Here is a 63710-nt window from a genome sequence, read left to right as displayed (position 1 = left end):
TCTCTCTCTCTCTCTCTCTCTCTCTCTCTCAAACTCCATCTCTCTATCATTACTGTATCAGCTGAGTGAAGAAACATTACAGGAGCTTTTAGAGAAAGCTGGGAAGCTATGATATATTCCCAGCTACAAAAATATCTAGCTAGAGTGGCTTAGATGAAGGTGTGGTGCGTGCCAGTAATAGAGATCAAGAGAAGCAAATTTAAGAACAGTTTTGGTAGAGCTGCTAGTACTTGGTCATGGATTAGATATAAGGGACTGAACTGTCAAGACAAATGAATAAAATGGATATATTAACACATGCTGAGTTAAACAGTCACAGAGCAGCTGGAATGTGTTTGACCCTGTGGTAGAAGCTAAGAGAGCAGAGATGAAAACAGTCCCTGCCTTCAAGGAGTTTACAGCAGAGGGGCCCTTAACATTCAGAAAAGAAACGAATAAAGGAACAACAACAACAGCAAGACCAGGGCGCTTCCCTGGTGGCGCAGTGGTTAAGAATCCACCTGCCAATGTAGGAGACACAAGCCCTGGTCGGGGAAGATCCCACGTGCCCACATGCCGCGGAGCAACTAACCCTGTGCGCCACAACTACTGAGCCCGCGCTCTAGAGCCCGTGCTCCCCAACAAGAGAAGCCACCGCAATGAGAAGCCCGTGCACCGCAACGAAGAGAAGCCCCCGTTCGCCACAGCTAGAGAAAGGCCGCGCGCAGCAACAAAGACCCAGCACAGCCAAAAATAAATAAATACATACATTTTTAAAAACCAAAACAATGGGCTTCCCTGGTGGCGCAGTGGTTGAGAGTCTGCCTGCCGATGCAAGGGACACGGGTTCATGCCCCGGTCCGGGAAGATCCCACATGCCGCGGAGCGCCTGGGCCCGTGAGCCATGGCCGCTGCGCCTGCGCGTCCCGAGCCTGTGCTCCGCAACGCGAGAGGCCAAAACAGTAAGAGGCCCGCGTACCGCAAAAAAAAAAAAAAAAAAAAAAAAAAAAAGCAAAACCAAGGAGAAGACGGACTTTCTCCCTCAGGAGTCAAGAGCTGAAACCAGGAAGGGAAGAGGGGCAGCCAGAGCCTTCCAATGGGTGCTCTGGGGCTCCAGTAGCCAAAGGTGTGATAGGGAAGCAGCTGGAATAAGTGGAGTAGCTTAGCAACCAACCCAGAGAGGCAGGATGGTTGACACCCAAACTTGTAGCAAGTGGCTTTTCCCTGGGACTCTAAGAAGGGAGAATTCGGGGAAGAGGTGAGAGGAAGCAGGGCCAGGTCCAGCCTAGCCCAGCTCAGCCCAGCCTTCCATCAAGTGAATAAACACCAGCTCATTCCAGGATTCCCCAGGTTTCTTGCAAATCTGTAACTTCCTCAAAGTTAGTTATTTTTGTTATTCCTTGTTTCCATGCAGCTTAACTAGTAAAATGAATAGGGTTTAAGCAACGAAAGGAGGAAGTGCCACGGGGGGTTGGCTACTTATTTAAAAGCTGGCCTGGGGAGCTGAGAACAGCCCCAGAAGAGGTAGCGGGGGTGGGGTGGGCTGGGCTGGCTGTGAATGGACAGCACCCAGGGAACCTGTGGGGAGAGAGGAAAACGGGTCCATCCCAGCGGAGGTGTGAACGCTGGCTGGGGCGTGGGTGGGGCGTGAGAGCTCAGACCCAGACTGCTCAGCTAGCCCCTCAGGGCATACTTGGGCTTTCTCAAACCACTTTGCTTTGTAGTCTGAGGTGCAGCACTGAGTGCTGGGGGAAGGGCGAAGAGGGAAGGGGGAAGGGTGGGAAGCAGCTCTGCCCCCTCCCTCCAGGCTCCCACCGTTCGCTCGGCTGCCTCTTCCATCACTGTTACACTCATTGTGTGCTCTCTGTAGGTCTCCCCACCAGACCGTGAGCGTCCCGGGAGCAGGCACTGTGTCCGATTCACCTCTTTCTGCCTCACAATGTGGCCCAGCGTGGGGCCTGACACTTGGAAGTTTCTCAAAGAGTTACTTGTTGAATGAATGAACAAATGAATGCTTTCTCCAAACCACACTGAGCTTCTAGATGGGGTTACAAAGAAGGAAATTACCCACTTACCCTGTGCCGCCAGGATTCAAGGAGGTAGTGAGCCCCGAATGTTTGGTTTCTGTGTTTACATGTATTTTCCTGGGGATATGATTCTGTATCGTTCATCTCAAAGGGGTGTGTGTCCCCCCAGAAGGATAAGACGAATCACTTGAGAATGTAGTCCAAGACGGAGATTTGATATAAATTTTCTCCGCATCGATTTCCCTGAACCAAATTACTTTTTCTTCCCAACACTACTGTTTTCTTCCTGTATATAGTCTCTTGGCGTTTATTTTGTAATGTCACAATCTCCCGTTCATCTGAGGAAATCGTAATAAGATGCTGACAGGGTTCAGGACACACAACCCCAAAATATGGCACCTTGGCATATTAAATATTTTAAGCTGAAGGAATTTTAAAAAGTGGCAGGAGCAGGAGGGTCACTCTGTGACCTCCCTGCCCTTCTTCCCTGAAACAGGTCATAAAACTCCCGTGCGGAAAGTACCCTCCCTGTACCAGGAGGACGGAGGACTTTCTTGTCACCAGGGACAGGGAATTTGGGACCGAGGCTGTATAAACAAACTGCGTTAAACTAACCCTTATCTTCCTAGTTACTTCTTCACCATTTACTACTCCTAGCCCAAACCCCTTTGTGTTGTTAATTCTTCACACATTTATTATTTATTTGTCTAAGAGATATAAAATCTTCCTGCTCTGGTCACTTCTTCAGGTCTTCATTCTCTTGTGAAGAATTTAATAAAAATTTAATAAAAGTTGTATGCTGTTCTCTTGTTAATCTGTCTTTGTCAGTTTAATTTTCATACCCAGCCAGGAGCCCTAAGAAGGAAACTTTTTCCTCCTCTCCACTGCCTCAGCCAAGGCCCCCTTATTCATTTCTCCCACACTCCTGGCTCCTTTGTTCCTGGTTTTGCAGGTGGGAAGACAGCGTGGAGCGGGCGTGGGGCTCGTTGGAAGCCGGGGCAGAGGCAGAACCCCGAAGAGACCTGCAGAGTTACCCTGTTACCTAATCCAATTCTCCGCGCACTTTCAGCCATCTCCCCTCCCTCTGCATAACAATGGAAGGAAAGAGGAAGTGGGAAAGAATAAGGTCATCTAATTGAGTTAGAAGGGTAATTACCAGGACCCTGGAGCAGAGGTAAAGTAGCTTCCAGAAAGAAGGGCTAAAGACAGCCCACAAAGATGAAGAGTGGGGAAATTAGTAACAAATATTCACTTGTGCGGGGGAAGCAAAAAAGTAAAAAACCTCAGAGCTGAATTGCACAGGCACTGGGACCGGGGAAAGGTGAGGTAGGCAGCCAGGTCTGAGCCGAGGCAGGATCGGGAGAGGAAGAGAGAAAGCTACAAGCCAGGCCATGGCCTAGTATTGAGTATCGGTGTCGCAAGGGAAGGATGAGTCAGTGCCACCAGATTCAAGTTTAGGGCAAAAGCACTGGGCAAATACCTTTCCTGTGAGAGGGCTCGCTGACTATCCTTGAGGAACCTCAGGCAGGTGCAGGAAACTAGAGGGGCCCTGGAACCTGCGGAAGAGCTTCTTCTCAGGGAGTGCCCTGTTAATACCCCTTCGCTTCTTCTGCAGGAGGTTTCAGCCAGGAATGCCACCCGTCGGTTTCACAGAGCTGTCTAAAGCCAGGGCTGGCATAGCGCAGAGGGCAAAGTGGTGAGTAACAGATGATGTGATGACTGTCACATCTTGCTGCAGGAGGCAAGGAAGCATGCTCTGAAACTAAAGAACATTCTTGATCATGTGCATGGCTGTAAGTGCAGTATATACCTCACGGGAGAGAGTAAGGAACCGTGGGTGTGGGAATCGGCCAAGTGGCATCTGGTTCCTTTGAGGAAGGTAACTTCCACCACCCCATCCCGACATTCAGAGCTGTTGAAAGGATGGCAGGACCAGGTTGCATCACTCAGCCGAGGTCTGCAGGGAAAGATAGAAATCCTGGGCAGATATTGGCCCACTGTAAGAGCTGTTCACAGTGGCTGAGGAACCAATTGTATTGCATGTTAGGGAAAGGTTGCCATCTTTGGAGGAAGTTTGTGATAGGTGACTTTGCTTATATGGTTTTGGGGCAGGCGGTTGTTTTGTTTCTTTGTGGGTTTTTTTTTTTTTTTGTCCATGCCTTGCGGTTTGTGGGATCTTAGTTCCCCCACCAGGGATCAAACCTGTGCCCCCTGCAGTGGGAGCTCAGAATCCTAACCACTGGACAGCCAGGGAATTCCACTAAATGTGCCATTTTAACTAATCATTTTTTTAAAATATTTATTTATTTTGTTTATTTATTTTCCTTATTTTTTTTGGCTGCATCGGGTCTTAGCTGCAGCACACAGGATCTTCGTTGAGGCATGCGGGATCTTCTGTTACAGTGCATGGTCTCTTCGTTGCAGCACTCGGGCTTCTCTCTAGTTGCTGCACTCTGGCTTCTCTCTAGTTGTGGCACACGGGCCGCAGGGCAGTGGGCTCTGTAGTTTGCGGCGTGCGGGCTCTCTGGTTGAGGCGTGTGAGTTCAGTAGTTGTGGTGCTCACGGGCTTAGTTGCCCCGAGGCATGTGGGATCTTAGTTCCCTGACAGGGATCGAACCGGAGTCCCCTGCATTGGAAGGCAGATTCTTTACCAGGGACCACCAGGGAAATCCCTTAACTAACCATTTTTAAATTATACAATTCAATGACATTAATTACATTAACAATGCTGTACAACCATCACCACTATCTATCTCCAAAACTTTTTCATCACTCTAAACAGAACCTCTGTACTCATTTGTGTGCTTGTTTTTGTCGTTGTTTTTCCTCTAGAATATATTGGTCTCTCTTTTTCCTCTAGAATATATTGGTCTCTTTTTCCTCTAGAATATATTGGTCTCTATGTAAGGTCTCTTACCATGCCTGGTAAGTCATGCCTAGTCAAGAGGTCTCCTCACCTGAGTTTCTTTCATCACAGGATTGCTGTGAGTTCTTTCTGTGTAAACAGCACTGTACTTTTTTCCTCCATATGCACACCTATTTCAACAAAACAGATATTATATCAAACTACCCCAAAACTTGCTGCTTATTACTACAACCCTTTCACTTGCTCACAATTCTGTGAGTCATCAATTTGGGCAGAGCTCAGCTGGGCGTTTCTTCTGCTATTATCAACTAGGGTCATTCATGCCACTGCAGTCTTCTGTTGGCTCAACTAGAGCTGGATGCTGTATAATATGGCCTCACTCTATGAATGAGACATTCAATGTCTGGCGCTGGCTATGGGCTGGTTGGTCTATTTCCAGCATGCTACCTGGGCAGCTGGGTTCCAAAAGCAGCAAGGGAGAGAGGTCAAGACCCACTGTGCAAACATTTTTCAAGCTGCTGCCAGAATCATCTTTGCTCACGTTCCATCATCCACAACAAGTCACATGGCGAAGCCCAGAGTCAGTGTGAGAGGGGACTTAAAGAAAATACAGATACAGGTAGGCATGGTTCATTGGGGTCATTACTGTAACAATCAACCACACCTACATACTATTTTGCATTTTTAAAAAATTTAGGGCTTCCCTGGTGGCGCAGTGGTTGAGAGTCTGCCTGCCGATGCAGGGGACACGGGTTCGTGCCCCCATCTGGGAAGATCCCACATGCCGCGGAGCGACTGGGCCCGTGAGCCATGGCCGCTGCGCCTGCGCGTCCGGAGCCTGTGCTCTGCAGCAGGAGAGGCCACAACAGTGAGAGGCCCGCGTACCGCAAAAAAATAAATAAATAAATAAAAATTATTTATTTGGCTGTGCCAGGTCTTAGTTGCAGCATGCGGGATCTTTTAGTTGCGTCATGTGGGATCTAGTTCCCTGACCAGGAATCAAACCCGTGCCCCTTGCATTGGGATTGCAGAGTCTTAACCACTATACCATCAGGGAAGTCCCCTGTTTTGCATTTTGATTTCTGCCTTAACAGTATATCTATTTCCAAGTTGGTATAGTTCTTATAATTAACATTTGTAATGACTACACAATAGCCAATCAAAGGATTACCAAAATGTACTTAAATCATTATTACTCTATTTTTACATTTGTTTTAATTTTCACTATTATAAATAATTCATTAGTTTAAAAGATATTTATGAGTACCTACTATGTGTAAGGAGTTATTCAAGGGCGCTAGGGACACAGTTTGCTTTGATTCTTTGGGAGGGGTGGGGAGGAAACACAGACAAATGCATGAATATATAATATGTACTATGAAGAGAAGCAGGGAAAGGAGATTAGAGCCTGGCGGATGGGGGTGGAGGGCTGGTGTTTGCTATTTTAAGTCTTTAAAAAATGCTTTGGGATTATGTTCTAAGAATAAAGAATTATTTCTTTTTCATCACAGCCCTGTTGTGAGAAGTGAGATCACTAGGACATAGGGTAGGAATATTGTTAAAGCTTTCAAGATGGATGGCCCAATGCTCTCCCAAGAGTTTTCCCAGTTTATATCACCACCATCAGGAGTTTGCCAAATGAGCTGCTTTGACCGTAGTAACACTGAGCAATTCTTATTAAAAAAAAAAAAACCTTTGCCAATTTAATAGGTGAGTCTGGATACCTTTCATCAAGGTAGAATGTTATATCGTCATTTATCTTGACCACCTTTTGGACTTTGTAAACTTTTGAGCTGTAATTGCCATTTTCTGTCACACTGGTGTGTGTGTGTGTGTGTGTGAGAGAGAGACAGACAGACAGACAGACAGAGAGGTTAACTGGCAAAAAAAAATTTTTTTTGATATGCCCACACTTTGACATATACATGTTTCCTGTTGTGAAAAAAAACTGGGGATACAATATCTGGAATCATAAAGAGCCAAATACAGAGGAAACCAAATATTTTAAATCAGAGGGCTCAGGTAGGTTTTTTTTTTTTTTTTTTTTTTTTTTTTTTTTTCAGTATGCGGGCCTCTCACTGTTGTGGCCTCTCCCGTTGCGGAGCACACGCTCCGGATGCGCAGGCCTAGCGGCCATGGCTCACGAGCTTAGTTGCTCCGCGGCATGTGGGATCTTCCCGGACCAGGGCACGAACCCGTGTCTCCTGCATCGGCAGGCGGATTCTCAACCACTGCGCCACCAGGGAAGCCCCAGGTAGGTATTTCTTGAAGTGGCAGCCTAATCTTGGCCCTTAGGAGGGATAAAGGGTTCCTTGGTGGGCGCCCATCTGGGCATGTATGGCTCTGACCCTGTGCTATGTACTCTGCTTGGCTAGGCGCACTCTTAGGCACCGACCAGGAGATGGGGCCACTTTTGGTCCTCACAGGAAGGGCCCCAGTCTTGGGCTCACTGGGCCCGTTGTGTGTATCTCTACCTTCTTTCTTCTTCTTTTTTTTTTTTAGTGATAAGAAGTTTATTCTGTACTTCTCGAAGCATCAGGTAGGGGATAAAACTGGAGAGGGCCTGGTTTGGAGGTGTAGGGCCTCTGGTAGGCTTTCTTTCTGTGCCGGGGAGGGCACCAGGGACGGCTTTAGGCTGTTCCCCTGGGAGGGCTACCGAGGGGCTTGACTGGGCTGGGGGTGCTGGGGCAGTGGCATTTGCAGTAGGGGGGCCCTCGGGTGAAACAGGTTAGGAAGGGCCCCAGACAGACAGGGATTCTTCCGAGGGGTGAGGTAGCGTGCTTCCTTCAGCCAGCCCGGGCGGAAAAGAAGGGCGGACAGCGGCCACAGCAGTCCAGTCGGGAGCCGAAGAGCTCATTCTGCGCTGTTTGGCCCAGCGAGCACCGGGGATTCTTCACCTCCAGCTGCACGTACAGCTCACCGCGGATGTGGTGCAGTACATCCTGGGTGGGCCCCACGCCCAAGTCAGTACTCATGACAGCGCTGATCCCAGAGGGCATCTCGTACTAATGGAGTCTGTAACGTCTAGTTTGGAAGGCCAGGAAGCCGTCCTTCATGTCTAGCGGGGACATCTTGCCGACAAAGGAAAGGATAGAGAAGAGCATCCCGTACATCAGCTTGTACTCCTCCTACTTGGGGATCTCCGCTTACTTCTCGCGGTGCCACTCGCAGTAATGCAGCCACGCTCCGTTCCGGTCAAACAGGTACAGGTTGCGGACAGTCGTGGGGACTTGCTCTGAGTGCCTGTCACCCCATAGTTCCTATCTCTACTTTCTAGGTCTGTCAGTGTCCATGACCCACACATAGTGTGTCTGCCCCATGAGAAAGTGTTTCACTCATTAATTAATGCGTGTTTTTATGCACTTATTTACCCAATAATTGATCCATCTATTCATTCGGGCATGTATTCGTATGGTAGCACAGTCGTTTATTCAGTACACATGGACTATAAGAGTTGTGACTTAAAAAAAAGAGAGTTATGACTCTTTACTTTGATGCCAGAAGGATTGATGATAATTAGAGACCCAAGTGGGTGCCCAGGGAAAAGTCCCAGGCTCCAGACCTACGGTCCTGTTGCTGGCATTGTGTAAATAGAGATCACGACGGTGCACCGGCCAGCCGTTCTTGGTCCACTAACTTTGACCAAATAAATTCTTGTTTTACTAAACCCAAAGCAAAATGTGCTGACTAAGCCTTCTTTACCAGTAAAATTGTATTACATTTCTCTTTGTGATAGGAAAGGTTAGAACAACAATATGTGACCTTAACAGCTCCGGGCACTGAATCTGCACTATGTCCCCTGTGAAAAAAACAGATGTCCCTTCGTTCAAGTCACAGACTTTATTTGGCAAGTTACGTACCTTTGTGCTAAGAGATGATGAACATTGTTTTTTTTAACCAAAATTGAAACCCCCCATCCTTAAAGAGCTTATAACCCAGTTAAAGAAATAAGGCTGGTCCACCTAAAATTATAGATCATAGAACTAAGGAATGTTTTAGGCTGAAAGCTGCTTAAAGACCCATCTGGTCTGAAATTCCCCACCAAGGTGGAACTCCCCATACAAAGTACTCTGCAAATAGTCTTTTCAGCTTTGTACCAACACTCCTCTGGTGAGGAAACTACTATTAATTTTTTTAATTAGAAAAGCTGTATGTGCTCAATGTAACACATTGAAAAAACATGGCAGAGTATAAGTAAAAAGTCAAGCCTCACCTCAAATCCCCTACCTCCTTACCATTTGTTACAGGATGCTAAGAACGGCTGTTTTCTATACTTGTACAAACACATATATGGACATTTCCACCCCATACTTTCAGTTGTAATCTGTTTTTTAAATTAGATAACATATACAGTATAAAAATCAAAAGGTATGAAAGAATATACAATGAAAAGGAAGTCTCTTCTATCCCTCTCCCTCTAGCACCTCAGTTCTCCCCAGAGGCAGCCACTGTTACTACTTTTTTTTTTTTTTTTTTATTGTGGTACATGGGGCTCTCACTGTTGTGGCCTCTCCCGTTGCGGAGCACAGGCTCCGGATGCGCAGGCTCAGCGGCCGTGGCTCACGGGCCCAGCGGCTCCGCGGCATGTGGGATCTTCCCGGACCGGGGCACGAACCAGTGTCCCCTGCATCGGCAGGCAGACTCTCAACCACTGCGCCACCAGGGAAGCCCCTATACATACTTTTAAAAAATAAGAACAATTTAAATTGAAAAGTTTTTCCAGTTTGTTATTTCTCTTATGACTTTTTTTTTCCATGCAGGAATTAAAAAAAATTTTTTTAAATTTTTAAATTGTTCAATTCAGTGAATGTAAATGAAATAAGCCAGACAAAGAAAGACCAATATTGCATGATCTCACTTATATGTGGAATCTAAAAGAATGGACCTCATAGTAACAGAGTAGGATGTTCATTGCTAGAAGCTGGGGGTGGGAGAAATGGAGAGATGTTGGTCAAAGGGTACAACTTTTCAGTTATAAGATGAATAACTTCTGGAGACCTAATGTGTAGCATGGTGACTAGAGTTAACAATAATGTATTGTATACTTGAAATCAACTAACATTGTAGATCTCAAGGGTTCTTACCACTATCACCAAAAAAAAAAAAAAAGGTAACTTGGTGAGGTGATGGATTTGTTAATTAGCTTGATTTTGGTAATCATTTCACAATGTATATCCAAACATCATGTTGTATACCTTAGATATATACAATTTCACTTTCCAATCGTATTTCAGTAAAACTGGGGGGAAAAAAGCTGGAACTTACTAGTATTTTCTTTTACAGCATCTTGTTTTATCTATTTATTTTAGTGTTTGTTTTACCATACTGAGCAAAGCTTGTCTATAGCAAGATACAAAAATTCTACCATGTTCTCTTCTAGTACATTTGTTCTTTCACTTTTCACATTCTAACCGTTCCTCCATCTGTAATTTATTTTGCTTTAAACTATAAAGTAGTGACCCAATTGTATTTTTTTTCCAGATTGCTCTTCAGTTTCCTAACACCTTTTATTGAATAACCCATTTTTGGGAATTCCCTGGCAGTCCAGTGGTTAAGACTCTGTGCTTCCACCACAGGGGGCACGTGTTCAATCCCTGGTTGCAGAACAAAGATCCCACAAACCACCCGGCACAGCCAAAAAAAAAATCAATTTTTATTTAATTTATTTTTTTGGCTGTGCTGCATGGCTTGTGGGATCTTAACTCGCTGACCAGGGATTGAACCCGGGCCATGGCAGCGAAAGCACCAAGTCCTAACCGGTTACTGGACAGCCAGGGAATTCCCTGAATAATCTATTTTAGACTACGATCTTTATAATAAACTAAATTTATATATATAAATTATATGTAAAATTTTACGCATATATGTTTCTGGGCTTTTTGTTTCATTGATCTATCTGCCTAGTGTTTTTGTTTGTTTGTTTTTTGTTTTGGCTGCATTGGGTCATCGTTGCTGGGCGCAGGCTTTCTCTAGTTGCGCTGACCAGGGGCTACTCTTCGTTGCAGTGCGCGGGCTTCAGTAGTTGTGGCTCATGGGCTTAGTTGCTCCGCATGTGGGATCTTCCCGGAGCAGGGCTGGAACCCGTGTCCCCTGCATTGGCAGACGGATTCCTAACCACTGCACCACCAGAGAAGTTCCCTGCCTAGTGTTTAAAAAACAAAATTCAACCAAGTAAATTTGAAGATCTAATTGGCTTTATTAGGCAATTCATGATTTGGGTGGAATGTCATCTAGCAACTAGAAGAGCTTCCAAGGAGTTGTACAATATGGAAGGTTTTTATAGGAAGAAGGGTGGGGAAAGAGAGCTGTTAGCCAAAGAAAAGAAAAGATTATTTTTAGGCTAGGGCATCTTTTTTTAGAGGAAGGGAACAGCAAAGGTTTTATCATGCAGATTGGCTCTTCTTGGTTGGGGGAGGCAGGTGGAAAGGGAGAGGGCCCATGTGACAGATTACCTTACTGGTGCTTGATCGGAAAATTCCAGACTGGTTGTTTAAGATTACATTTCTGGGAGAGGTTGAAACTGCAATTAGATCAGGTATTAAATCTAGGTTTGGTGTCATGGGCTTTTAACATGAGCGATGCCATTTTGGGACTGTGGTTTTCCTTTTAACTTTCCTCATTTCCCTTACCATACTGTTTTTATTATTCTGTGTTTAATATGTTTAATACCTAGAAGAGATGGTCATCTTTTTTTTCCAGAATTTTCCCAGATATTCTTAGAATATAAATTTTTTAATTGTGTAATTAAAAAAATAAAAACATGATGGGGCTTCCCTGGTGGCGCAGTGGTTGAGAGTCCACCTGCCGATGCAGGGGACACAGGTTCGTGCCCCGGTCCGGGAACATCCCACATGCCGCGGAGCGGCTGGGCCCGTGAGCCATGGCCGCTGAGCCTGCGCGTCCGGAGCCTGTGCTCCGCAATGGGAGAGGCCACGACAGTCAGAGGCCTGCAAAAAAAAAACAAAACACGTGATGTTTTAATCCTGGTTATGTTAAATGTGTAGATTAATTTATTGTGAATTGACATCTTTATAATACTGAGTCTTCCTACCCAATATATGGATTTTCCTCCTCCTATCAGACTATTTTTTGAGGCAACCCATTCTATCATTGGATGATTCTTATAGTTTTTAAAGTTCCCCTCGTTTTGAGGTATATCTCTTTCTCTATATTTTCTAGGCAATAGTTCTAATTTTGTCATTTGAAACTGTACAGGAGTTAACATTTAAAGTGTTAAACATGATCTACAAAAAGCTATATCAGCGCTTCCCAAACTTCTACATCATGGAACACAAAGTAAATTGTAAATGTGCACTGAACACTGGGGTGAGTAGATGAACTTTTTGCAGTCCAAGCTGATGGTGTTGGTAAGGAGGGAAGCAGGCTGCTCCAGGCCCTATTTCTGCTGCCTTGCTGAGGGAGCTACAGCTGGGACCCTGCGAAACCCCCCTAAGGTACATCATCTGGGAGGCTCTTCACTGGAAGTTCCACTCCTTGCCCCTCTCCACCACATTTCTGCTCCCCAGACCTGCTTTTCTTTCTAGACCTTAATATACCAAGCACATTCTCTCTCTTTTTAAAAAACTTATTTATTTTTGGTTGTGTTGGGTCTTCCTTGCTGCGTGGGCTTTCTCTAGTTGCAGCGAGCAGGGGCTACTCTTTGTTGCGGTGCGCGGGCTTCTCGCTGCAGTGGCTTCTCTTGTTGCGGAGCATGGGCTCTAGGCGTGCGGGCTTCAGAAGTTGTGGTTCGCAGGCTCAGTAGTTGTGGCTCGCAGGCTCTGAGCTCAGGCTCAGTAGTTGTGGTGCATGGGCTTAGTTGCTCCACGGCATGTGGGATCTTCCTGGACCAGGGCTTGGACCCTTGTCCCCTGCATTGGCAGGTGGATTCTTAACCACTGCACCACCAGGGAAAACCCGTACGTTCTCTTTTCAGGACCTTTGCCTTTGCTCTTCCCTCCACCTAGCTGGCTATGGCCCCAGAAGTTCACACAGCTGCCTACTCATTCTCTAGCTCACTGGACAATCATACCTAAAGGAGCACCCCTCTCCTGCCCCAAGTCATGCTACTTTCTTGGTATCACATCAGTTTTAGAAATTTCCAGATGATTTGTGTGTTTGTTGTCTCTCTCCCCACCACTAGAATGTAAGCTCCAAAAAGGCAGAAGTCATGTCTGTTTTGTTCTCTTCTATCCCCAGAGCGTTACACAGTGCCCTGCCCATGCACTCAGTTTGCTCTGTGAATGAGTGAAAGGGCTTCCTACTCTAGATTTTGGAGGATATTTTTCTTGATCACTTCAGTTCTTATTCCCAGCTTGACCTCTCTGTACCTACCTACTTCCCACAACCAGGCTTCTTGGTCTGATCAAAGGGCTGCTGGAGGAACTGTCCAGCCAGTTATGACTCCTGCTATCTACACTGTCTCCCCACTGTTTTGGCCATCCTGGCCACAGAGACACCACAGGACCTTATCATCCCCCTGGCAGAACTCAGATAATACTGTGTCTGCAGTATTCTCGGAATTCGTTCAGTTTAGTAACCCTATCAAAAACGGAAATGAGGTTAACATGGCAGGAAATGAGGTCAGTTTGGCAACTGTTGGTGAAACATTGTACAATGTAAGAGTTAACAGTCTGAGTTAACAATGCAGGCCATGTCATACAGCAGTGCAGTAGGAAGATCAAATGGACCATGAGCCATGCAGGGCAATTTGGGCTCAGAGAGCGAATATCCCAGTAAACTGCTGATTGATCGCTTTCTATGTACCTTGGACAGGTGAGTGAGTGTATACTGGAGCATTGCTGAGTCCTCCCAACCTGGGATAAAGATCTCTCAGGACATTGTAGGAGAATGGTTTTGGTTAAAATCAATAACCACCATTTATTAAGCCTCCCATACCCTGTGCTAAGCATCTGTTATCTCTACTGCTCCCAATATCCCTAAATCAGTGATGTTAACCATTTCAGAGAGAATGAAAAGGAAATTTAAATGACTAAAGGACCTACCCAAGATCACAGGGTGTGTGATAAGGCAGGGAGTCAATCCAGCCCACACACCCACCCCAATTTGCTCCCCCCCTTTTTTCCTACAATTGATGAGGAGGAAAATGCAAATATAGGGCTCTAATCTTTTTTTTTTTTTTTTTTTGTACGCGGGCCTCTCACTGCTGTGGCCTCTCCCGTTGCGGAGCACAGGCTTGGGACGCGCAGGCTCAGCGGCCATGGCTCACGGGCCCAGCCGCTCCGCGGCATGTGGGATATCTTCCCGGACCGGGGCACGAACCCGTGTCCCCTGCATCGGCAGGCGGACTCTCAACCACTGCGCCACCAGGGAAGCCCTAATCTATTTTTTTAAATTGAAGTATAGTTGATTTACAATGTTGTGCTTCATTTCTGCTATAGAGCAACGTGACTCAGTTACACACATATATACATTTTTTAAAATATTCTTTTCCATAATGGTTTATCCCAGGAGATTGGATATAGTTCCCTTTGCTATACAGTCTAATGAATTCTTTTGCAAGCAAACATGGGTTTGAATCTATCTGCTGGGATATAACATGCTTAATCAATTCTGAAATGTTATATTTAAGTCTTTGGAATTATTCTTGTTAATGGGCCACATACAGAAATAGAAGTTGAGTCAATATAGAAAGAAAATCTACAGAAAAGTCTAGGATGGTTATCAGAGATGATCAGCACACTCAAATTTCCATATGTTACAGTCCATCAAAGCTAATAGGCATAAAAACTAATCAACAGAATAGACCCATAAATGAAAATAATGCTGCTGTTAATGTAGATGAGGGATACAGTTGAGCTGATTAACCTCCTGTTTCAGCCACATCTTTCCTGAACTTGTGGAGACAATGCTGCAGTTATAACCAGAAAGAACAGAGGCTAATTAGAATGATAACTCCATGTGGAGGACATTTCATGTTTTCATTGCAGGCTCATATCTCCCCATTTCTCCTGGATAATTATCACCACTGGCTGCCTCCCCCTCCCTCACTGCTAACCACACACACACACACACACACTCTCTCTCTCTCTCTCTCTCTCTCTCTCTCTCTCTCTCTCTCTGGCACTACACTAGGATGTTTGAACCAGCACGGCACTAGGGGAAGGAGTAAAGTTCTTCCGTGGGAGGTGCAGTCTGAAAACTGACAACAGCTATTCCATTCACTTGTAGAAACCTGACTGATACAAAGTGGTTGACCTACAGAGAGATGCGCATACAAGAAAAGGAAGGGGAGAAAGAGAGAGTCAGCCTTACTTGCCATTGCCCTTGAGGCTGTTTCTGTGGTCGTCTAAGCTAGTAGAGCTGGGTTTCTTTCACTTGGCAGGCTAACTTTACCATTTTCATTCCAAGCACCTCAACCATCAGCTTTCTATTGGCTGTTTGAGGTTCATCCCCTCTGATGGGGGAGAATTCTGTTTTGTGTGTATTGATGTTTGTGCGTGTGGCCTCACCCCCCATTCTTTCCTGGGAAATCTTCCTTCCACTCTCCACCCCTACCAGCCATGTGTTCTCAGGGACTGTACATAAGTTCCTGTTTTCTTCTTTTTTTGCGTTACGAGGGCCTCTCACTGTTGTGGCCTCCCCCGTTGCGGAGCACAGGCTCCGGACGTGCAGGCTCGGCGGCCATGGCTCACGGGCCCAGCCACTCCGCGGCATGTGGGATCTTCGCGGACCAGAGCACGAACCTGTGTCCCCTGCATCGGCAGGCGGACTCTCAACCACTGCGCCACCAGGGAAGCCCCTGTACATAAGTTTTAATATTCACTTGAAATAAAGTTAATTCTACTTTTTAAGTCAGCCTCATCTGTTTAAAAAGAATCTGTTTGGTGTTTTTCTTTCATTTTACCCCTAAAACTAGATGTGGGCAAGCCTTGGCGTAAACTGTGGAATAGAAGATAAAGCACTAGAATGGACTCAGGGGCCTGGATCCTAGCGTGGCTGTGTGACCTTGAGCAAGTTTCTTGAAAGTTTTTGAATCTGTCTTCGTCTGTTAAATGAAATGAGTATGTGCAAACATCTAGTACAATGCCTGGCACACACTGCATGCTCGGTAAATGTTTGTGAAATGAATAATTTAATGAGGGAATTGAATCCTAGTGTCCCTTTTTGAGTTTATTATATGGACCATAAATTCCTCTTGGTCTTTAGAGCTCTAACCCACTCTTAGTCCACTGAGACCAAAGGTTATACCCCTCCTCTCCTGTTTGTTGAACTCTCAAAGCCCTGGAGACAGCATCAGATTGGCAGAACTTCTGTCACATGCCCCAAGGGGGCAGTGAGAAGAACTTGCTATTGAAAGAATCTTCTAGGGACACTTGCAGCTTCCTAGTAAGTAATTTATGCTCAGGAACTACTAGTAAAGTGAATACCAAGGTGAACTTATCATAAAATTATCACACTATCCTTCAAAATCAAATATATTCATGGAGTCAATTATTTATGCCTTTTCCCCACTCCTTCGGGAAAATAATCAGATTTGTCTACTGAAACTCAACAGCTTTGCCATCAACCAAAAACATTTATGAAGCTTCAGACTATGGTAGAAGAGCAGGGGATGTAAAGAGGTGGCAGGTCCTTAATCATGAAGACCTTGACCATTGCAAAGACATTATTACTGCCATAGTGTTCATTTATAAATCAGCAAGTATGTTTGCTATAGGAACTTCTAAAATATTCTAGGGTCTAGATTGTGACAGCAGAGGACCAGAGGATTTTTTTTTGGTGGGGGGCATGTTGCCTGGCTGGCGGATTTTAGTTCCGGGACCAGGGATTGAACCCACATCCTTGTCAGTGAAAGTACGGCATCCTAACCACTGGACTACCAGGGAATTCCCAAAGAGGATTTTATTTTTTATTGTTTCCTAGTTTTGCTGAGCTATAATGGACATAACATTGTATCATATGAAGGTATACAACATAATGATTTGATATATGAAGCTCTTGCAAAATGATTACTGTTCAGGGATTTTGAAACAATCTCGGTAACTTTCATTTTGGGTTCTGTAATGGATTTTCATCTCCTTATTGACTCTTGTATACTAAATGTTTATTTCCTCGGATTATAAATTTATCCATGGATTATTATCCCATAGTGTACAAGATCACTATTATATAAAGTTCAGATGCTAGCATAACCGGTGGCTCCTTCTCCAGACATCAGGGCCCGCCCACCGGGGTACAGGTTCTGCTCACCCCAGCAGATGCAGTCCTGCGCAGGCACAGCTGGAACCCCTAAGGAGTCATTTTCTGACTAAGACTCTGACCGGAGGTTGGCCTGCTCTTCCTGCGGTTAAGTTTAAAGGAGCATTTTCCAAGGGTCTTTTCTAAACCGGAAATGTAGATTTGCCCTTGTGGTCTAGGTAAACACTTTCCCTCCTGAATTAGGCTCAGCTGTTAAGGAATCCCTGACTGCCAGAGCTCATGGTGCAGTAAAGGCCCTTATTCCTGTTCACACCACCTTGCAACCCGATTAAAGGGAACAGAGTTTAGACTCTGTGGGGTCCTGATCCTGGCAGAATCAATGACCAGTCTCACCTGGGGATACTTCTTTTACTAACTGTTGTCTTTTGAGTAGTTCTTTTCAATAATCAACGTCAGCCACAGCCAGGGGATCCTCAAGCCCCATCAGTCCTGCACCTTGGAATGCCTTTTCTTCCTGCTTGCCCCAGAGCAGGTCTGAAGATAGTGGCTCCTGCTGGGCCATTCCTGTGCCCTGGGGCTAGGATCTGGAGTTTCAAATCATCAGCAAGGGAGAGTCCTTCCTGAGCTAGAGGCCTTGTCTTTCACCCAAAGGCAGAGCTTGAATGAAGATAGTGACTTCAAAGGAAGAGGGAGAATTCCAGACTAGAGCTAAGCTCCAGAGAAAGTTAAAGAAAGAAGGATAAACAGAATTTGAATACCATTCAGTCTGTCAACTAGGTTAAAAAATTAGTCATACATAGAAAAGGAGCTGAAAAGATTAACATTAAAATGTTGACAGATTTTTCTTTTTTAAAATTTTTTAAAATTGATTTGTTTTATTTATTTTTGGCTGCGTTGGTGCGCGGGCTTTCTCTAGTTGCGGTGACGGGGTGTGGGGTGGGGTGGTGGTGGAGGTGGGGTGGGCGGCTGCTCTTCATTGCAGTGCGCAGGCTTCTCATTGCGGTGGCTTCTCTTGTTGCGGAGCACAGGCTCAGTAGTTGTGGCACACTGGCTTAGTTGCTCCGCGGCATGTGGGATCTTCCCCGACCAGGGCTCGAACCTGTGCCCCTGCATTGGCAGGCGGATTCTTAACAACTGTGCCACCAGGGAAGCCCCAGATTTTTCTTTTAATATGAGATTACAGCTGATTTTTCTTCTTTTTAAAAAATAATTATTCTTTTTTATTGACATATCATTGATTTACAATGTTGTGTTAATTTCTGCTGTACAGAGCAAAGTGATTCAGTTTTCTTTATATCCTTTCTACCAGTAGGTGTTACCTTTTCCATTTATTTATTTATTTATTTTTAGCTGTGTCAGGTCTTCGTCGCTGCCCATGGGCTTTCTCTAGTTGCGGAGCACTGGCTTTAGGCGCGTGTGCTCAGTAGTTGTGGTGCACGGGCTTTGTTGTTCTGTGGCATGTGGGATCTTCCCAGACCAGGGCTCAAACCCATGTCCCCCGCAATGGCGGGCAGATTCTTAACCACTGCGCCACCAGGGAAGTCCCTACCTTTTCCTTTTTTAAGGTTACGCGGGCCTCTCACTGCTGTGGCCTCTCCCCTTATGGAGCACAGGCTCCGGACGCTCAGGCTCAGTGGCCACGTCTCACGGGCCCAGCTGCTCCGCGGCATGTGGGATCTTCCTAGATCGGGGCACGAACCTGCATCCCCTGCTTCGGCAGGCGGACTCTCAACCACTGCGCCACCAGGGAAGCCCAAGTTGTTTATTAAATCACAAAGGTAATGTAGGCTCATTGTAAAATTTTCATATCACACAGACAACTACATGTAAAAGTGAAAAGATCACTTCACCTAAGAGCCAGTCAATACCAGTTCCCTCCCAAGTTTATAAACACTGATAAAATTTATTGTATTTGTAGACATGCATGGGTACATGTATTTAAACATATGATCAAGCTTTTTTCTCTTAACACTGTGTATTGAAGACTTACTGTCCAGTCTATCACTTTTAAAGTGCTGTTTAATTTTGTAGCATGAATGCATTGTAATTTGACTAAATGTTCTCATTAATGATGTTTAGGTCATTTCAAAAAGTTTTTTTTTCCAATTACAATCTCTACTGCATTCAATATAATTGCATGCACTAACTTGTGTACATGCGTATTTCTTTAGGATCAATTTAGAGAAGCAGAACTTAAGGGCTAAACATCTATCCACTTAAATTCTGGATAGAACTTGCTAAACTGTCCTTCCAAAAGACTTCACCAATTTATTTTCTGCTCAGCAATAAAATACCGCTCCCATTTTTCCATAGCTTTGCCAGTAATGTATATTATCAGATGTTTAAATTTTTGATAATTCTGCCCTCCTCCCCCCAAATTGTATTATGTTGTCTTAATTCACATTTCTCAGATTACTAGGAAGGTTGAGTAACTTTTCATATCTTTGTTGGACGTTTATATCTCTTCTATAAATTACACATTTATTATGTTTTACAATTTGTGACTGTCTCTTCTTTATTGGTTGAATATCTTGTGTATTAGTGATTTAGACAATTATATGATTTTCCCAGTTTATCACTTGTCTTTTAATCTTGTTTTTCGTTTTGTGTGTGTGTTTAGTTGCATAGAAGATTTTAAAATGTACGCAATAAAAACTGTTAAATTTTCCCTTCATGTTTTCTGTGTTTCATTTCATACTTAGGAAAACCTTCCATTATAAATTGAGTTTATGGTAATATTTTCTTATTTTCCTGTAACACTTTTATGGGTTTTTATACTGCACTCTTAAATCTGTCTGGAATTTTTATTAGTATAGAGTGTGAGGTAGAATATATCTTAATTTCCAAATATTCAGTTGCCCAGTAACAGGCACTGAATACTTATTCCAATTCATTGATTTGAATGTGCTATCTTGGGACTTCCCTGGTGGCACAATGGTTAGGACTCTGTGCTCCCAATGTAGGGGGCCCGGGTTCAATCCCTGGTCAGGGGACTATTGATCCCACATGCATGCCTTAACTAGGAGTTCTCATGCCAGAACTAAGGAGCCCATGTGCTGCAACTACAGAGCTGGTGAGCTGCAACTAAGACCTGGTGCAACCAGATAAATAATATTTTAAAAAAAAAGAAAGTGCCATTTTTATTATAAACTAAATGTACTTTCATATATACACAGGGTCTGTTTTGGGATATTCTATCATACCATACTGTGTTAATTACTATTGCCTTTTACTATGATTTGCTATCTGATAAGGCAGCTCTCCTCACTGATCATTTTTTAAAATGTTCTTTTCTATGCTCATGCATTTTCAACCTGAACAATCTTGAGATTCAGATAAGCTTGAGGATGACCATATTGTCATTCCAATAGATGTCAAAAGAGCATTCGATAAAATTGAATATCCACAATATGAAATATTATGCAGTTGTCTAAAAAAAGGAGAGAGAGAGCAAGAAAGAGCTATTTGTACCTAAATGGAAAGATCTCCAATACAAGTGAAGAAAACAACAGAACAATGCGTATCTTATGAATCTCTTGAATTAAAAAAAGAAAAGTTATATACGTATATGCCCATGTATGAAAATATATATGAATTCAAAAACCCAGTTCTGGAGGGATACACCTTTAACTGTCATAGCTTTTGTTTCCGGGGAAGGGAATAAGAGGGTAGGGGTGTCCTGGATACTGTGTCGTGTCATCCAGATGCACCTTCTTAAGACCAAGGCACTTCACCCATTTGCCAGGAATGTTTCCTGCTGACAACTTATGCAGAGCGCCTCTCCAGACATTGCCCGTAGCTGCGTTGCCAAGTTTAAGCCCTTCCCTGGGGACAGATTGCATCCAATGACTGGTTCTTATGCGGTACAAATGCATGTCTTCTTTGCTTCAGTGTGGGACAGTTATGAAGGGCAGTCCTGGCTTCCGAGCTCCCCCAGGGACTGCTGCAGCCTCTGTCGCAACCTGCTACTACTTGGCAACCTAACTTCTCTCTTGGCCACGTCTCACTTCTCTCATTCCCTCACAGATGTTTCTGAAAGTACTTCCCAATAACCCACCCGCACACAAGTTTGTCTGACAGTCTATTTCCCGGGGTACCCAGCCTACTGCCATAGGCAATAAATTATTGAGTGGTGGAGTGTAGGTGGGTGGATTTTTCACATTTTGCTCCCTTACATAAACTGGAATAATTTATTTATAAGGCTAGTTTAATTTTTAATTTGTGTTTAAATATTACCATTAGATAGAAACTATAACAACAAGGTTGAGCTAACTTTTAATAAAGAAACTCTCATGCCCCCATAACCCTCCCCCTTCCCACCCAGTAGTCTCACTACTGTAGCACAAGTCATTTCATTTCTATGTACTTCCCTGAGCAGGGATCACACATGGTCATATTTTTGCCTGGCCTGCTGTGGTGGAAGGAACCACATAGTAATGCAGATTTCTCATAAAGGTGGACTTTTCACTGCTCTATATGAATGCTAAAAGAGCAAGGCACACTTGAACCAGAACAGGCATTCAGAGCATTCTGAGAGCCATTGTCTCCCCCTTGGGTCCAGAGCGGGTGAGTGAGTTGTATTCCATGAAAAAGGAGGAACTTTACTTCACATCACACAGCCTCTGAGCCAAAGGAGCAGAACTGAAATCCAGGGTTCTGAGCTGCAGGTTCTCAGTGCAGCTTTCTTTCCACCAAAGAAAGTCTCCATTTTCTTTTTCTTTCTTTTTGGTGGGGGGATCACGCCATGCAGCTTGTGGGATGACCTGGGATTGAACCCGTGCCACCTGCAGTGGAAGTGGATTCCTAACCACGGGGCCACCAGGGAGTTCATTCCATTTTCTAAAGGCTGAATATACTCTGATTAGGATCCTCCTCTAGATGAACACAGCAGGCCTCTATTCTCTGACAAGGGCAGAGGAACTCTTGTCCTTGGAATAGAAGGGAATAGAGAAACCTGTTCAAAGGACCTGCTTGTCTCTGGTCACCCTGAGGAAGTAGTTGCGGTCCTCAGCTGCTCAGGAGTCACTTCCTCCCCCAACTTTTCTCCTGAGTTGTATTCTCAGGTTTCTCTGGGGACTGATCTCCAGAAGCTGTGGGGAAACACTCTCCCACTAGTTATTGTCACACATCCATGAAACTCCCCATTTAGAAGTCAATAGCTCAGGTTGGCCAGTGAATAATTAACCACAAATGGGTGGTTGGAGACTTCCCTCAAAAATGAGGAATTTCAAAATTGTCTATGTTTGTTGATCCAGGACAGTTGTGCTTTATAACAAGTGTTGATAAAGAAATGGAGAAATTGGAAGCTTTGTCTGTTGTTCGTAGGAATGTAAAATGTTACAGCCTCTGTGGAAAACATTATGGCAGTTCCTCAAAAAATTAAAACTAGAATTACCATATGATCCAGCAAACTCACTTCTGGAAGTATGTATGTATCTGGAAGAATTGAAAGCAAGGTCTCAAAGAGATATTTTCACACTCATGTTTATAGTGGCATTATTCACAATAGGTAAAATGTGGAAGCAAGCCAAGTGTCAACTAATTAATGAATGGATAAACAAAGTGCTATATACATACAATGGAAGATTATTCAGCCTTAAAGAGGAAGTAATCCTGATACATGCTACAACATGGATGAATTTTGAGGATATCATGCTATGTGAAATAAGCCAGTCACAAAAAGACAAATGCTGTATGTATGATTTCACCTATATGAGGTATCTAAATTAGTTAAATTAATAGAGACGGAAAGTTGAATGGTGGTTGACAGGGGGAGGGGAATGCAGGGAGTTGTTTAATAGGCATAGTTTCAGTTTTGCAAGATGGAAAAGTTCTGGAGATAGGTTGCAAAACAATGTGAATACACTTAACATTACTGAAGTGTATGCTAACAAATGGTTAAGATGATAAATTTTAAGTTATGTGTTTTTACAATAAAAAAATATAAAACACCAAATGAACAGGTCAAAAAGCAAATTAGGGCTTCCCTGGTGGCGCAGTGGTTGAGAATCCGCCTGCCGATGCGGGAGACACGGCTTCGTGCCCTGGTCCGGGAGGATCCCACGTGCCGCGGAGCAACTAAGCCCGTGAGCCATGGCCGCTGAGCCTGCGCGTCCGCAGCCTGTGCTCCGCAATGGGAGAGGCCACAGCAGTGAGAGGCCCGCATACAGCAAAAAAAAAAAAGCAAATTAGATGTAACTGAAGAGGGAATTAATAAACTAGAAGATACAGCTGTAGAAATTATTCAGAATGCAAAACAGAGAAACAAAGAGATATTAGGAAACATGAATGATGCGATGAGAGGTCTAACACATAGACAACTGGGCTCCAGAAGAAAAGAATATAGAAAATAGAAAAGAGATATTATTCAAACACAAAATGCCTGAGAAATTTTCCAGAATTGGTGAAAAATATGAACTCTCCGGTTCGGAAATCAGAATGAATCTCAAGAATAAAAATAAATAAAAATAAATCCAAACTTATGGTCTGTCTTTCTTTCTTTTTTTTTTTTGCTGTGCTGCATGGCTTGTAGGATCTTAGTTCCCCGACCAGGGGTTGAACTCGGGCCACTGCAGTGAAAGCTCCAAGTCCTAACCACTGGACCACCAGGGAATTCCCCAAACCTACAGTCTTTACAGGGAAATTGCAGAAGATTGAAGACAGGGAGACTATATTAATAGCATCTTGAGAGCAACACAGATGCATGATCAACTACTGAAGGCTGTAGGTAAATGGGTAAGTAGGCAATGGTACATCACACAATGTGTACATTGTACATTAATACATGGAATAGTCAGTGCTAAAATAAATAAGCTATCAAGTTGTAAAAAGATATGGAGGAAACTTAAATGCATATTACTAAGTGAAAAAAGCCAATCCAAAAAGGCTACATACTGTATGATTCCAAGTATATGATATTCCAGAAGAATGCAAAAAAGTTTTGCAAAACCATTGAGATGGTAAAGAGATGAGTGGTTGGCAGGTGTTATTGGGGAGGGAGGGATGAATAGGTGAAGCACAGGATTTTTAGGACAGTGAAATTATTCTGTATGATAATATAATGGTGGATACATAGCATTATACATTTGTCCAAACTCATAGAATGTACAACACCAAGAGTGAAACCTGATGCAAACTATAAACTTGAAGTGATAATGATATGTTAATGTAGGTTCATCGATTGTAACAAATGTACCTACCCCTCTGGTGACTGATGTTGATAGTAAAGACAGTCTGTGTGTGTGTAGAGGTCTAGGGTAAATAGGAACTCGTACTTTCCACTCAATTTTGTTGTGAATCTAACTCTGAAAAATAAAGTATATTAAAAAAAATATCCAAGAGTATGAAAGAACACCCAAGCATCCAGAAAGAAAAACAAATAACCAACAATAAAAGGACATTATGTTGACAGCAAATATCTTAAAACAAAACAATAATTTAAAAAATATTTTTTAACGAACAGACTGTGGTTGCCAAGGGGGAGGGGGTGTTGGGGAAAAGTTGGATTGGGAGTTTGGGATTAGCAGATGCAAACTATTATACATAGAAAAGATAAACAAAATGGTCCTATTGTATAGCACTGGGAACTATATTCAATATCTTATGATAAATCATAATGGAAAAGAATATAAAAAAGAATGTACATATATGTATAACTAATACTTCAATAAAATACATTTTTTTAAAAAAGAAGCAAATCGAAATAAATTCGAGAAGCTGCAAAAAAATTTTTTTTTTTACATACACATAACAGGGACTTCGTTGGAGACGCATTGGTTAAGAGTACGCTTGCCAACTCAGGGGACTCGGGTTCGATCCCCGGGCTGGGAGGCTCCCACATGCAGCAGAGCAGCTGGGCCTGTGTGCCACAACTACTGAGCCTGCGCTCTGGAGCCCGTGAGCCACAACTACTGGGCCCGTGCGCTTGGAGCCTGTGCTCTGCAACAGGAGAGACCACTGCAGTGAGGAGCCCGGGCGACGTGATGAAGAGTAGCCCCCGCTCACTGCAACTAGAGAAAGCCCATGCGCAGCAAAGAAGACCCAATCCAGACAAAAATTAAAAATTAAAATAAAATAAAATACACATAACAAGAAATTTAAGGTTGGTTATTGCTAGGTATGGTCATGCCCTATTCCCTACTCCCTTACCCCTACCCTCTGTTTGCCCTCATTAATGTGGATGGTAGCTTTTATCTTCTAAGTAGGAGAAGGGATAGGCTAAGGTGAAGGAAGAGAGGAGAAAGTTTATTGAGGGAGGAAAAGGGTGTTTGGTTTTAAATAGTGATATTGACCTTGGGAGAGAAGAGATCTAGAAAGGCCATTGGGGCTTCCCTGGTGGCGCAGTGGTTGAGAATCCGCCTGCCGATGCAGGGGACACGGGTTCGTGCCCCGGTCCGGGAAGATCCCACATGCCGCGGAGCGGCTGGGCCCGTGAGCCATGGCCGCTGAGCCGGTGCGTCCGGCGCCTGTGCTCCGCTACGGGAGAGGCCACAACAGTGAGAGGTCCGCATACCACACAAAAAAAAAAAAAAAAGAAAAAAATAGAAAGTCCATTGGTCCATTTCCATTTTAGGGGGTTAAGATTATTCCTACATCAGTCTCTATGGGCAGGGGACCACTGCAGACACTTTCAGTGATGGTGCCCATTGTATAGGAGCTTAGAACTCTAGAAACATGATCTCACTCAGTCTCTGAGAGAAGTTGCTCACCAACTCTGTTAGACAATGCCAACCACAACATTTCTAGATATCTTGGTTGGTGTTATGCTTCCTGCTATTTGTTGGTTGAAATTCTGCAGTTTCCCTCTGATTCCAACATTTCTTTTTGCTTATGAGCAGAGTAAGGCAGGATAAGGTTTTGAAAATTTTTATCTCCAGCCTGAACCTTTCTCAGAAGCTCCAGGCTGCTAACTGAATATTGCCACTGGAATGTCTAAATAAGCATCTCAAATTTAATATGTCCAAAAATCAAGCTCTTGATTTAGTCTTATCAACTTGCTTGTCTTGCTCTTTTTCTTCTCTCAGAAAATGGCAACACCACCCTTTTAGATGCTTAGGTCCAACACTTGGAAGCATCTTTCTCTTCTTTTGTCTCTTGTACCTCATGTCCAATCCATCAGGGAATCCTGTTGGCTCTATCTTTCAAAATATATCCAGAATCCAACCACCTCTCATCACCTCCACTACTACCATACTGGTCCAAGTCTCCATCATCTCTTACTTGGATTACTGCAATAACCTCCTTAACAGTCACCCATGGTAGGACCTCAATAAATAATTATTGAATGAATAAATGAAGCAATTCCCAGGTATGAGTTATCTTTGGCTGTTTGATGGCTCATGGTTAATCTTGAGACCCTTTACCATATTTTGGAGAGAAAGTGGGAAGAAGTAGTATTTGGGCAGCAAGTACTGTGGGCCCATGGAGGAGACAGTGGGGTGGAAAGTTGAAGCAAACTTGAAAAATACAGGAGAGAGGAATCAGTAGAATTGGGACTCTGAGTGGGAATCAGCAAAGACAATCCAGGTCACTGAGTGTCCTTGTCCCTGCTGTTGTGATTGTCTATCCTTTGCCTGTATAGAGAGCCTGGCTGGATACCCTGTTTCCCTCTGTTGACCCGTCCAACCTGGCGTCCTGTGAGGTGATTTCCATGAAGCCTGGAGGTGAATGACCCTCACTGAAGACCAGGTGAAGAGCAGTTTCCTTCTGAGCTTCAGAGATGCCTCCAATGAGGGAGGGCATTGAGTGGATCAGGCAAGCTCCTGGAACTCGGGCTGGAGAGGAAAGCTAAGGAAGGTATCTAGGTGTGGCTTGGCCTGAGATTGCTTCCTCTGCTGCTGGGCAGCCCCATGTCCCCTTCTCCTCCTTCTCCCCATAGGAGACCCAGCAGCTGCTTCCAACAGACTGGGTCTTCTGCCTATATTAAGAGTCCTTCCAGAAGTTCATCCTTCTTTCCCCTGATTCTTCTTAGCCATTCTTCCAGTAGGCACCTAAGGCCTGGTCCCCTTCTCTTGGTCCCTCAGGGACTCTTCTCCAGACTAGCTAATGGAATCTGGTTTGGGGAAAGTGCTTGGCTGGGTCTCTTACATGTTGAGTACAATTTCCTCCTCTGGGTGTGTTTTAGCTTCCAGCTGGGATCTTTGCCATAGTAATTATAATAACCACACTCTGCATGGAGGATCTTAAAGCTACATAGGCAAACAAACAGAAAGGAGTTCTTAAGGAAAATCAAGTAGTTATCAGAATCTCCAACCTCACCAGACCCGGAAGCTCTATAGTCGCCTCCCCATAACTGAGTGAACATTGTTTAAGCAGCTTGAAATTCTTTCTACAACCACATTGAAATTGGATATCCTGAGGGAAAGGGAAGTTTCCCCACCCCAACCCTGCTCCTCCCCAAGCCCTCCCCTTCCAGCCAGTAGCAGTGTTATTCACCTGACTGCTGGAGAGAAAAACCTAGACGTTCACCTTCATTTTTCCTTATCCCTCACCTCTCATCCTGTGTATCAACCAGGCCTATTGTATATGCAACTAGAGATTATCATACTAAGTGAAGTAAGTCAGAAAGAGAAAGACAAATACCATATGACATCACTTATATGTGGAATATAAAATATGACGTAAATGAACCTGTCTATGAAACAGGAACAGAATCACGGACATAGAGAACAGACTGGTGGTTGCCAAGGGGGAGGAGGGGGCTGGGGGAGGGATGGAGTGGGAAGTTGGGGTTAACAGAGGTGAGCTTTTATATACAGAATGGATGAACAACAAGGTCCTTTTATAGCACAGATAACTATATTCAATATCCTATGATAAACCATCATGGAAAAGAATGTTTAAAAACAGAAGGTATAGGGACTTCCCTGGTGGCGCAGTGGTTAAGAATCTGCCTGCTGGATGTGGGCCCAGTGCGACAGCATTGTCTGCTTTTTCAAGAGAGGCCAGAAAGTGGCTTTTATATAAAATCTCCTGAATCTGAAGTGTTGACAACTAATTCAACTGAAAAATAATTATAACTGGGGGTGCTTCTGGACTGCTGGCCGTGTTCTTGCCTTGACCTGGGTGATAGTAGCAAGGGTGTTTATTTTTATTTTTAAAATTTTTTATTTATTTATTTTTTTGCGGTACGCGGGCTTCTCACTGTTGTGGCCTCTCCCGTTGCGGAGCACAGGCTCCGGACGCGCAGGCTCAGCGGCCATGGCTCATGGGCCCAGCCGCTCCGCGGCATGTGGGATCCTCCCGGACCGGGGCACAAACCCGTATCCCCTGCATCGGCAGGCGGACTCTCAACCACTGCACCACCAGGGAAGCCAGGGTGTTTATTTTATACCTAGTTGTTAAGTTGAACATGTAAGTTTTAAATAATTCTCTGTGTGTATGATATGTTTCATAATAAAAAAAATGTTTTTAAAAGGAAAAAATAATAATAATCTGCCTGCCAATGCAGAAACATGGGTTCGATCCCTGGTCCGAGACGATCCCACATGCCACAGAGCAGCTAAGCCCGTGTGCCACAACTACTGAACCTGCGCTCTAGAGCCCGTGAGCCACAACTATTGAGCCCATGCGCCACAACTACTGAAGCCCGTGTGCCTAGAGCCCGTGCTCCACAACAAAGACAAGCTACCGCAATGGGAAGCCCGCGCACCGCAATGAGGAGTAGCTCCCACTCGCTGCAACTAGAGAAAGCCCGTGCACAGCAACGAAGACCCAACGCAGCCAAAAATAAATAAATAATTTAAAAATAAAAAAGAAGGTATATGTGTGTGTGTATATATATAACTGAATCACTTTGCTGTATAGCAGATATTAACACTACTTTGCAAATCAACTATACTTAAAAAAAAAAAATCATTAAAAACAAAAGAACGGGCTTCCCTGGTGGCGCAGTGGTTGAGAGTCCACCTGCCAATGCGGGGGACGCGGGTTCGTGCCCCTGTCTGGGACGATCCCACATGCCGCGGAGCAACTAAGCCCATGAGCCATGGCCGCTGAGCCTGCGCCTCCGGAGCCTGTGCTCCGCAACAGGAGAGGCCCGCATACTGCAAAAAAACAAACAAACAAACAAACAAACAAAAAAGAACAAGGCCTGCTGTGTCTACAGAATATGCCCAGAATCTATTTTCTTCTCTTCACCGCTTAGTGACTGTTGTGTTCGTGTTGAACAACTGCAGTGATGTGCTAACTGGTCTTCCTGCTTCTACTCTTGTACTGCAGTAGATCACTCTCCCCAGAGCAGCCAGAGCCTTCTTTCAGGGACAAGCCCATCCCACTATTGTTCTGCTCCTAGCCCTCCAAAGCCTCCCATAGAACTTCTGATACATTTCAGTTTTTTGTTTGTTTGTTTGTTTCTTTTTTGCGATACGCCGGCCTCTCACTGTTGTGGCCTCTCCCGTTGCGGAGCACAGGCTCCGGACGCGCAGGCTCAGTGGCCATGGCTCACGGGCCCAGCCGCTCCGTGGCATGTGGGATCCTCCCGGACCGGGGCACGAACCCGTGTCCCCTGAATCGGCAGGCGGACTCTCAACCACTGCGCCACCGGGGAAGCCCCGGGGAAGCCCCTCTGATACATTTCAAACTTCTTACCACAGTGCGCGAAGCTCTGCGTGATATGGCTCCAGCCTTCCTCTCCAGCCACACGTCTTACTACTCTCCCCCTCTGCCACATGGCCTTACCTGCTCCTTCAGTGGGCCGAGTTTGTTCCTGCCTTAGAGCCACGGGATTTGTTGTTAGCAATGCTTAAAATGCTTTGTGAAGATTTCTTCATGGCTGGCTCCTTAGTATTTAGAACTTAACTCAGTACTATCACTCCCTAATGAAACATACCCAAACTCAGTGGCTTCAGAACAGCAGTTATCTATTTTGCTTATTATCTGTCTGTAATATGGGTAGGGCTTGATGAGGAAGATGTATAACAGCTGGGGCAAATCAACCGAGATCTGAGGACCTGCTTCAAAGATGGCTCACTTTCATGGCTGACACACTGGGGCTGGCAGTCATCTGTTAGTTAAACCAGGGTTGAAGGCAAGGGACCTTGGTTGTTCAAGGGGTCCCAAGAGAGTCAGGTGGAAGCTGTGATGTCTTTTATGACCCAGCCTAAGAAGTCACATAGCATCACTTCTATTGTACTTTATTAATTTTGCAAGTCGAAACACCTGTCCAGGGGCTTCCCTGGCGGTCCAGCAGTTAAGACTCCAGGCTTCCACTGCAGGGAGTGCAGGTTCCATGCCTGGTCAGGGAACTAAGATCCCACACGCTGCGCGGCCAAAAAGTAAGTAAATAGGGGCTTCCCTGGTGGCGCAGTGGTTGGGAGTCCGCCTGCCGATGCAGGGGACACGGGTTCGTGCCCCGGTCCGGGAAGATCCCACATGCCGCGGAGCGGCTGGGCCCGTGAGCCATGGCCGCTGAGCCTGCGCGTCCGGAGCCTGTGTTCCGCAACGGGAGGGGCCGCAACAGTGAGAGGCCCGCGTAATGCAAAAAAAAAAAAAAAAAAAAAAGTAAGTAAATAAATAAATATGTAAAAAAACAAAACCAAAAAGAAACACCTGTGCAAGTTCAAGGGGAGGAAACACAGGCTCTACCACTTGAAGGGGGAGTGGCAGGGTTCTGCAACAGCACACAGAAATAGGAATATTGCTTTTCTGGATGATTCTCTCTGCCACAGCTACCTCCTCAGTGCAGCCTTCCCTGACAGCCTGATATAAATTTGCTCCTCCTCCTCACTCCAAAGAGTCATTCTTTACCATTTCAGTCTCTGGCTTATTCACAGCAAGTTAAGTTGTCTTGCTCATTTATTTGCTCACTTGCTGCCTGTTACAAGAATATAGTCCCACCTCCTGCCCGCTCCTCCAAGAGCAGGACCCTTGCATGAAGGGAGGCCAGACCACAGGCTGTTGCACTAGGTTCTGGCAGTTGCAGTGGGAGAGGTGAAGGCTATTTAGAGATATGTAAGGGTGGAGACACTGGTATTTGTGACTGACTGGCTGTGTGGGGTGAAGGGGGAAGGGAGGACCCTGGATTGCTGGTCCATCTCAGAGCGAGGAATACCATGACACTGAAGGTATGCATGGCTTAGGACTGCCTGGCAGAGGCCACGCTGAGCGCTGCAGTACTGGGGGTAAGTGGTGTTAATGTGTGTGGAGAGTCTGGTTGGATGGTCACCATACCCCTTTCTTTCTTTCTTTTTTTTTTTTTTTTTTGCGGTACACGGGCCTCTCACCGTTGTGGCCCCTCCCATTGCCGAGCACAGGCTCCGGACGCGCGGGCTCAGCGGCCATGGCTCACAGGCCCAGCCGCTCCGCGACATGTGGGATCCTCCTGGACCGGGGCACAAACTCGTGTCCCCTGCATCGGCAGGCGGACTCTCAACCACTGCGCCACCAGGGAAGCCCTGAAGTATGCCACTTTAAGGCATGGTATTAAAAGCCATCCCGCAACATCCTGCCCCCTTCTCCTTCCTTATAGGAGTGTGAACCATGGCAGCATCACAGATGGGAGAGGCCTGGGTTCCTGAATGACGGGTAGAGTTGAGAACCACTTCTTCACAACCTTTTTTTTGGCTCATGACACAACAGTTTTGAAGAGAAAAGGACAGTTGTAGAGCATCCCCACGTATAGGATTTATCTCAATGTTTCTTCATGTTGTTATTTAACTTCCTCCTCTATTCCTTGCATTTCCTGCAAATGGAAAGTCAGCTCTGTAGCTTGATTCAATTCAGGTTAACTTTTTTTAGTAAGTAGTATTTCAAAGTTAATGTTGTACTTTATACTGCATCCTATCAGGAGGGACATCAACGTCTGGGGTCCCACCTTTGGTGATGTTATGTTTGAAGACTGATCTTAGCTGGTGGTTGCAGATTTCTCCATCATAAAATCACTTCCCCCTTTTGCAATGAGTATGTAAGCTATGGGGTAACCTTTGGTCACCATTGTGACATCCTGTTCCTGAACAATATTTCACCTAATATTTTTAGCATCCACTGTGGTTCCTTCCCTCAACTGTTTATATTTAGTATTTTTGTAGCATTTCTTGAGCAAGTTGCTATGTACTGTGCCCTCTTCCAGGGGTTTTACCTGTATTTTCTTTAATCATCACCATAACCCTATGAAATAACTTTATTTTCTCCATTTTATAAGTGAGGAAACTGAGGCATAGAGAGGTGTATTCGTTTCCTATTGCTGCTGTAACAAAACTCCACAAACTCAGTGGCTTAAAACAACACATTTATTATTTTAGCTTTCTGGAGGTCAGAAGTTTGAAATGGGTCTCACTGGACTAAAATCAAGGTGTCGGCAGGGCTTCTTTACTTCTGGAGGATCTAGGGAAACATCTGTTTCCTGACCTTGTCCAACTTTTAGTGGCTGCCTGCATTGCTTGGCTTATGGTCCCCTTCCAGCTTCAAAGACAGCAATGGTGGGTCGAGTTCTTCTCATATAGCATCACTCCAATCTTGCTTCTATTGTCACATCTCTTCTGACTCTGACTGAATCTCACTTCAGTCTCCCTCAACCTTTTTTTTTTTTTTTTTTTTTTTTTTTTGCGGTACGCGGGCCTCTCACTGTTGTGGCCTCTCCCGTTGCGGAGCACAGGCTCCGGACGCGCAGGCTCAGCGGCCATGGCTCACGGGCCCAGCCGCTCCACGGCACGTGGGATGTTCCCGCACCGGGGCACGAACCCGTGTCCCCTGCATCGTCAGGCGGACTCTCAACCACTGCGCCACCAGGGAAGCCCTCCCTCAACCATTTTTAAGGACCCTTGTGATTACATTGGACCTACCTGCATAACTCAGAACAACCTCTGTATCTTAAGGCCAGCTGATTAGCCCACCTTAATTCCACCTGCAACCTTAATTCTCCTTTGCTATATAACCTAATATATTCACAGTTTCTGGGGATTAGGACATGCACATCCTTGGAGGGGCCATTATTCTGGTTGCTACAGAAGGTAACTTGCTTTGTTCACACAGCAAGTAAGTAGCAGAGCTGGGATTTAAGCTCTGGAAGTCTGGTTCCAGGGCCCACAGTTTTGATCCCTATGTTTTGCTTTATTTTTTATTTTTACTGAAGTATAGTTGATTTGATCCCTATGTTATGCTTCCTATACAAATGTACTAAGTAACAGGTTTGGAATAGTTTATTATGACTTGCATAATCCCTCCAGCCACACTTTTCCCCTGATTTCATAAGTTATCATGAAATTCTCTATTATATTTTGGCTTCCCACAGTATGCTATAATGTCTAGATCCAGAGTCTGGGGCTAGCTGGCTTGGGTTCAAATCCCAGCTAGGTTATTTACTTGCTATATGATTTGGGCATGTTATTAAAGTTCTCTGTGCCCTAGTTTCCATAATGTAATGTGGGAAATTAATGATATTTATTCTATAAGGACATTGTGAAGATAAAAAGAGTCATTATAATTAAAATGCTTACATAGCAAGGTCTGTGTGTTACCTAGAATTGTTTATTACTTCTGCATATTCCTAAGAGGTCACCTGGTCAGATTGGTTTTCTGGCCCTTATCTTTCATCTATAGTCATCAAGTGACACAGGGAACAGTCCTGTCACAAAAAACACAAAGCTTCAGTAGAAGACAAGTGGCCCTGTTACAGCGACCACCTTGCTATAAAGAGCCAATGACAAATTTTCTTTGAGTGAGTACCAGAGAAACTTTGATCTCTTTTCTAAACAAAATCTGTCAACTTTTATAGTTTGGAGAATACTGACATATTTGCAGCATTGGCTTTTTTTGTCATTAAAAAAATTTTTTTTTAAATACGCTTTATTTTTTAGAGCAGTTGTAGACTTACATACAAATTGAGGAGCTAGTACAGAGAGTTCCCATATACCCAACTTCCTCTACTATTAACGTCTTATGTTAATATGGTACATTTGTTCCAATTAATGAACCAATATTGATAAATAATCATTAATCATGAACCATGCTTTATTCAGAGTTCCTTAATTTTTACCTAATGTCCTTTTTCTGATCCAAGATCCCATTACACTGAGTTACACTGAGTTATCATGTCTAAGGCTCCTCTTGGCTGTGAGAATTTCTCCTTGGTTTTGATGACCTTGACAATTTTGAGGAGCATGAGTCCCTTTTGTACAATGTTTTTCTGTGGGAATTTGTCTGGTGTTTTTCTCATGGTTAGGCTGGAATTATGGGTTCTCGCGAGGAAGACCACAAATTTAAAGTCCAATATTCATTGTATCATATGAAGGTGCACACTATCAGCATGAGTTATCTCTGTTGATACTGACCTCGATCACCTGGCTGAGGTCGTGTCTGTCAGGTTCTCCATTGGAAAGTTACTCTTTTCCCCCTTTCCACTCTGCGTTCCTTGGAAGGAAACCACTATGCCCAGCACACAGTTAAAGACTGGGGAATTATGCTCTAGCTCCTTGACGAATGACTTAGTTTCCTAGGGTTTTGTAATGAAGTACCACAAATGGGTGACTTTAAGTGACACAAATTTATTCTCCCACATGTTCTCACTGAAGCCTCTAGGGGAGAATTTGCTCCATACCTCTCTCCTGGCAGCAGGTGCTGCTGGCGACCCTTGGCATTAACAGGCTTGTAGATGCATCACTCCAGTCTGCCTCCACTGGCACACAGTGTTCTTCCCCCTGTTGTCTTTGTGGCCTTCTCTCTTTTTTTTTTTTTCTGCGGTACGCGGGCCTCTCACTGTTGTGGCCTCTCCCGTTGCGGAGCACAGGCTCCGGACGCGCAGGCTCAGCGGCCATGGCTCACGGGCCCAGCCGCTCCGCGGCACGTGGGATCTTCCCGGACCAGGGCACGAACCCGCGTCCCCTGCATCGGCAGGCAGACTCTCAACCACTGCGCCACCAGGGAAGCCCTGTATTCTTTTTGATGATGGCCATTCCAACGGGTGTGAGGTGATACCTCATTGTAGTTTTGATTTGCATTTTTCTAATAATTAGTGATGTTGAACATCTTTTCATGTGCTTTTTGGGCCATCTGTATGTCTTCTTTTGAGAAATGTCTATTTAGATCTTCTCCCCATGTTTTGATTGGGTTTTTTATTTTTTTGATATTGAGCTGCATGAGCTGTTTGTGTAACCGAGCAGGACCCTATGGGGCCTTCCCGGCACAGGCCTTCCCCCATATCCTCTGCTTTAGCTCCTCTCTGAAGTACTTAGATAACAGTATTTGGTGCACATTTCCTGAGTTGTTTTACAAAAGTGAAAACCCCCCATTAAATGGAAGATGTTAACTACCTGATGACCATGAGCACATAGCCTCCTGGAGCCTAAGAACTGATAAGGTTAACCCCTGTGACACTGCCTGGTTACCTCACCATCAGCCAATCAGAGAAGTGCATACCAGCTGATCACTTACCCTGTGACCCCCACTCCCTCACCTGGCTTTTACAAATGCTTTGCTGAAACCCTTCAGAGAGCTTGGGGCTTTTTAGGGCATGAGCCACCCGTCTCCTTTCATGGCCCTGCAATAAACTTTTCTCTGCTCCATACTCTGACATTTGGTTTGTTTGGCCTCACTGTGCATCGGGTACATGAACTTGTGCTAACATTTGTATATTTTGGAGATTTATCCCTTGCTAATCACTTTGTTTGCAAATATTTTCTCCCATTCTGTGGGTTTTCTTTTTGTTTTGTTTATGGTTTCCTTTGCTGTGCAAAAGTTTTAAAGTTTAATTAGGTCCCATTTGTTTATTTTTATTTTCATTATTCTAGGATGTGGATCCAAAAAGATATGGCTGCTATTTGTGTCAAAGAGTGTTCTGCCTGTTTTCCTCTAGGAGTTTTATAGTATCCAGTCTTATATTTAGGTTTTTAATCCATTTTGAGTTTATTTTTGTTTATGGTGTTAGAGAATGTTCTGATTTCATTTTTTCACATGTATCTGTCCACTTATTGAAGAGACTGTCTTTTATCCATTGTATATTCTTTGCCTCCTTTGTTTTAGAGTAATTGACCATAAGTGTGTGGGTTTATTTCTGGGCTTTCTTTTTTTAATTTAATTTTTATTTATTTATTTATTTTTGGCTGCATTGGGTCTTCGTTGCTGTGTGCGGGCTTTCTTTAGTTGTGGGGAGTGGGGGCTACTCTTTGTTGCGCTGCGCTGGGCTTCTCATGGCAGTGGTTTCTCTTGTCGCGGAGTACGGGCTCTAGGTGTGCGGGCTTTTGTAGTTGTGGCACATGAGCTCAGTACTTGTGGCTTGCGGGCTCTAGAGCACAGGCTCAGTAGTTGTGGCATCCAGGCTTAGTTGCTCCACGGCATGTGGGATCTTCCTGGGCCAGGGCTCAAACCCATGACCCCTGCATTGGCAGACAGATTCTTAACCACTGCGCCACCAGGGAAGCCCCCTATTTCTGGGCTTTCTATCCTGTTCCATTGATCTATATTTCTGTATTTCTGTTTTTGTGCCAGTATCATACTGTTGTTTTTTCTTTGGCCACACCATGCAGCTTGCAGGATCTCAGTTTCCCAACCTTGGATTTAACTCTGGGCCACTGGAGTGAAAACCTGGGATCCTAACCACTAGGCCACCGGGGAAGTAGTACCACACTTTTTTGATGATTGTAACTTTGTAGTATAGTCCGAAGCCAGGGAGTCTGAGTCATCCAGCTCCATATAGATATATTCTTTTCCATTATAGTTTGCTATAGGATATTGAGTATAGTTCCCTGTGCTGTACAGTAGGACCTTGTTTTTTATCTATCTTATATATAATAGTTTGTATCTTCTAATTCCAAACTCCTAATTTATCCCTCACCCTCCACCTTTCCCCTTTGGTAACCATAAGTTTGTTTTCTATGTCTGTGAGTCTGTTTCTGTTTTGTAAATAAGTTCATTTGTATCATATTTTAGACTCTACATGTAAGTGGTATCACATGGTATTTGTCTTTCTGTGTCTGACTTAATTCACTTAGTGTGATAATCTCTAGGCCCATCCATGTTTACTTATTTATTTAATCATTTATTTATATCAGTATGAACTGCCACCTTGCTATACCTGTTTATTGGCTCCAGAAGTTATTCTGGGATTTTCCACATGAACAGTCATGTCATCTGTAACTCCTTCCCAATCTTCATATCTTTTATTTCCTTCTTTTGTGTTACAGTGGCTAGGACTGCAAGTACAATGTTGATCAAGAGTGTTGAGAAAAGACATCCTTGCTTTGTACCCAATTATCAGGGGAAAACGTCCAGTTTCTCACTGTTAAGTATGATGTTAGATGAAGGTTTTTTGTTTTGTTTTGTTTTTTTTGGTCCATTTGGACAATCTCTGCGTTTTAATCTGTGTATTTAGCCCACTTACATCTTAAAACTATTTAAAAAATATACTTTATTTTTTAGGGCAGTCTTATGCTTACAGCAAAAACTGAGTAGAAAGCAGAGAGTTCCCAGATATTTTCCCCAGTTTGTAGCTTGCCTTCTCATTTGCTTGAGACAATACACATTTAAAGTGATTATTGGGGGGAAATTCCCTGGCTGTGCAGTGATTAGGATTCCACGCTCCCACTACAGGGGTCACAGGTTTGATCCCTGGTTGGGGAACTAAGATCCACAAGACTCATGGCACGGTCAAAATAAAAAAATAAAATAAAGTGATTATTGGTATCATCATATTAATATCCACCATGCTGGTAACTGTTTTTTCTTTGTTACACCTATTCTTTATTTCTTTCCTCTCCTCTTCCTCCTACTGTCTGTTTATATATATATATATATATATATATATATATATAATTTATTTATTTTATTATTTTTGGCTCCGTTGGGCCTTCATTGCTGTGTGCAGGTTTTCTCTAGTTGTGACGAGCAGGGACTACTCTTTGTTGCAGTGTGCTTGGTGGCTTCTCTTGTTGTGGAGCACGGGATCTAGGCACGAGGGCTTCAGTACTTGTGGCACATGGGCTCAGCTGTTGTGGCTCACGGGCTCTAGAGTGCAGGCTCAGTAGTAGTGGCACACAGGCTTAGTTGCTCCGCGGCATGTGGGATCTTCCTGGACCAGGGCTGGAACCCGTGTCCCCTGCATTGGCAGGCGGATTCTTAACCACTGCACCACCAGGGAAGTCCCTACCATCTGGTTTTAATTGAGCATTTATATAATTCCATTTTAAACTTTATCTCTTTTTGAAGAAAAGTTTTGCTGCTATTAGTTATGCTAGTGATTCTGAACTGACGGTGATTTTGTTCCCTAGGTGACATCTGCCAGCATCTGGAGATATTTTTGGTTGTCACAACTGTGGGAGGGCTATTGTTATCTAGTCAGTGGAGGCCAGTGATGCTGTTAAACATCCTACAATGCAAAGTTCTGTCTCCCACAGCAAAGAATAGTCTGATCCAAAATGGCAGTAGCGTGGCTATTGGCAAATAATGAATTAGATAAAAAGAACCAATGTATATTAGTCAGGAAAGGCTGGGTTAAGGTTATAAAAAGGATCCCAAGAACCTTATTGACTTGGAGCAACGTATTTCAAGGAAGCAATCTTACCAATGTGCCTGGAAGTGGGGGAACTGGAATTATTTGATGAAGAGCACTAATGATTATTGCACAATAATACAGGCTTTTTCCTTTGGTTGCCGAGAAGCTCAGAACTATGTTTTATGCACAATAGCAATAACGTTTGTGTTTGTTCAGGTCTTCCAAGAAGTAGATGCCAAGATGAGGTTAGACCACAAGAGATTCACTGGGAAAAGGCCTGAGAGGGGACCAGTTAGGAAGCTGGAGGAAGAGGTTGGGAAAGCATCAGGCTGTGTGGAGGAGAGGGGAGGAGGGAGGAGGGTAGACACAAAGTCTCAGAGGGCAGTGCACTTCTAAAAATGTTCTGGCTCTGCTGATGAGGAGTCCTTGAGCTGAAGTTGCCTGTCAGCAGAGTCCCAGGGTCTCCAGGGTACAGGCCCACCTTGGGGCCCCTGTTGTGCTCAGTTACGGACTGTGAGCGGCCTGAGGGAAGTTGTGATGGTCAAACACACTCCCGCAGATGGAGATATGAGAGGCACAGTCTCATGGCCACTTCACTGTACACATTCTCTTCTCCACAGGTCCAGGGAGCAGCTCCTGCTTGGCTCCTGGAGGTCTCTCTTTCTGAGGGGAAACAGAAGGGGCTTATTGGACAACGACAGTCCCCATTCATGCAGCTGATCTCTTGGTTACAACTGGTACTTATCCTCTCTCTGCTCCACTACTTACTCTAAATTTCACTCACCCTCATTGGTCACCTCTGCAGGTTGTAGCTTACCTGGTGGTATGACTCTTGTCACTTGTGGACTAAGAATGCTGCCTGCCATATCAGCAAACAAAGGATGTTGGCCATCAAGCCATCAGCCACTACAGCTGCCCCCAACCCCAACAGCACACCCTGAGGGGGCTGGGGAGGGGAAGAACAGGATACACGCCCTACATAGCTTAGGTGCACATCAGAGGAATGATTTCAAAGAGCCCTGACTCTTGCATCATCCCATACACAGAAAAGCACTAAATTAACTTGGTGTCTGGTTTTCTTTATCTGATTTTTGTTGCAAAACTCCTATATATCTTGGTTCCTCCTCTCCCTCTTCGAACAGTCCCTAGAGCTGTTTGAGAGGCTTCCTGCCGGGCTTGGAAGTCCTCATAAGGTCTGCTAAATAAAACATAACTCTCAACTTTTCGGTTGAGAATTTTTGCATTTTTTTCAGTCAATATAATCATAACCATCCGAGGCTGGGGTTGCTACACGTGTCCATTCACAGGGGGTCCCAAGGGGCACTGATGTGGATCACGTGCGTTCCCACCCCCTCACCCCCGTCAGTGTGTAAAAGCAGCTCTACCTCCACCCGCTCAGCAGGGTCCATTTCTCTTGCCAGTGTGGTGACTCCTCTCCTTGGCAGGGACCCTGAGGAGGAGCTGTGGCTTGTAGTTCAGTGGGACCCTGCTTGTGTTCCCCTGGCTAGGACACAGCCCCTTTGGGGGCCAGAACCTTCAACCATGCAGAGCTGAGTTGCAGGCACGGGAAGCACAGAAGTGGGGCCTGGGAGTGATGGTTAATGGGGCCACTCCTGCTTCCCCGCTTTGGCTCCCAGAGCCAGGAGGACGTCCTGGTCCACTGCAGGTCACCTTCTCAGGCTCAGCTGGCCTGTTGTCTCTTGGCAGCCTTCTCCCCAGTCTCACTTTGCAGCTTTCCTACCTTGTCTCTAAACTCAGTCTCCAGCTTGGATTAGTTTTGACTCCTCAGGTTGCCTCTAAGCTCCTGCCATCAGGTCCCCGGCTTCCTGCCTCATCGATTTCTCAAGGGCCAGGGCCAGCGCAGCAGGAGCTCAGGAAGCTCAGACTAGCATCTGCTTAAGACCTTAAGTCTAGTGTTACCAAATGGCTCCACAGACCTTTGCCCAGTCAGACTGTCCCGGGACAATACACAAAACAAGAATAGAGCAGACTTTTGGAGGAGGGACCCTGAATTGCTGAGATTACCTATCTTTCTAATTCTTGTTATGCTAATGTCTTGGTTAGAGTGAGGTATTTGATAGGATAGACTGAGAGCCCTGCCAGGGCTGGTTGTTTTGTTTGTTGTTTGTTTTGAATGGGTAATTATTCACAGGGTTCAAAATCCAAGAGGCACAAAACAATATTTAGTGAAATGTTTCCCTACTACCTCTGTTTTTCATTCACCCTAGGTCCCCTTTCTAGGCAAAACAAACGTCTTCAGTTTTTCCAGATACCATAATGCACACATTTATCTTTGTTTATCCAGATGGTAACACATTGTTCTGAACCTTGTGTGTATGGTTTTAAAAAATCTATCAGTGTATCTTAGAGATCATTTCATTCGGGCATTTAGTTTTTTCCTAATCATTTGAGATTGCAATGTGGCAAATAACTGTGTACATTTCAAGTATGTGAGTAGATCTGTAGAATCATTTCCTAGTGGAGGAATAGCTGGGTCGAAGGTTATTTACGTTTGTCATTTGAGAGACAACTGCTGAATCACCTTCCATGGAGATTGTATGAGTTAGCCTTCTGCCCTCAAGGTCTGTGTTACTTTACAGTTTTGCCAACATGAATCTTTGCCAATACGAAAGGATGAAACTAGTACCTCAATGTTGTTTTGTTTTGTTTTTTTTGCGGTACACGGGCCTCTCACTGTTGCGGCCTCTCCCATTGCGGAGCACAGGCTCCGGACGTGCAGGCTCAGTGGCCATGGCTCACGGGCCCAGCCGCTCCGCGGCACGTGGGATCTTCCCAGACCAGGGCACGAACCCGTGTCCCCTGCATCGGCAGGTGGACTCTCAACCACTGCACCACCAGGGAAACCGTCAATGTTGTTTTAATTTGTATTAATGTTAGCCATATGAAATTGCCGTGAATTTTAGATAAAAATAATTGTTGACTATCACCAATTTTACGTAGTTTTATTTCTCTCCTTGTAAGACTGAGAATATTTTAATCTTTTTTTAAAATATTTTTTTTGATGTGGACAAATTTTAAAGTCTTTATTGAATTTGTTACAATATTGCTTCTGTTTTGTGATTTGGTTTATTGGCCGAGAGGCATGTGGGATCTTAGCTCCCCAACCAGGGATTGAACCCGCACTGCCTGCATTGGAAGGCGAGGTCTTAACCACTGGACCGCCAGGAAAGTCCTGAGAATATTTTAATTTTTAAGAGTCATTTACCTATAATTTTCTTCTCAGAACTTTTGCCATTTTAAAATTTAGGGGTTGCTCTTTACCTATTTAGAGGATCTCTTTTTATATTAGAGAAATTAAGCTCTTCTGTTATATGAATTTAAAAATATTTTCCCAGTTTGCTACTTGTCTTCCGAATTTGTTTACACAGGTTTTACAGTCAAGAATTAAATTTTTTAGGGGATTCCCTGATGGTCCAGTGGTTAGGACTCAGCGCTTTCACTACTAAGGGCCCGGGTTCGATTGCTGTTCTGTTTGGGGAACTAAGAGCCCACAAGCCACATGGCTCAACCAAAGAGAAATTTAAAAAAAAAAAAACACACTTTAAAAATTAAAATTTTAGGGCTTCCCTGGTGGTGCAGTGGTTAAGAATACACCTGCCAATGCAGGGGACGCACGTTCGAGCCCTGGTCCAGGAAGATCCCACATGCTGAGGAGCAACTAAACCCGTGTGCCACAACTACTGAATCCCGCGTGCTTAGAGCCCATGCTCTGCAACAAGAGAAGCCACTGCAATGAGAAGCCTGTGCACTGCAATGAAGAGTAGCCTCCGCTCACCGCAACTAGAGAAAGCCCCCACACAGCAACAAAGACCCAAGGCAGCCAAAAATAAATAAATATTTTTAAAAATTAAAAATTTAAAAATTTAGTTGAATTTACCAGTCTTTTGTTTTATGGAATGTGATTGAGGTCGTAGTTAAAAATGCCTTTTTTTCCCCTCCAAGATTATATGAGAATTTTGTTGTGATTTCTTCTCATACTGGAGCACGTGTACTAGGTGAAATCAGTCATTTCAGGAATCGCTGCTCTGGGACTGAAAACTGCAGCAGCAAGGGATCTGCCTTGCTTCATTGAAAGTTTATGGACTTCAGGATATTGAGGGGAGAGGTTCTGGGTGTTTGGGATTGAGACGACCCTCTGCCAGGAGATGGGCTGGAGGCCAAGACTTATAGGAACCAGGTAAGAAGCCTCAGAGGGTATGTATGGTGATAAAGCCAGGGAGTCCTTGGGCTCGGCTAGCCATGAAAGGATCAGTATGTCATACTAGGCCACCTCCAAGCTCTCGTGTTTGTTCCAAATCTACCAGAACAAGCTTCTGTAGCCCAGCCGAGCGCCAGCAGGGACAAAGGATGGGTGCCCTGGGGTCTGCACATTCAGCCTTCTCGCAGTCCCACAGAACTCGCCCTCCTGAGCTCTGACTTGGCATCACTCCAAGGGCTCCCCCATCACATTCTGTCCTTTCTGTTGTTTGTGAGGCTCAGAGGACCTGGTGCCCGTCTCATGGTTTCCCCCTTCCCTGGGGTGCTCTGTAAATACTTGTCCTGCCCTGTCCTGTACTGGGCACTGAGGGTGGAGAGAAGAACAGTGCAGAATCTGATGGGGTTCTGCCCCCAGGAGCTCACCACTATGAGAACACACCTCTCCCTGGGGTCCCCAGGGCAGCCCCCCTCCCTCAAATTCTTCATGACTCCTGTTGTGAGGGCCTAGCTTTTTCTTTCTTTTCTTTTCTTTTTTCCAAATTAAGGAATATTTTGCATTCAATAAAATGCACAAATCTTAAGAGTTTTCTGACTTTTGATAATGCGTACACCCTTATAATCCAAATCCCGATCGAGACATGGAAACTTTCAGTCACCACAGACAGTTCCTACTTGACACTTCCAGTTAAACCTCCCCAACCCTAACCCATTGGTCAGATTTCTATCGCCTTAGCTTAGTTTTGCCTGTCATAGAACTTCAAAAAAGGGAACTCTTTTTGTTCTAGCTTCTTTCACTCAGAAGAATAATTTTGAGATTCATTCATGTTGTTGCATATGAGTAGTTCATTTCTTTTTATTGTTGACTGGGAGGTGTAAGTTCATAGTGGTGAACTCCTAGAGGAAGCATACCATTTTTTTAAAGATTTTTTTCGATGTGGACCATTTTAAGGTCTTTATTGAATTTGTTACAATAGTGCTTCTGTTTGATGTTTTCTGGTATTTTTGGCCTCGAGGCATGTGGGATCTTAGCTCCCCAACCAGGGCTCGAACCTGCACCCCGTGCATTGGAACGAGAAGTCTTAAACACTGGACCGCCAGGGAAGTCCCAAGAACACCATTTTTATAGTTGAATAGTTATACCACAATACATTTATCTACTTATCTGCTGATGGACACTTGAGTTGTTTCTAGTTTGGAGCTATTACAAATAAAGTTGCTATCAACATCTGTGTACAACATATGAGGACATATATTTTTATTTCTCTTGGGTAATACTTAGGAGTGGATTTCCTAGGTCTCTGCTTATGTGCATGTTTAACTTTATTAAAAACAAACAAACAGGGCTTCCCTGGTGGCGCAGTGGTTAAGAATCCTCCTGCCAATGCAGGGGACACAGGTTCGATCCCTGGTCTGGGGAAGATCCCACATGCCGCAGAGCTACTAAGCCTGTGTGCCACAACTACCGAGCCTGTGCTCTAGAGCCCACGAGCCACAACTACTGAGCCCACAACTACTGAAGCTCGCACGCCTAGAGCCCGTGCTCCACCACAAGAGGGGCCACTGCAATGAGAAGCCTGTGCACCACAACGAAGAGTAGCCCCTGCTCACCTCAACTAGAGAAAGCCTGCGCACAGCAACGAAGACCCAACACAGCCAAATAAATAAATAAATAAAATATATATAAATATAAATTATATAAAATATAAATATAATAAATATAAATTATAAATATATATAAATATATAATAATATAAATAAAATAAAAAATATATAGATATATAAATAAATAAATAAAAACAGACAAACAAACACAACCCTCCAAACTGTTTTCCAAAATGGTTGTGCCATTTTATACAACCATTGGCAGAGTGTATAAGTTCTAGTTGTACCAAATTTTTACAAACGTTTGGTGTTGTCAGTCTTTTTTAAATTTTAGCCATTTTAATGGGTATAAATTGGTATCTCATTGTTGTCATGTTGTGTTTTTTTTTTTTTTTCCATGTTGTGTTTTTAACTTAATGCATCTTGGAGATTTTTCCACATCAGCACATATAGATCTGCTTCTTTAACTTTAATGGCTGCTCAATCTTTCACGGGATGGATGTATCATAATTTAACTAATCCTCCGTTGATGGACAATAATGTTCTTTCTATCTTTGACAATGCTATCACAAACCTTCTTGTTAATGAGTCTTTGTGCAAATGTGCAAGTATATCTTTAGGATAAGCTCCTAGAAGTAGAATTGCTGGGTCAAAAGATATGTGCATTTAAAAATTTTGATTGATATTGACTGACTATTCAAGTAACATGTCAAGGGCTTCCCTGGTGGCGCAGTGGTTGAGAATCCTCCTGCCGATGCAGGGGTCACGGGTTCGTGCCCCGGTCCGGGAAGATCCCATATGCTGCGGAGCGGGTGGGCCCGTGAGTCATGGCCGCTGAGCCTGCGCGTCCGGAGCCTGCGCTCCGCAATGGGAGAGGCCACAACAGTGAGAGGCCCGCGTACCACAAAAAAAAAAAAAAAAAAAAAAAACCCAGTCAGTCTACTTCCAACCAGTGGTCCTGACCACCATGCTGAGATACCTGGCCTGGAGTCCCAGCCTGAGAATTTGGTTCAAAGGGTGCCCACATTTAAGAGTGACATGCTGTCAAATTACTTTCCAAGAAGGCTGTTTCATTCTCTGATCCTACCAGAACGACCATGAAGGCCTCTTTTTCCTCCAAGGACTATGTCTTCTTCATTTCCATATCCTGGGTTTGGGGGATATAGAAATGAAATACACCCAGCATAAGGTCTACCATAAAGAAGGTAGGGTGCCTGAGGACTGCTCAGAAATGGTCGGATGGATGGATGGATGAAGTGGGGCAGACAGGTGTGACCTAGGTCACATCAGAGGGGCCATTGCCCAGTGTGGGCTCCTGCCTTGAGAACTCATTCATTTAACACAAATGTGAAAGTGTTCCTTATTACCTGAGACAGCTGCTTGGCTGCCCTTGGCCCCTCCTTTAGGTATCTGCTGAAATGTCTCCCTCAGATAAGAGAGGCCTTCTGTAATCATCCTGTATAAAATAAGAAACCCCACCTCACCCTAGGTCTCCATCTCCGTATCCCTCTTACTCTGCTTTTTTTCCATAGCACCTATCCCCTTCTGACACCTATTTACTAGTTCCCTCCCCCTTTTTCTAATAACCTCTAATCTGTTTTGACAGAGTATCTTTTTAAAAAATTAATTAATTAATTAATGGCTGTGTTGGGTCTTTGTTTGTTTCTGTGTGAGGGCTTTCTCTGGTTGCAGAAAGTGGGGGCCACTCTTCATTGCGGTGCACAGGCCTCTCACTGTCGTGGCCACCTTCCTTTCTTGTTGCAGAGCACAGGCTCCAGATGTGCAGGCTCAGTAGTTGTGGCTCACAGGTCCAGTTGCTCTGCAGCATATGGGATCTTCCCAGATCAGGGCTTGAACCCGTGTCCCCTGCATTGGCAGGCAGATTCCCAACCATTGCGCCACCAGGGAAGCCCCCTATTTACTAGTTTTTAACACTTCTATTTTGTTTATTGCCTATCTTCCTTGTCTCCCCTCCCCGCTTCCACAACAGAATATTAACCTCACAAGGGTAGTGGCTTTGTCTGTTTTGATCACTCATTTATCATCAGTGCCGAGGACATTTCCTGGCCTTAGCAGGCTTTCAATTTTAGGTGAATATGGCACTTATTCTTTGTTCGAGGAGCTGGAGCTGCAGCAGCCAGTGGGACAGAGGACCTGCCCTCAGGGCCCGACAGGAATCCTGCCCGGGGCTAGGAGCCCGGAGAGGGTCTCCACCACTGGGCTCAAGGTCACTGGGCGCGTTTCTAAGGAAATCTGAAAAGCGCAGCAAGTGCTCTCAAGGGGCGCGGCCTGCCTGCCCCACAGCGCCCTCTGGCGGCCTCCCTGAGGCCCGAGCGGGCGCCGCGCGGGGCTGAGGAGGGACCTCCCTACTGCCGGCGCGTTGGAAAGCCCTGGAGCTCCCGGGCCCGCTTCCTCTGGCCTTTGAGACGCTTCTGCTTTTGCCCAGCGCGGAAAGAGGAAGGAGGACTGAGGAAGGGCGAAGCGCTGGGCCGGTGGGGAAGCGGGAGGGAGGTCGGGGGTCCTGCGCCTTCTTCCGCCACATCATCTGCAAGAAGTGTTCTTTCGGTCTTCCCTGATGGTGCGGTGGTTAAGAATCCGCTTGCCAATCCAAGGGACATGGGTTCGAGCCCTGGCCCGGGAAGATTCCACATGCCATGGAGCTACTGAGCCTGAGCTCTAGAGCCTGTGAGCCACAACTACTGAGCCCATGGGCCACAACTGCTGAAGCCTGCGCGCCTAGAGCCCGTGCTCCGCAACAAGAGAAGCTACGACAATGAGAAGCCCGCGCACTGCAAGGAAGACCCAACACATTAATTTTTTAAATTAAGTTTTAAAAAAATAAGTGTTTTTTCAAGTGCGAGGTCTACTCATTTGGGGACAGCCTTGCTTTTCCCTCGGCCCCCCCTCCGGTCTTATCTTCCTCTCCTTCCCCCGCCCCCCACCCCGGGAGGCGAGGGGCTGCGAGGTCAGAAGGCGGAGGCGAGGGCCGTGCCAGTGTCCTCCCTGGGACCTGACGTCCCTCGGCCCTGTCCAAGGGCTTTGAGGTCAAGGGAGGCGGTGCCTCTGTGTTTGGGATCGAGCACCATGGTCTGCGGGCACTAGGCGCGTCCCCTCGGGCACGATTTGGTGGAAGCCCTGCCCCACGAACTATTGGGAGGGAAGAGCCGGCGGCCACCCCAGCCGAGGTCAGGACGCCACCTGGCGGGCGCAGCCCCCGTCCCGCAGCTCAGGTGGGCCTTAAGGGCTTATTTGGTCTGAGGGATCCTGATTGGGGCGTCTCTTCCCAAGGCCTGCCCTTAACGCAGGATCCCCGACTCCATTTCACTTAGTGGTTGGAGTCCTGGATCATTGGAACTGGGCACGTTAAGGTGGGATCAGGTTTTGGATTGTTGAGGAATGGCAAAAACAGGATGGTTCCTGTTGGTGTTGGCACTCTAGTTTCCTGCCTTCGTGGATGGTGTGAGGGCTCCAAGAGAGCCTCCCTCCCCTCTACACTGTCTCCTGTCCCCCATCTGTATTGTTCTTTTTTTGTTTTTAACAGTTACCTTTATTTACCTCCATGTTTCTAGTATTTTGTACTCTTCTTTCGTTTGGTATCTCTGATTCTCCCCCCCGCCACCGGCCTGTGGAATCTTAGTTCCACAACCAGGGATGGAAGCCGTGCCCCCTGCAGTGGAAGCTCGGAGTCCTAACCACTGGACCACCAGGCAAGTCCTTATATTGTTCTTATTCTAGTTTTGACAAGGCATGTATGATTATAAAAGGAATGCATAATCATTGTTAAAAGAAAAAAAAACGGAGAAAATATTTTATGGTTTCTGTTAGAAGTCCTCCCTTTTACTGGAACGTAAGTTTGTGCTCCCTGGAAGTGCAAGTTTGCTGGTTCTCTTTCCTAGATCATGGCAGGACTGGTAACACAGGGTCAGCATTCCCTTCCTCATTTTGGTAGGGCTGGTCCACCCGCCTCCAGGGCTGGAAACGGCATTGGAGGCAGCTCTAGAACTGGAGGAGTCTGGGGGCAGTCAGGGGGAGGCAAGGGGCATCCCTCAAGGTTTCTCACTGTTCTCTTTTTCTTTTTGCATAACTTAATTGCTTTTTTTGTGTATGTATGTGTCCTTGTCAGGTTCTTGCCTACTCAAAGACAATTTTATTTTATTGAAGTAAGTTTACCTTGACATATTAGTAGCCACTCACACCATGGGTGAGCCCTTTTCTCAGTTGATCTGAGTTGCTTACAAAGGGCCACTTCAATGATGGGTCAGTATCCCAGATCTGGGGTGGCAGAGGCCAAGTTTGTGGCCCACTCTCCCGGTTTAGTCAGGGGTGTCCAGTCCCGGAAGTCCAGGTTCCAATAGCACCAAAGTTATGCTCATTTTCTACCTTACATAGTACAAAATTATATTTATTTGTTCCTAATAAACACCTGAAAATACCAGTTCAACAATTCTGCCCAGAAAATGCTCCAAAACACAGGTGTCCTCTTTCAAAGAGCTGACAACCTATGTATGTCACGTGGTTTATTCAGGAGCCCGTGGGTGGACAGGATGGGGACAAGTCTGGGTTCAGAAGGCGATGTTTCCAGAGATTCCTGGCATATGAGGCCTCAGGTCATCGTCTAGTCTGGTGGTTACCAGGTTTTGGAAACCAGTGAAGTATCCCCTGTGGTTATTGGGGAAACAACATAGACTTGTCCACTGTTGCTTCGGCACACCAGGACATTAGCAAAAACAAGTTCTATGATGGGTTCAGAAAAGGGATATTTTAACCCCAAGAGTTTTAAGAAAACTCAAAAAATGAAGTTTTTCTCATTTCACCAAGGACTGGCGGAACAGGGCTTCCATACGCTCCTTGGGCATCTGGGAGCCCTGGCTGATTTCCTTCATAGGATGCTGGCTGCCCTGAGCACTTGAGGTCTTGCTGACCTAGAAGGGACATCCATTTAGGGTGTAAGTCTCTAAAAACACAGACTCCACTGTATCAGACTTCCACCCGCCAGGTCTGCAGCAGGTCACCACCTCTGGAATCTGAGAACTTCGGGACAGGGGTCTGTCATTGCCCTCCCCACATTATTCTGTGGTCCCGACTGCCCCACTCAAAGGCTTGCTGGCTAAAGACAGGAACTGTGTTAGAGTTGGCTGCTGGCTGCCCGGCACCGTGCCCAGCACTCAGCAGGTGCTCACCAAATGCTTGTTGCCCGAATGAATTATACTCCATTTCACTCTTTTGTATTTCCAATTAAATAATTAAGGAAGTCCTCATTGTAAGCTACTTCAGAATGAGAGGGGAAATAGCTAATTTCATGCTGAGAGAGGAAATGTATTTGCTAGTTTTTCCCAGAGGCTATTTTATAGCTATTTGATTTCCTTTTAGGATGTATATTTTCTGTTGGGCAACCTACACTCCACAAAAGAGAGGAACTCATGCCTTTCACTGCTCCATCTTCTACAACAGGGGTTCTCAGCCTCGCTGCACATTAGAATCAATTGGGAAAGGTTAAAATACTGATGCTCTGGGCTCCACCTCTGACCAATGGAATAAGAATCTCTGGGGATGGGGTCTGAGCTTTGTAGTTTTGTTTGTTTTCAGGTCTTGTTTTTTAAATTTTTATTTGTTTTAAAAATTATATTGGCCCTCCCTGGTGGTGCAGTGGATTAGAATCCACCTGCCAATGCAGGGGACACAGGTTCGATCCCTGGTCTGGGAAGATCCCACGTGCCGCGGAGCAACTAAGCCTGTGCGCCACAACTACTGAGCCCGTGCCCTAGAGCCCGTGAGCCACAACTAGTGAGCCCATGTGCCACAACTACTGAAGCCCACGTGCCTAGAGCCTGTGCTCCACAACAAGAGGAGCCACCGTAATGAGAAGCCCCCGCGCCACAACAAAGAGTAGCCCCCGCTCGCCACAACTAGAGAAAGCCCGCGGGTAGCAATGAAGACCCAATGCAACCAAAAATAAATAAATAATTTTAAAAATTATATTTATTTTTGCTTTCTTTTTTAAAAATTGAACTATAGTTGATTTACAATGTTTCAGGTGTACAGCAAAGTGATTCAGTTGTATATTCATTTATATATGATATATATATCAATTCTTTTTCAGATTCTTTTCCATTATAGGTTATTACAAGATATTGAATATAGTTCCCTGTGCTATACAGTTGGTCCTTGTTGTTTATTTTCTATATAGTAGTATGTCTTTGTTTTTAAAAAAATTTTTTAGAAGTTTATGTAGTTTTATTTATTTATTTAGACCATGCCCCACCGCTTGTTGGCTCTTAGTTCCCTAACTAGGATGGAATCCACGCCCTCGGCTGTGAAAGCCGGGGTCCTAACCACTGGACCGCCAGAGAATTCCCCTATCTTTGTTTTTTAAAGTAGTTTTCCCCAGTAATTCTAATGTGCATCAGTGACTGAGAGCCTGTAGCCTAGAAGCATCTTTTTGTGCTCTAGCAACTGAGCAAGAGGAAACGGTGGGGTAGGGGGAAGTTATGAACAAGGAAGGGAGACTGGGGTTCCAGGCCTGGCCCACAACTTCCTGTGGGCTTAAGCCCTCGGTTTTCCTTCTGTGAGATGGGGATGATGCTGGCCACGTCATAGCATTCTTTTTTTTTTTTAAATTAATTAATTAAATTTATTTATTTTTGGCTGAGTTGGATCTTCGCTGCTGCACGCGGGCTTTCTCTAGTTGCGTTGAACAGGGGCTCAACATTGTGTACGTTGTGGCATACGGGTTTTGTTGCTCCGCGGCATGTGGGATCTTCCTGGACCTGGGATCAAACCCGTGTCCCCTGCGTTGGCAGGTGGATTCTTAACCACTGCGCCACCAGGGAAGCCCCCTAATAGCGTCTTGTCAAGGTTATCTGAGTACCCGGCACAGAGTAAGTACTTGTGCTGGTTGGTTTTACATGTCACTGCCTAGGTGATGGTTCCCAGTTATTTGGTCCAACACTGGTCTAGATTTTTGTTTTTGTTTTTGGCTGCGTTTGGTCTTCGTTGCTGCACGAGGGCTTTCTCTAGTTGTGGCGAGCAGGGTCTACTTTTCTTTGTGGTGCGCGGTCTTCTCATTGTGGTGGCTTCTCTTGTTGTGCAGCACGGGCTCTAGGCATGTGGGCTTGAGTAGTTACAGCACGTGGGCTCAGTAGTTGTGGCTCATGGGCTCCAGAGCGCAGGCTCAGTAGTCATGGTGCACAGGCTTAGCTGCTCCATGGCATGTGGAATCTTCTGGGACCAGGGATCGAACCCCTGTCCCCTGCACTGGCAGGCAGATTCTTAACTACTGCACCACCAGGGAAGTCCCCCAATCTAGATGTTGATATGAAGTTACTTTTTAATTAATTAATTTATTTTTGCTGTGTTGGGTCTTCGTTTCTGTGCGAGGGCTTTCTCTAGTTGCGGCAAACGGGGGCCACTCTTCATCGCGGTGCGCGGGCCTCTCACTATCGCGGCCTCTCTTGTTGCGGAGCACAGGCTCCAGACGCGCAGGCTCAGTAGTTGTGGCTCACGGGCCCAGTTGCTCCGCAGCATGTGGGAACCTCCCAGACCAGGGCTCGAAACGATGTCCCCTGCATTAGCAGGCAGATTCTCAACCACTGCGCCACCAGGGAAGCCCTGAAGTTACTTTTTAGATGTGGTTAACACTTAAATCAGTAGAGTCTGAGTAAAGCACATTACCTTCCAGAGTGTGAGTGGCCTTGAAACAGTTGAAGACCTTAGGGGAAAAGACTGAGGTCCCCTAAAGGGGAAGCAATTCTGCCTTTCGACTGCCTTTCGACTCAAGACTGCAATGTGGATTCCTGCTGGGATTTCCAGCCTGCTGGCATGCCTTGCAGATTTCAGGATTTCAGATTTGCCAGCCCCCAATTCCTTAAAATCAATCGCTCTCTCTTTCTCTCTCCCTATTGGTTCTGTTTCTCTGGAGAACCCTAATACAGTGTTCAGTCAATAGTTGACTACTGTTGTTACCATATAACTGAATTCTGGCTAAGGCTGGTTTGAGGCAATAAATAAGGCTGCAGCTTTATAGGTCAGGGCAATGGGCATTATCCCAAGGAAGTGATAGCCATGAGCTCCCACTATAACATTCCAGAGGGTGAAGTCCAAGGGCAAAGATAAACACATGGCATAGAAATCCTTGTCCCTTTCTTCCTCTGAAACGTGGAGATTCCCTGGGGTGGGGAGGGGGTGTCTGAAGCCCAGGGCAGAGAGCCCCAGACCCGGGGTTGGGAGGCCTAGTTTTGGCTCCTGGCTGTGACACCAACTCATTGTGTGACCTTAGGCAAGTCCCCTGCCTTCTTTGGTTTCTAGCTTCCTGAGCAGGTTGGGCTGGGTGATGTGTGAGGAGATTTCCATCTCAGAGCCTCTGAATCTAGAATTTCCTCTGATGCTTCCACTTGCACAGCAGGTTTGCCGCCAGTCTGTTTATTTATTGCTGGAGTTTGGTTTCTGCTTCCTAAGTGGTTGCAGGTTGGGGCACTTGCATTTATGCTCAGGAGAGAGGCTGCGCAGCTGAATCATGGCTGCCCTTTCCCGACTGGAAAGGATGCTTCAGACCTCACACCCAGGCTCCTAGGGACAGGGGCCCTGAGATACGGGAAAACTGGGCTCCTACGGGTCTCTGCTGCTGGGATACCCTTCCTAAGTCTGCTCAGGCGCTCAGGGACCTTCCCTTCCCTGACAGCTTGCCCTGGACAGGGCAGAGACTACACACAGAGGACTGAATGCTGTTCCACAAACTCAGGTGTGAAAGAAACAGCACAAGCTGTGGTCCTCTTCAAATGATCCTAATTTTGTCTAATCCCCCATCCTGTCTGATATCAGGGGCCTTGGGACATCAGTCCTCAGACGTTACTGCCAAGTTATTTGCTGTCCCAAACTGTGTGGTCCCTTTGGGCCTGGCATCTCTGCTGTTTCAGTGCCATGCTGGTGGAGCTGGGAACACCAGTGCCCAGGTCACAGGTAGCCCGTGGTCATCCCCTCTGAGTATCTGCCACCTCCCCAGGGCATCTTCAGGAAAAACTTATTGAAACTTAGAGCTATGGAGACTTTTCTGTGTGTGGGTGCCAAGGGTACCAACTTCTAACCCCGACGTGGGTGGCTTTGATCTCCATCTGCGGTATGCAAGACCTCAACTTGCTGCAAAACCGCCGGTCTTCCGTGCTTCTGGGGTTGCCAGGCGACGTTTCAGGAGAGCTCAGACATGTCTCTCACCTTCTTCTACTCTGGTGTGCCCCGCCCCCTGGTGGAATGTGGCTGCCTGCGATGCCACTTGAGGGTGATGACTCTTCACTGCCATTGCTGTCCAGGCCTCTGATGGCTGGGAGGCGCTTCTCCTGTCCAGGGGGCATCAGCCAGCCTCTCATAGCTGCAGTCCTTGAGGATCCAGGGGGCCACAACGGTTATGGTGTCCCTGCAGCCAGGCAGTGACCTCGGAGGAAGTGGGAGGATGCCCCCTCCCTTCCTCAGGGTTGCACCTGGTGATCTGGGCACAGATGTAGTGCTGCCTGGTGTCCTGGGGCTCTGATGACCCTCCTGATGAGGAGGTCCACAGGCCTCAGCCTGTGGTTCCATAGGACCCTGCCACACATCCATGACGACCTAACTCCTCAGAAAGGCCCTGCATATTAGTCATGAGTCTGTTGTTTGCGGTTGATGCAAACTCAACTCAAGCTGCTTACAATTTTTTTTAAAAAAGAAAATTATTGGTTTATATCACTGAAAACTCATGGCAAGTTTTCAGGTATGGCTGGAACCAGGAGCTCAAACAATGTGGTTGGAACTCAGTCTCTCCTGTCTATTCTGCTTTCCTTTGTGTTGGCTTCACTGTCAGGCAGACTTTCTCCACTTGGGTGCCCTAAAAAGTTCCAGGCTTATGTCTTCTCTAGAGCTATCAGTCTTGGTGGAAAGAGAGCTTCTCTTTGCCTTCGGTCCCTACAAAAGTTCTGGAATTGGGTCTTCTTGGCTTAAATCACTTGCCTGCCATTGGGGCAAGCCGAGTGGAAGATGGGGTGAAATATACATCCCCTCCCATGAGAGTGGAGTGTGTATGGCTCCATCTGAACTACTGGAATGAGAGTGAGGGAGAGGTAGTTCCCCTAGAAAATCAAGGTTCTCTTAGAAGAAGAGAGGAGAACAGATGTCAGGTAGGACCAAAATTTCAGGCATGTGCTACATCCAGGCCCATCTGCATCCTGCTAAATACCGGTACAGAAGAGGTGCGGGGACCCGTCAGATGTGAGGCACAGAGAGCAAGGGCTGTGAGAGCTCGGAGGAGGGAGTGAATGTTCGGACTGGAGCTGTGTCATAGAGCAGTGCTTCTCAAATTTTAATATGCATGTGAATCACTTGGGGCCCTGTTAAAATGTAGATTCTTTTTTTTTTTTTTTTTTTTTTTTTTTTTGCGGTACGCGGGCCTCTCATTGCCGTGGCCTCTCCCATTTGCGGAGCACAGGCTCAGCACAGACACGCAGGCTCAGCGGCCACGGCTCACGGGCCCAGCCGCTCCGCGGCACGTGGGATCCTCCCGGACCGGGGCACGAACCCGTGTTCCCTGCATCGGCAGGCGGACTCCCAACCATTGTTCCACCAGGGAAGACCTAAAATGTAGGTTCTGATTCAAGGTCTTAGAGCAGTAGTTCTCAACCAGGGACAATTTTGCCCCCATCCCGCCCCCCCAGGAGACATCTGGCAGTGTCTGGAGACGTTTTGGGTTGTCACACCCGAGGAAGGGGGCTCCTGGCATCTAATAGGTGGAGACCAGGGATGCTGCTAGACATCCTCCAGCAAACGGGACAGCCCTTCACAGCCAAGTCCTGGTTCAAAATGTCAGCAGTAATGTGGCAGTCTGGAGAGCATGGAACCAAGGGAGGGCATTCTAAGCAGAGGAAGTGCCCAAGCAAAGGAACTGAAGGAGGAAGAAGTGTCTGGTTGATGGGGGCAGGTCATAGGCAGCCTGGCAGGAGGGGAGGGTGCATGCTGATAGAATCTTAAAACCACAGATGTCCTGGGTTGGAAGAAAGTCCCAGGGTCACCTACAACCTTGCCCGAGGTGCGCTGCAACTGCTCCCATGAGCCTGATGCAGAACCTGTTAGAAATGCAGAGCTCAGGCCCCACCCCAGCCCTTCTGAATTAAAATCTGCATTTTTAATAAGACCCAGGTCATTTGCATGCATGTTAAAGTTGGATAAACACTGGCCTGTAACAGCCCCTTAGGATGACTAGAGCAAACCACCTTGCATTTATGGATCACAGACTGTGTGCTCAGATTTGAACGAGGTAAGGAGCTGACTCATCTGGAGTGGAAGTTCAGCCACAGAAAAGCAAAATGAACTCCAAGTGTCAGACCTTCTAATGGGAGGTGCCCAGCCTCAGCACCCCACCGCCAGCGCCAGCGCCTTCCTCAAGGGGCCGATTTCAGCAGTCGGTTTTTGTGACAAGTGAACCTGCTCCCTTCCTTGGTCAGCCAGTTGGACCTGGGGTAGCTCATGACCCCAGGGCAACCACTCCAGATGCTGGCCGGGTCAGCAGCCTCTGAAGTGGCTGTATTGCAGGATGAGCAGCCCCAAACAGAGCCACCTCTCTTGGAGCCTGGAATTAGGAGTTTCCAAGAGAGGTTGTTAATTTGCAGCGTTAATTGGGAGTGGTGGTTGGAGGGGCCTCGGTGGCCACCAAATCCAGGAGAGGGCCAGTGGCCTGAGGGAGCACTTGATAAAGCAGGGGAAGCAGGGGGACGTGCAAGGGAAGCAGGGCGGCCCTGGGAGAGACCAGGCAGTTGAGGAGAAAGACAGGGACAGACAGCAGAGCAATCTCAGATCCCAATGGCAGTTCAGTCTCAAAGCCATACAGTTGAACCCCTTTTCTTTCCCCAAAGTCACTTCATAGTCTAACTAAAACACAGTCGTTTGACAGTTTACATTTGACTGATTTACTTAAAACTATAGACAGATTTCAAGACAAATAATAGTATTTCAAGTGGGGGAGGACATTTTCAAATTGCTTTCACTTTAGCTCACATGCATTAATTTTTCGGTACATTGCCCTTTAAGATTACCAAGTTAGCTGCCTCTCTAACTGCCCTTTCCCCCTCTCTTCCTTCTTCAGGGAACCCTAATTTTCTTCAGTGATGCAGGTAACTCAGATGCTTCAGAGGCCCTGGCCCCGCTCCTGGGCAGACCACAGTTAGTCTGAGCCAGCCACGATGCTCTCATCTTTTTGTCAGCAAATAGGAACAAGCATGTGGCCCATGAGATGAGTGGGGAGGTGTGCTGAGGGCTTCTGGAAAAGTGGTCCAGATTCCTAAGAAAGGGCCTGGAAGAAATGGTTCCTTTTCCCATCGGACATTTAAAAATCTGAATGTGATGCTTGGACTGGCTACAGTCTACAGAGGAGAAAGATGATGAGGGCTCATACCCAAATCTTTGAATGACTACCCAAAGGCAGGAGCCATTAATCTCTGAGTCTTCTCTTTTGTGAGATAATAAAGACCTCATCGTTAAAAGTCTTTTTTTTTTAAAATCCAAAAGCATTGTAATTGATGCAAAGGTACAGCAGGTTATTAATCACAACTAGATTAATATAATTCTGAATCAGTAAAGATTTTAGAAGTCATCTATCAATGCGATTCTACTCTAAGTTCATACAGTGGAAAGGGCATGAATGTGAAGTCAGCTTCTGTCCCCTGGCTGCTATTTACAAGCTGGGTGACCCCACACAAGTTATTTAATCTTGCTCAGCCTCACTTTCCTCATATAGCAAAAGGAAATAAAATATAGCCTGTGGGAATTCAGTGAGATAATGTTGTATTATGTCTGGCACAGACTAGGCACCCAATAAAAACTAGCTCTTATGGTTATTATAGAGATGAAAAGGGTATGGTCTTTGCTTCAATACTGTTAGGCAATAATGTTAACCAAAGAGTATGAAAAAGACAAACCACCATTAAATACAAAGCAAAACCTGACGGATGAAAGGGAGTAAAGTCGTAGGAGTATAGAGACACGTGCTATAGGAGTACAGAGGTGAGAAGAGCTTGAACAAAAAGGGAACAAAACAAAACAAAACAATACAAAAGGGCTTCCCTGGTGGCGCAGTGGTTGAGAATCCGCCTGCCGATGCAGGAGACACGGGTTCGTGCCCTGGTCCGGGAAGATCCCACATGCCGCGGAGCGGCTGGGCCCGTGAGCCATGGCCGCTAGGCCTGCGCGTCCGGAGCCTGTGCTCCTCAACGGGAGAGGCCACAGCAGTGAGAGGCCCGCATACCGCAAAAAAAAAAAAAAAAAAAAAAAAAAACAATACAAAAGGGGAGTTGGGATTATAGTTAATTTTTATAATGTTCTGAATTTTTCAAATTCCCTGCAAAATAATCCATTGCCTAATCCCATAAAAGTTATTAAGATATAGTATACACTTCTCGACAAATGTTTCCATTTTATTTTTATATTTTTTGATGTGTTATGAACAATTAGTGATAGTCTAGCTGATTTCCATACGTAATGTTTGATTCTATCTTTTCAATTAATAGCAAATGTGATGTATTTTTTTAAAATTTATTTTTATTAAAAAAAATTTTGTAAACATCTTTATTGGGGTGTAATTGCTTTACAATGGTGTGTTAGTTTCTGCTTTACAACAAAGTGAATCAGTTCTACATATACATACGTTCCCATATCTCTTCCCTCTTGCGTCTCCCTCCCTCCCACCCTCCCTATCCCACCCCCCTAGGTGGTCACAAAGCACCGAGCTGATCTCCCTGTGCCATGCGGCTGCTTCCCACTAGCTATCCACCCTACGTTTGGTAGTGTATATATGTCCATGTTTCCATTTTATAGTGGTGAAAAACTTGCTAGCATCCTAAATGGCAGAGTTCAATAAATTAGGCCACATCCACATGGCTGAATATCACACACTTGTTAAATATTGTGAACTGCGTAGCAAAATGGAAAAATGAAAATAATTGCTTTGTTAGTGGTCAGACTTAGGATGATTATTGGCTTTCCATCCTAATTTAAAGTTGTCATGATTATTAGAGTATTGTTTGTGCAATTAAAAAAAATGAAATCAAAGAAAATAAGTGTGAAGTTTGATGGGAACATGAGGGCCATTTGTTAGACTTTGCTCTGGTGGTTGTTGGGATATCTGGCTTCCCAAACCTCGGCAGGTCCCCAGCACAGACGTTTCACCATCCTGGGGAAGTCAGGATGTGGCAGGCACAGCTCCTTGATTTGGCCGGTGTGTGTGGAGACCCCTCCTTCTTCGGTAGGTGGTGGAGAGCTTTCAGCGTCCCCCTTATCTGCAGGGGACATTAAGTCAGGTGGACTGGGTGTGGCTTTTCTTTCTTAATCTTCTCTTTGTTGATGTTCTATACTGTTTGTAAAATGAATACCAAAGTAGGAGAAAACCAGGTCGGCCTGATTTCCCTGAGCAGCTGTGAAGGGTCTGGGCTCAGGTACTGGGTAAACAGGTAAACCGGAAACATTTTCTTCTCCCGCTAGAAAATCCCTGTGATGCTTTCGTCCTTAGGGGCCGTTTTTGGTAGGCGCAAGTGCTAAATCTGAGAGCTCTTTGAATTTACTTCCACTGAAGAGCTAGGGACCTGTAAGTGCCCTTTTGGAGGGCGGCCTGACCCCCAAGGAGCGCCCTGATGGTGTAGTGACAGGCACGGGACAGCCAAGCAGCGGAGGCCAGCTCTTGGGACGGCCAGGGCCGCTCCAGCTTCTCTCTGGGGCCAACTGTAACCGGGGGGAAGGGGTGGGTCTCTGGATGTCGCGGCGCAGAGGCGGGTCAGCTGCAGTCCCGTCGGCGGCGGGACGGGCTCAGCGCGTAATGGGGACCATGCCCTTCCTAATGGGAAGCAGCCGCCGCGCCCCGGCCGGAGAGCCTCCGAGATAAAACGGAAGAGCCGCGAGAGGCGCTTTGATTCCAATACGAAACAAATTATTCCTCCCGGAATGGAGCAAAACAAGTCAGAGTGGAGTCTCACGGCCGTCATTCCAGTCCGCAAGGCCACTGCCGGCGGCCCCGGGACCTGCCGACCCCGCGAAGCTTCGCAGGGACCGTGCACTGGTGGGGGGGGGCTGCTCGCCCACTGCACTACAGCGGGAGGGGCGATCCCTGGCCCTCGGGGGGTCCGAATCCTTTAAGTCATTTGAACACCCTGCTTCTGGGCTGGTTCCCGGTTGAGTCGAAATCACCCCCAGGCCAGCGGTCCTCAGACCTGGGCTAGGGAGTCTCAGAATCTCCTGGAGGCCTTGTTAAAGTGCGCATTGCTGAGCCCCACCCCCAGAATTTCGGATTTGTAGGTGAGGTAGGGTGGGGTGTGAGAATTTGCACGTCGCAGGTAATGCTGGTGCTGCTGGTCCGCGGACAGCACTTTGAGAACCATCTGACAAATGTGGCCCTGGCATTCTGAGGGCTGAGTCAGTCTCACAGCGGTCTACAGGGGTCAACTATCCAGTAACTGCTTAAAGGACCTCTGTCCAAAAGTGAACCAATCAAGTCCCACTCCAAAGCGCAAGGATTGGAATTTCCCAGCAGCCTGTGCAGGTAAGCTGGCAACTGCCAAAGGCCTTTGGGAAAAAACTGGTAACAGCTCTAAGACTCTAGGTAACGCATCTGGGTGATGTTTCTGTTCCATCTTCCCTGCCTCTAGAGAGTCTCCTGGCTCTGTGTCACCCTGCCTGTGCCAGAAGTTCCTGGCAGGGAGGGAGGGAGTGTGTGTGTGTGTGTGTGTGTGTGTGTGTGTGTGTGTGTGTGTGTGTGTGTTGGGTGGGTGAGTGGTTTGGTACTAGGGAAGACAGGGGCAGTAATTCTTGGTGGGGTGACATCCGTGAGGTCCTGCCTGGCTTCATGGAACCCATTTAGAGATCTAAGAACCTGGAAGAGTTAGACTTACCATGTCTGGAAAGAGTGCCTCCTCTCCCTGCACTCTCTGGAGCAGACCATCTGTTCTCCAACTTGAGGATTTGGATTGCAGTTCCCCACCCCCAGAGTTGCTGATTCAGTGGGTTTGAATCATTTGAGAATTTGCATTTCAATACGGTCCCAGGTGATGCTGATGATCTGGATTCCACTCTTTGAAAACCACTACCCTAGGCTTTTTTTTGGCATCTCTAAGCCCGTACTGTAGCTGCAAAGTGGTCATGGTGTGTGTACCCAGCCCCGCCCTCTGTACATCCTCCATCAGTCACTGGCCTTTGTGTTGACTGCCTTTCCCAGCTTTCAGAGGCAATTTGGTCTTGCTGTCTGTGCTATCTGGTTCTTGGGGCAGGGAACAGCTCTCAGGGTGGGTCAGGCATGGGAAGAGCAGCATCTCCTACCCCCATTCTTGCACACAACCAGGCATGATAGCTACCTTCTCCTTCCTGCCATCCCTTTAGGTGTGCTTGAGACCTAGCCCTGGGCCAGGCTGGAAAGGGCCTGAGGAAGGGATCCCTTTAATGTGCTCCTTTAGATTCATGCAAGGCCAGGCCTAGAGGGGTCGCTGTTGCACTTCTGCCAGCGACAGGATGTCCTGGGCGTGATGCTTTTTTTTTTTTTTTTCTTTCTTTGACCATCATAGCTATTTATGAGATACTTGCTGATCGGCTGATTAACTGTTTGGGGAAACTTACCAGGAGGGGAAATAGAATAAAATGAAGATTCTCCTCAAGCCTGCCATGGACGAGGACAAAGGTTTTTTTTTTGTTTTTTTGCGGTACGCGGGCCTCTCACTGTTGTGGCCTCTCCCGTTGCGGAGCACAGGCTCCGGACCCGCAGGCTCAGCGGCCACGGCTCACGGGCCCAGCCGCTCCGCGGCATGTGAGATCTTCCCGGACCGGGGCACGAACCCGCGTCCCCTGCATCGGCAGGTGGACTCTCAACCACTGCGCCACCAGGGAAGCCCTAGGACAAAGTTTTGATAGGCGTTTGCCAGCTTGGCTAAGGAGGCAGGGTCTCTCCTCTTTGGTCTCCTGTGTCAGAGGCCCCTGGGTGGGAACCCCGAAGCACCAGCCTGGAGTGGGAGCCAGCAAGGTCAGCGTGCTTCAGTGCTGGGAGCTTTGGGACTGTCTCAGCAAGCTGGAGACCGTGGAAAAGAAGAGGCAGGTGGTCCTTCGTGGGCTGGGGTCAGCCAAAGCCACAGGGAAGCATCCTTTGTTTTTAGTAGCTCAGGATCTCCAGAGAAGGCAAGTTTCTTTAGGAATATAACTGAACATTTACACCAAGAGGTTTAGAAAACGTCAAATGTGAATAATCATGGCATTTAACATTAGGATTAGGATATCAGTCTCCAATTTAGATGAAAATAAGCCATGTGCAACCCATTAGGTTTTCAAACTTTTTCTTTTAATTGGTTGTACTTTGACACTGCCTATTTAGGAAATGGCTAAATTTGCTCTAGGTTCCCTATTTAGTTATTGCTATTGTATGTTGGGATCACCAGGGTTGCTTTGAAAAATCCTGATGCCCTGGTTATATCCCATATATGGAACCTGGATACAATATTTTTTGAGGATCCCTGGGGGATTTTTGGAGTGCAGCTAGTATCATAAACCCCTGAGCTACTGATTGAGTGGTTGAAGGGGCCATTCTGAAGCAAATCAGACTTTTGGGGTGCCTGCTTAGCCTTCAATGAGTGCCATGACTGCTCTCTCCCCACAGGAGGGAACCATCAGAAACTACTACAAGACCCTCCCCCTCACCAACAGCTCCAGTTGACAAGACCCAACCCAGGTGGGCCAGTTCCTCTCTATGAGCTATAACTGGGCTCTTCCCTTGAACAGAGCAGAGGAGAGGCCTGGTCAGAGCAGCAAGAAAAGTTGGTGTGGGGCTTCCCTGGTGGTGCAGTGGTTAAGAATCCGCCTGCCAATGCAGGGGTCGCAGGTTTGAGCCCTTGTGCTGTGGAGCAACTAAGCCCGTGTGCCACAACTACTGAGCCTGTGCTCTAGAGCCCACGAGCCACAACTACTGAGCCTGCGTGCCACAACTACTGAAGCCCACGTGCCTAGAGCCCGTGCTCTGCAACAAGAGAAGCCACTGCAATGAGAAGCCCGTGCACTGCACTGAAGAGTAGCCCCCGCTCGTCGCAACTAGAGAAAGCCCGCCCGCAGCAACAAAGACCGAACACAGCCAAAAATAAATTTAAAAAAGATTGACAAAGTGAAAAAAAAAATATATATATAAAAAAAAAAAGTTGGTCTGCAGAGAGAAGCTACCTCTGTTCCTGCCATCACCTGGATAGCCCCTGTCCCAGTCCTTCAGGAAGTGTGGCTGCCACCCTGCCAGGAGCTCTGGAGGTCACCCAGAAATCCTTATAACAATCTCCCCCTGCCCCTACTGTTTGGCTTAAGCCAGCTCTAGTGGGTTTACATTATTTGTGATCGAAGAGGCCTGACACATGCAAAGGCAACAGTACAACAAAAGCACACAAAAACAAGCGTGTATTCACCACCCCACACATACACACATACACTCATTCACACATCCGGTGTTTGAACCAGGCTTTTTGTAACTCCATGTGGTCCCAATGGAAGATTCTTTGGAATCTGTATTTTCTGGAGTCCACTTGGAGAAACCTCAGCTTTCAATTCAATTGGGAACAGCAGTGGTTCCCTAATGTGGCTCCATGGGCTTCATCAGAATCACCTGGAGGAACTAACTTACAGAGACACATACACGGATCGCCAAGCACTAGCCCCGGAGAGGCAAAAGCTGTCCAGTATGAAGAGGATCATGAAATCCACACTTTAAAAACTTTCTTTGTGAGATTTTTTTTGGGGGGGGGCACACCATGTTAACTCCCTGACCAGGGATCGAACCTGTGCCCCCTACATTGGGAGCATAGAATCTTAACTGCTGGACCACCAGGGAAGTCCCCTCTCTGAGATTTTGATGTGCATTTGAGTCTACTGGGATCAGGCTGGCTGAATTAGTCTAACTTATGAAATTCCCCATTAGCCTCTTTTCTAGTTGGAGGTGGTGTCCCTCCATCATGTCTGGGAGATGGATTTTTTTTTTTTTTTGGCTACCCCGTGTAGCATGTAGGATTTTAGTTCCCACGCCCCCTGCATTGGAAGCGTGGAGTCTCAACCACTGGACCACCAGGGAAGTCCCTGGGAGATGGATTTTGAAGGCATTTTGTTCGAGAGATGGATAAGAGCCTAGTCTGTGGACATATACAAAAGAGCCCAGTGAAGTTCAGGCTTGTTGAACTGGTCAAATGAATTAGATCGTTTACTTTGCCTATTGACTCAACTCCTCTCCACCCAACCCCCACCCCCGAAAAAGTGTTTGTATGTGTGTGTGAGTAAAGCAGCAAATGTACTTTTTATTTTAGAAACAAAAATATCATTTCTGACCCAACAATAGCCGGATCCCTGTGAATGAAGGGTTTGCATATTTTCCTGTTTTAACGGTTCTAGTATAAACAACCCAAGCCCAGGCCTGATTGTCAGTAGGTCCTGAGCA

The 63710-nt window shown here is 45.8% G+C and overlaps 1 pseudogene; it reads right to left on the bottom strand.

Moving 5' to 3' along the window:
• Window positions 1-7658: 7658 nt before the first annotated feature.
• Window positions 7659-53631, bottom strand: LOC131757626 (trafficking protein particle complex subunit 1 pseudogene; annotated as a pseudogene).
• Between the last annotated feature and the right edge of the window lie 10079 nt (window positions 53632-63710).

This window comes from Kogia breviceps, chromosome 5, assembly GCF_026419965.1.
Source record: "Kogia breviceps isolate mKogBre1 chromosome 5, mKogBre1 haplotype 1, whole genome shotgun sequence".
Classification (NCBI taxonomy): Eukaryota; Metazoa; Chordata; class Mammalia; order Artiodactyla; family Physeteridae; genus Kogia; species Kogia breviceps.
Note: the sequence above shows the minus strand (reverse complement) of the source record. Positions and strands in the feature narration are given on the sequence as shown.